At 45.4% G+C, this 72,089-nt stretch overlaps 2 protein-coding genes across 2 annotated transcripts; both read right to left on the minus strand.

Moving 5' to 3' along the window:
• Positions 1-18,951: 18,951 nt before the first annotated feature.
• Positions 18,952-32,110, minus strand: LOC119401685 (uncharacterized). Its single transcript, XM_037668607.1, has 4 exons — positions 31,930-32,110; positions 26,480-26,657; positions 22,813-22,954; positions 18,952-19,549 (listed from the first exon to the last, which is right to left on the minus strand). Exons 1-4 carry the CDS (start codon positions 32,030-32,032, stop codon positions 19,454-19,456), a joined length of 519 nt encoding a protein of 172 aa, XP_037524535.1. The 5' UTR covers positions 32,033-32,110; the 3' UTR covers positions 18,952-19,453.
• A 2,575-nt stretch (positions 32,111-34,685) lies between these two features.
• On the minus strand, positions 34,686-46,441 carry LOC119403139 (uncharacterized). Its single transcript, XM_049418188.1, has 7 exons — positions 46,162-46,441; positions 44,127-44,304; positions 42,198-42,339; positions 41,066-41,108; positions 36,406-36,583; positions 35,498-35,639; positions 34,686-34,781 (listed from the first exon to the last, which is right to left on the minus strand). Exons 1-7 carry the CDS (start codon positions 46,247-46,249, stop codon positions 34,686-34,688), a joined length of 867 nt encoding a protein of 288 aa, XP_049274145.1. The 5' UTR covers positions 46,250-46,441.
• Between the last annotated feature and the right edge of the window lie 25,648 nt (positions 46,442-72,089).

Consider the following 72,089-nt stretch of genomic DNA (forward strand, 5'->3'; position numbering starts at 1 on the left):
GCTCTTGCTGTACTGCAGCTAAGCAAGAGCGACGGCTCAATACAACGGAGCCACGCGCTCGAGCGATGTGGAAGACTACGCATAGTAGCCCTCGTGCACTCCCGAGCGTCCCCGGGCGCATGCGCTTCTGTGCGCGGCAGCACTGGCGCTCCTCTGAACGCGGCCATGCTGCGCCGTGTTCACCCTAAGAGTGGGCGCCACTGTACAATGTTCGGCGATTGCAATGCCATGCTCTGACCGTGTGGCTGGTGGTGGTGAAAGTGAGGGCAAGTGCGTTCTCGAAAGACCGCCAATGCACCATGTAAAGGGTCAGTCTGTTCGTGGTTCTCGGTGGATCCGGCGGTGTGCTGCAATCGTTAACGCACGCCTGCTAGCTCCTGGCACTTCGCGTAGCACGGCACATAAGCTGCAGTGTTTTGAAGCCATGGCATACAGCGCTCCAGCGTTTCCACCATGAAGCAGACTTGAAGACCGTCTACTGGATGCAGTGACCAGATGTCACAAGAGCTCTCACCCACACAGTCAGCCTAACTACCAGAAGCCACGCGCTCCGAGCTTCGCGTTTCAAGCGCAGAGCACTAAGTCCGCCAAAGTGTCTGGTGCGTCAACACTTTTGGAAAACAAGAGGTCACCGACAAAGATTCAAACACTAAAGAGCAGTGCTATCAATGCAGTTGCATGCCGCTTTTTCCTCAAACGTCCTTTCAAATAAAACTGATCAGCTGACCAGAAAAATCATCGAAAGTTTCGGTATCAATAAAGGGCAAGAGAATTGACCCAGCCACGCATCATTTGTACTACGCGATTGTAAAGTTTTTTGGAAGATTAACCTGAAACATTTTAACATGTGAAATTCCTGGCCACAAGTGGTGCGCTGGTTTGTTATATTAACGCTCTGCTTGGAAAATAAGCCGATTTCGAGTGCAGTGGTGGTCCTGTTGAATTATTTCTTTCTCTTGTCTACCTCTTTCACACGTTAAGATGAACTGCCACTGGCTAGACCTACTGAACACACTTTACTCAACACAGAAAACGAAAGAGCGGTCGCCTGTCGAGTTCTTTGAGACAAGGTGAAGCCACACCGACTTGCCATGTTTGACGCGAAAAAGCATCAATACACCAAAACCCTGCGCAATGTGAATGGATGCCTCAGTCATCACCAACAAGAACATGCAGATCGGTCGAGGAATTTCAGCACATCTTCTGGTGGTGCGTAATTTAAATCGAACACGAGGTCCCGGTCACCATTCCAGATTTTGATGAAATCAAAATCTAGGTTGTTTGATCTTATCTGGACAGACCCTATTTGTGGAGAAATCGTGCGCCATGAGTTTAACAGTTGTGAATTATACAATGATAGTTTTATATTCGACATAGTCGCCAAGTACACAAATAATTAGTTTGAAATGTGGCAGATTCTGGCACCTGTTGTACTACTCTTCGAATGGTTCTGTACCTGACGGTTATGAATGAACAACGCGAAGGCATCGTACATTTCATAGACAGGTGGTAGTCCAAGGTGCAAGCATGAATCGGATTATAAGTCCACGCAGGCAGCAAAAGCAGCAGTCCATCGACAGTTGTGTATCCGCTAGTGGTCCTCAGAGTGCTGACCAGAAGCACAGTGGAACAGTTCTTACATGGAGTGAAGACGGAAGGCCAAGCTGCAGTGATTGGCTTCCCTGCACGACGCACGAAAGAGATAAGGGAACAGCAAGCCGAATGCACTGGGGCAGCAGGGACATCTGGAATAGCGCCTATCCCAAAGGCATGTGCTGGACGTTAAAGGCCATCCACCATCGTACACCGAGTGCACCAGGTCCGATCGAAGGTTCAGAAGCTGTAACGATAGGAAAGATTTCATGCTTAGACGTCGCGCAGACACATAAGATACATACAGGAACATGAGCCAGCTGAATTACCAAACATCATGGGAGCATATGCCCACGTAGTTAATTTTATCCTTCGGCAGCTGTTGCGACCTATGTGCGACCTGTTGCGACCTGTGTGTAACGAATGGCATTGCACAGCGCGGAATACAGGAGTTAACACTTGAGGTTCAAATCGACAGCGCTGTCCGTGTGTGCTTCAAGTGTTTCGTCCTCTATTCCGCGCTGTGCAATTCTATAGGTCATGAATCAAGAACAACTGTTTCCGTTTTGTTGTAAACATTTGGCTCCAGATGTACTCATGCGCTCGATATTCAGATGTTGCGAAATAGTTAAAGACATTTCGTATAAGATGTTATGTTTCGTGCCCCACACGAAAGACTGAGCGCAACCATATCGGTGTACGCACACAGTCTTAGCCATCAGACCTGCAGGGAGAGTGCGTGCCTGTACGACTTGGTCATCCCACAATGCAGCCGAATTGATGGTCAACGGAATGAAAGCCGCGAAAAGCACCGAATAGAAGTGCACCCACATACACTAATGGTATCATTCCCATATAAGCAGCCGAAGCATAAATCGCAGGTATTTGTGGAAGAGCAGACTGTAAGCACTGGTACTGGGAAGCACCGGGAAGTACTGGTTTTATAAGCACTTTTTGGTGGGGCTGCGAAAGTGCAATGGCTGGCAATATTCCGTGAACACAGCCCTCCTATTTAGCCTGCTGTGGGCTCACATGCCAGCTTTACGCCGCTCCACAGCAATGGCTCTTTCGGTGGTCCTTGCCGAATCGCCGACGATAAACGTTGTCCGTGGTTCCTGGTTCGTAGTTCCCGGTTCAGGTGACTGCCACATTGCAAAGCTTCACAGACAAGTGTGTTACTGAGTGCAAATGATTAAAAGATAGAATACTATGTGCCAAAATTACGACATGATGACTTGAAATCCTAGTCTTTGGGGCTACAGAATAAACCTGACCAAGAGATGCACCTAAATGTAGAACTAGAGAGAAGTCTGCTTCGGTCCCACTTAAATGACGCCATTGTTGTGCTTATCTGTGAACGCCATAGCAGACAAACCACTAGGCTGTGGTCTGTTATATCCTTATTATCCGTGAAATATATGTGTGAAACCAATGTGACATTTCCTTAATTTTTGTGTTACTCGGGACCCTTTTCCCCCCTCTCAGCCACAGTATCGTTCCAAGTGAGAGATTCTCACAGGAGGCAACACGAAGAGGATGTTATCCAGGAAGAATGTCTGCGCCAGTAAGCAAGTGCGACGTGGGTGGACGGACGTCAACGCTAGTGGAGTGAATGCTGCAGGCACTTTCGGGTTGCACCAGATGCGTACGTCGAGAACCTGAAACGACACGCGAGGCAGACGTTAGTCAAGATGTCGGCCCACGAAAGGCCATGAAGGAGGAAATATGGGACGTACGTTGATTGAACAAGGTTTGAAGAACGGGAGAGAGGACTGGAACACCGGATCTTGGACGACTAGGGCCCATGCAGGAGCTACGTGGCAGCGACCTTATGGTCAGCACACCAGTGAGGTCATAGGTATCTGAAACATCCTATGGAGATGTCGTGAAATAAGGAACGTAAGAACAATCAATGCTGACTACGAACCAATCCGGTCTGCCCACAAGGCCACAGGTGATCCATGCACGATCTTCTTTAATGTCAGGATTACAGAAGACGAGACTTGAAGGCCAAAGGTGGAGGGCAAGTGTGATCATCGCAATAGAACACGCCCGCCATCGAAGGACACGGACTGCAAGAGTAATACTATAACAAGACTGGACATGAGTGAAACGATATGAATAGAAGTCAACATGCCCTTGTACCGTGCCATGGCCAGGACGCACCGGGCTCCTAATCGATACCCATTACAATTTTTTTAATGCAGAATAAACTAAGCATTAAGACTCCTAAATGCCGTTTCGCAACCGCGAAAGCTGGCAGGGAGTGCAACGACATTCAGAATAGAGCCTCCTCCGACGAAAACGCAAGAGAACTTCTAACAGGTAAATCCTGCCTATTGTCCGCTAAATCCTGCCTAGTGTTATCTAAGAGCCCGCATTACCACACGACTCGTGTGGTGACGGTGGCTACAGCAGGACTTAATATAGATGGACGTTTGAGAAGACAAGCACCAATTGGGTACATACCCACCGAACGTTGGCCTTTACAGAATGGCGCCTAGCTCCACAAGACGTCCTGTACGCAACCTGCCTAAGGTATAACTATTGTGTGTGTGGTGTTGCTTGTCCTTTTACTGTAGCCACAACCTGCACCAAGCTGCCGCTAAATTCGCATACGACTTCAGGTTCATGAAACCTGAAGCTATATGCGACGCTTGCTCATCCAGTCCCCTTTCGGTTTCGTCACGGAGAAGACCCGACAAGGCAGCAACCGTGCCGAAGTTAGTCTAGGAAGACTCGATTGCACAAAAAGCTCGCAAGTGGCAGTAGTCATTGAAAACGCACAATCTTTCTCAACCTGGTTGGTCGCTCACCTTAAAATTAGATACCGTTGATGAAGCAGGTGGTAACGATGGCTCTTCCGGGATTCCGTTCAGAATTGCCAAGGAAGCAGTTCGATCCTTGTCCATGGTTTTTTTTCTTGAGCGGCTCATAGCCTCGACGACACCGACAGTTCGTATAGCTGGAATGATACACAAGTCACTTATGCAGTGAAAGTAATCAAATACTTGCACCTGACGTGACGTGATCACAACGCGATTACAAGATACACCGGATATTGCGGACGACTGAGGATTACTTCAACCACCTGTAGCCAAGTCAACGCGCACTAAAGTCTAAGTACACTGGTAATGCATTTTACGTGCATCGAAGTGCGGCATCAGTGTCCGGCAATCGAAGCCGTGTGCTCTAGCTTAGAAGCGCGTCAGTTTAGCCCCGCCCCGCTTAGATACTAAGCCGCTAAGCTACAGCACAGTGGGTACGAGTCGTCAAGATAAACAGCATACGTACATTGCTCGTATTGTGCTTATACTTACCAGTGTTACCGCATGGTAGACTCCTTGCACGAGCCCGGAAGAACGCCGAATTGAATTGCGCCAGGAGCTGAAGTGGAAAGGGTGAAACGAGACGTTACTGGCTACTCCTGACAATTCAAAAGGTAAGAGCACTACTTTTAAACTTACAAGTTCCAGTGAAGGATGGTGTTGGGGAGACGTCATGCGCATTAGCGCAGTATGCCTGCGCTACTGAGCATGACTTGTGCCGCTCTTCATTCATATCATTCGCTTAAGCGGATGAGATGATGAAGAACGCCGAATGGTGCGATCTGAAACAGATGGGTCACTCGTTAAAAGGCCGAAGCGGACATTGAAAAACTACTCTTGGTGAGCGCCTATCGTTCCGAGATCTTACCAGGTCAGGTATTTTGACCAGGGCGGTAAGCACGTGTGTAAGAGAAAACAAAGGAGAGCAAGAGTTAACATCGCAATGATACACAGAAGCTCAAAAGACGCGGATTAATACCATGCGTCACATTGACACTTCGGATGGTGATCGGGCCAGATGCGAATCGATTATTTTGATTTTGATAGAGATTGCATCCTTTACGGAAGTAGCACAGGAGAGCCAAAAGACTAGAAATTTGATCGGGCATAAGAGCAATGCGCAGTGCGCCGCGTAACAGCGACAATAACGGACTGCGAGTAGACAAGAAATCGGAAAAAAAAAACAGAAAACCAACCTCTGTCATTGGCCGAAGCATGGGCACGATGCGTAGCCGTAGTGATTGAAGTCGACGCGAGACCTGAAATTGCTGAAACAACCGGCGAAACCACAATCCGCACCAGAATACAAATTGGCACGAAATTGTGGCCGGTAGCGCCATGGCATACCGGATGAGTCTTCCTCCGTGACAGAACACTAACCAGCTACCTGCCTGCCTAGTGTCAGCTAAAACTGAAGCTATTACGCGCTTGTTCCGTCACGGCAGAAGACCCAGGCGCTCACCAGGCTTGTTAGTGGGCTCACTTGACCATGTGTTTGATGCCGATGTTGAAGCTCGTAACGACGACCCTTGCGGTGGTCCCCGAGGGATGGCAGTCGATTGAGGTCTTTGTGCGTGGTTCCTTGTCTGCAACTGCTGACTGGCAGCACGGACACTGAGGAAAGCTGCAACGAAACGCGAGGCAATTTCACGTAATGGGAACGCATTCACAAGACACGAGGTTGCGGGCGCTGTTGCCTAAACGAACAGCAAATGTCCCCCCATTGACTAGCTCAATAGTGGCCGGTTCGGGAACGAGAGCGGAGGTTCAAATACGGAGGCACAAGAGAACTGGGCTGTTCAAGCACTGTTTATTGGTTAACGTGTTCGCGGGCTCACTACTTTTCACACTTAACTTTCCATTAGCCTATTAACTTGTCAGAAAAAGCGCTAACCCAAGATGGAGGAACGGAAATTACTAGAGAAAAATTACCAGAAAGAGCTCGTGAAAGGACTAACTCAAACTTTGACTTTGCAGAGCTCGATGAAAGTAAGAATGAATGTTACGTGGCAAGCCTTGTTGGTGCGGGAACAGTGAACTGCAATTTCCCCAACAATAGGTGTACAACTGTTCGGTTTGCATGAGCCGTTCGCACTGCCATATCCTCTCGCAAGAAGGCGGAAATAGAGATGTGATCAAGCACGGCATTGCCCTTCCGCACTTATTAATGGAAAGGTTTAATGCAATATTCCTTACCTTGTTAGTACGGTCACTAACAAGTGAACGACAATTACCGAATGACTGTTCGCTTGTTCGTTAACTGACCGCGATTGCAGACAAAAATAACACTTCTAGAAGAATTATACGTACTGCATATTACCGGTAGCCGTGTCGGCTTACAAACACGATGCGTTTCAGTCGTAGATATGTAATTAACTTGCCAATGTATAATCATTGCTTGATATACAAAGCTGTAGACCAGCGCTAATTATCGCCGAATCCAGTGCCAATTTCGCCCCGACGTGTTCCTGGTTTAAAGAAATGAAAAAAATTCCCGCGAAGTACGCGAAATCCAATGGTTACGTACTAGTGTGCCGCTACTCAAGCGCTTCCATGCGAATTCCGGCAGATAGAATTCGCTGATCGCTGCCCTGTGCAGGGCTTCACGCTTCAGGATGGTCGCACATTCTAAACGTGGTGCATTCTTTCGTGCTAGGTGGTAGGTGATTGTGATTTATAAGCAGGTAAAGATTTGAAGTGCAACTTCACGGCTCAATTTGCGCACTGCTATCTCTTAGGAGGTAGGAGCCTGTCCAAGTTCAAAGCTCCGCTGAGCGCAGCTTGAGACTTCGAGTAGGCAGATGCTCAGAACTAGCCCTCCTTACAGGTGACGAAGCCTATTGAGCCATTCTATATGGCGAAGCTGCGTGCGATGCGCCGATGAACCAATGCAGCTGTGTACGAGAAAATCGCTCGGAAGCACTTGAGAAGCCGCGTGCCATTTCGCGTGTGTTTAACTTACACGTGTAGGTCGCAGGCTTCGTTTTTTCCCGAAAAAATAAATCCAAATAAAACGAACGGTTGATTTCGAAGTTACCTGGGGCAGCCCACAATTAAATCACATTGGCGATTCAAGGAAGATTGAAACGGTTGACCAATTACAAATAATACGAACTTATTAAAATATGGCTGGTAAGTACAGACAACTAGCGTTATTTCTAAGATTTTTTAAAAAATACCTGATAAACTGAGAGGGTCATCATGTATGTACCCTTTACGTGATTGTAACCAAAAGAGAAGATTTAATTATAAGTGAAACGCTAAAGGCGTTGTCTTTGACTAGTTAGCTAATTCGGGGAATTACTGGAAATTCACAGCTCAATAACACGGACAGGTAAATATAATCGAGCACAATACGAGTTTGGCTTGCGGTCAATGTGACACCAGCAAGGCATGACATCACTGGTATTTATTAAAGCAATTCAACATTTGCTGGTGTCACTGATGGCTTTGGGCACTGCCAATCAAGGCCGCCATGTTTCTATTCGTTGAGTCCGAGTGTACATCCCTACCGATACGTTCCATATATACAATTTTAACAATTCCGCATATTTCACGAAGATTATCACGGAAATATATGGCAAACATACCGATTCCGTAAGGAAAGAAATAGAACTATTGGAAGGACGTGCAGAACGTTTCAGTAGGGATACAGAGCATCAACCAATCATAAACTAGTACATGCACATCCACAAATTACGAAATCTTCTACGCAACCTTTACTGTAATTAGCACCTAAGGAGCAATAGACGTACCGGTGAGCAGCCATGCATTTAGAGAAATAAACTGAAATTATTACACATTACTGCTAGTATCACCGAACTGATTTCAGTGCGATCCAGAGACTTATTGTCCAAGTGTTTAAGACTTACAATTTCAACGCGGCTTAACACGGCCAGTGGAGGCAGAACGTTTATTAACTTGACCTACGTGTATCTTTGTGTTAGTACGGAGGCTGGAACATTGCTACCTCAGGAGCGGAATAATAATAATATCTGGGGTTTAACGTCCCAAAACTACGATATGATTATGAGAGACGTCGTAGTGGAGGGCTCCGGAAATTTCGACCACCTGGGGTTCTTTAACGTGCACCTAAATCTAAGTACACGGGCCTCAAACATTTTCGCCTCCATCGAAAATGCAGCCGCCGCGGCCGGGATTCGATCCCGCGACATTCGGGTCAGCAGTCGAGCGCCATAACCACTAGACCACCGTGGCGGGGCACCTCAGGAGCGGAAAGCGGTAACAGTAGTACAAAGAAAGTAAATTAAAACGACAAATTTATGCAGCACACTAACCATTCTCGTCGCATATATTAAATTCTAGCGCTAGTCCGGCAGTTTTGAGTAAAAGAGAGCTGTAAGAAACGAAGTACGTACTTCTATCACAGTGTGCCTACCAGTTATCTACTTGTGTCGCGCCCCCTACGAAATGTTAATCACCTCCGGCCCACACACGTCTCCCAACCAAGATTACTGGGAAGTCCCACAATGAGCTGAGTGAAGGGTACGTGGTCTGTTGCGGAGGGCTTCCTGAGGAGCGACAGCATGTCATGGGGCGTTTAATCAACAAAGATAGTACGGGCAACTAAGGACTCTAGAGCGTCACTGAAGGGAGTGCAGGCATCGGTAAAAGCAAGCAGGAGATAATAAAACTTGCTCAAGGGTACACCGCAACGTTCAGCCATCATAAAAAAGTAGAATGTTATGAGACAGTGGAATTGGTAATGCAAAAGGCATGATCCTATTACAATATTGTCATTGACTAGGGTATCTACTCTAGCAATAACGTACGGGGAATGTTGCTGGATTTCAGCACCTTAATGGACACTATCCGTTCGTGACAAATAACGCTATTGATTTCATAATGCGCAAGGACTCAAGCATGCTACAGGACGCAGTATTAAGAAAGAAAAAAGAAGCAGGGATAATAGCATTACGAGGGAAAAGATCAGAAGTTAAAGAGCAAGAATAAAATCTCTAAAAACAGGAATCCAGGATTTTACTGAAGAAGCAGTGCAGTGGTTTAGAGGAACAATAAAATGAAGACATTATAAACAAAACCCCAGAGGACAACTGTCGTCGCCCTTAAAATCTGATGCAAAGCACGAGGACAGAAAGTAAACCTAGGTTTTTTTAAACGACTAAAGATTTTACGTGTGGTCTTTGCTAACACTATGAATAGAAAATACCATTCGCCGGGCCGTGAAAACTGAGCAAAAGTAAAGAGTACATTACAAACCTAACGTCGAAGAGAGAGGTAGCTAATGGAAGCGGTGGGAAGGACCTTAATTATGTACTCAAAGATAAGCAGGGCCATATTGCCAATTTTAGTGAGAAAGAAGTAGGTTTAGGACTTGTACTATGTGCAGCTCAAATATAAATTCCTCGGCTAAGAGTGGAAGGCGTGCTTAACAAGACACGGAAGTCTCATGCGGAACTACCGATGATGTTAGAAAAGGCCCTGGAATCATTCCACACTGAAAAACGGACCGAGGAGATTGTATCTTGTAGAGGCTTACACATTGCGCCTTAAAACTTCAAACGCACGAGCGAAAAAAAAAGAGGGTGACCTTATTTACAGGTGTGGCGGTCCCATGCCGCCAATTTCCCACAGGGTGGGTGCCCTCTCAAGCGACTTTGAACTTCGTTCTGCCGAGCACCAGGCCGGAAGTGCGCTTGTCCCTATTTTACCGGTAGGTACCCGGCGGCAGCAAATCTCTGCCTCCCACAGCAGCGGCGGATGCTGTGGGAGGCAAGGCTGTGGTGGTTTAAGGTGCGCCCAGGGGCCTTTACAGAACCTTATGGGGCCACCTTTCGAGATGAGTACCCATTAGCAACCGAGCGCCAGGTAGGTGTACTCCTCTACCCCTTTAGAAAAACCGGTGGGTTCCCGGTCGGCACTGGGAATCGAATCCGGTACCTCCCGCATTGGAAGTGGACGCTCAACCATGAAGCCACCGCTGCGGTGGCTTCATGGTTGTATCAGCCTTCTTTCAGCATTGTACAAAATATTCACGGATAATTGCGAATGAGATCAGAGTCACAGTACACATTAATCAACACAGGAAGCAAGCTGGCTTTAAGAAAGCGATTTATGGATCACCCGTGTGCGAGCAGTCAAATATTGGACAAATCTGCCTAGTGAAAAAAAAAAGAACTATGGCATTCACGGATTACGAAGGCATTCAACTCTAAAGACACCAGGGTTTCCGGAGGCATTGAGTCGATGAGTAGTAGTTGAAACATAAAAGCCATTATATGCAGGGCTTCCACAGCTAAGCCGCTATTCCAGCAGAGCAGGAAAATCGATCGATTAGGTAAGGGGTCCGCTATAAGGAGGTAGAATCTCGCCATTACTGCTCAGTGGATGAATAAGATTGGGAACAAGTAGGATAAATACGAAGGGAGAAAATTCGAGCAATTTACGGTTGACATGTCACATCGTATTCAGCAATAACCGCAATGAATCTCTTAAGGATTGAATGCCTAGACCGGTGAAGCCCACAGTAGGGTTGATCATGTTCAGAAGAGGAAGGATATGCCAGGTGGTGTGGCGAGAGAGTTCTTGTTAAAACAACTGGACCCTAGAAGCAGCAGAAGAGTAAGTTAAATCTTCGTAAGGAAATGCCAGCAGCACTAAAGAAAACAGAAGAAACTGAGCCAAGAAAAAAAGACAGGAACAGGTAGGATGCCAGCATCCTACCTGTTCCCGTCTCTTTTTTCTTGGCTCAGTTTCTTCTGTTTTCTTTAGTGCTGCTGGCATTTCCTTACGAAGAACTATGTACCAACTTGCCCAACAAGCCACCCTAATGAGTAAGTTAAATATACCAGCGTAGGAGCCTATAAAATGTCACGGCGCTCGAAGAAGCGCAAGACTGCTCGTTGCCGCGAGTTACTTCTCGGCATTTCCCTGTCTGCCTCTCTCTTACCTTCTTTCCGGCATGCCTCGCTCTGAAGCTTTTATAACGAAGCACAGTAATGTTGTGCAAACAAATCATCAATTTAGGCATTGCATTCACGCAAGCATAGAAGACACGACTGACAAACAGTTGAAAGTTCAAACGGGCACGTACTCGCAAATGATTTAATGTTAGTTAGCAAATGATAAACTGCATTGGAGCGAAGCATTCACTGGTGTATCGTCTTATCCATGGTGCCGTGACCAGGATACCGGCTCCCGCCAGCAAGGAGAGTGAACTTACCAAGGTGTGGAAAAATAGGTGAAGCCGAGTATCAAGCGACGAGACGGAGGTGGACAGCATAAGCATCGGAAGGGCTGATTATCAGGTAAGGAGTCATTGTTACCCGCCTAGGAATGAGCAAGCAGGTAATGAAGCGAAGGAAGGAGCACGACAGGCGGATAAACGCAGCCAAACAGCGAAATCAATGACATGTAACGGGGAACACTAACAACGCAGGTGCAGATGAAAGGATTGAATGAAATACTGAAGATCGCCAACAAACAAATGGAGAAGATTGTGATAGAAGATACTGGCGAAGGCTATTTCGAAACAGTAATAGAGTGACATGAGAGTAATGACGATATTATCAACAATAGAGTTCAGACGTCGACGGCCTGTAAAATTTGATCTCAAGAACAAGATAAAGCAGGCGGCACAACCAAGTGCAAGACAAGGCCGAAAAGTAACGAAAACGTTTGGGGGAAGAGGGGGGGGGAATAGATACTGGCAAACGCATGAGAGTAGTTAGCCGGGACCCAACACGACCGAATTGCAATTTTGTGTTAGCATCGCGAACCAGAAAAGCAGTGGCTGCAACAGAAGGCTTCTTCTGGGCAAAAAATTTACCATCTCGTCTTGACAAACGAAATTACGTCGAAGCGGAACTACTTTGTCGCGCCTAAAGTTACATTGAAATCAGTAACTAACAAACTCGTTAATCAACTTGAGGGCAGTTGATATGGAAAAGCAGGACATGACAATTTATGGGGTACCAAATGTAACTAATCGCAAGAAAAGCTATGTTAGACAGTCATCAAAATTCAAGGCTCCGATCCAGCAGATTATTTCGACTGAGCGGTATCATGTGCGGTATTCAAACCTCGACCTCCGGAAATTCCTGTTGCTCAGACAGGAATTTCAAGTAACAAACAGTAACAAGAACAATTTGCGTGGCAGCAGAATTTGCTGAGGAAAAACGGCAAGTCGTCTGAAACGACACACAAGTGGACCGTTTTTCATTGCGCCTGATGTTTCGTGCTTAATTGATTATTTCGAGGTATACACAAGAAAACCGCGTGAAAAGTAATTAACCATTAGAAAGGTAACTGATATCTATTGTTGATAAAGAAAACGCGCAGTTGAAGAGGGAGAAGGACAGCAGTATTATGACGAAGCGATCACGATATAGCAAAGCACATTAACGAACTATTGAGCATAAAGAAAGGTCTAAGCGAGTTACTGATGACGTGCGCAAGCTATTGCAAGGTCAGCATGTAAATACATTTGTTCCAATTCAGTTATTCGAGTGCTGAAGTTACGCGCCGATGTTGCCAGGGCTTAGAAGAGCGATGCTACCGTCTGAACCTAGGAGAAACTGCACCACACCGCACGCATTCACCGAGCACTAGTCGACCCTGGGATTGTCAGCAATTAACTAGGGTTCTGTGAATGCGTGCTGTGTGGTTTGGCCAGGTGCATCTCTAGCATGCTCAGTGGGAATAGCCTTTTCCGTGATTCGAATGCTCCGGCCTGTCCTTGGTTGAATGGTGTTCCTGCTTGCAGAAGAGGTAGACTACGGAGTTTACGGAGCTCTCTGCGGTTACCTCTTGGTTTCGTAGTTATCCTGTCCTGCTCACGCTGTTATACTTGCTATCGCAAATATAAGATAAGCCTCTCCGGCTATTGCTCCCATGACTTTTCTGTTGTGTTGCTTTGCAGCTCTTCCAAAGTTCAGCAGTTTCTCCTAGGTTCAGACGGCGGTCAGGGTCGACATGTTGCGTGAGGCACAAATAGAAAAACAGTGCACAACAAAGCAAGCAGAAGCTACAACGTCTCCGCTGCACGCAACTGAAGTTCTAAGCACAAGTGCGATTTTACAGGCGGCTGTCCCAAGGATAAGGGAGAAAAGTACGGAGGACATTGCCGTTTGTAATTGGCTGAACGGAAGCCATCGGTCATTTGTTGAAGCTGGACTAGCAAACTAATAATAATATCTGGGGTTTCGCGTCCCAAAACCACGATATGATTATGAGGGACGCCGTAGTGGAGGGCTCCGGAAATTTCGACCACCTGGGGTTCTTCAATGTGCACCTAAATCTACGTACACGAGCCTCAAACATTTTCGCCTGCATCGAAAATGCAGCAGCCACGGCCGGGATCCGATCCCGCGACCTTCGGGTCAGCAGTCGAGCGTCATAACCACTAGACCACCGTCGCGGGGCGATTAGCAAAAGAAGTTGGTGCAAAAGATGACAGCAGAATAGGTTGGTTCAGTCGGAGTACACGGATAATCCGATTAATGATCGTTGTGCAACTGGGTTCTGCCCACTCCCAATCAGAACGAGAAAATTAAACCATCTAAAGCGGCAAGTGGCCGATGGCAGCACCGAGACGACTAAAACTTTCGCCATTGAACCTCTATAGGAATTTCTTCACTGGCAGAGAAGAACCGAAAGCATACTCGTGGCTGCAGTGACAGCACTGTGCCGAGTACTTGCAAGGCTTATCGGAGCCAAGAAAAAAAACAAGACTGACGCTCAACAAAAATATTCGAGCTTAGAACCAATGCGCATCACAGAACTGAGTAATATAGCGCATCATGTTAAATGAAACTGCCGAGGCGGCCAAAGAAGAGGGCAAAACAACTTGCCTAGTCAGCAGCTGACCACAAACGGACACACAAAAGAAGCATATTAGATGCAGCAGGCGGTGAAATTGACGAGGAATTCGAGCAAAACTTTTGTACAATGGAACGGACGCTGTGAAGTATGCTTGTCCTCAAAAGCAAACGTTAGGTGGGATGTCCGCAAGACAAATTACATGAAAAAGACTCTTGCAACTGACGAAAATACGAACGTGCGCTTCGCGTCCCCCAAACCACACTCCGCGCCAGAAAACAAACTGGTGCAAATCATGGCTGCGGGAGCGCCACGGCATTCCGGACCGGTCTATTTCCTGGAGACAATTGTAATCAAGCTACCTACCTAGCCATCAACTAAACCTGAAGCTACGTGCGCGCCTGTGTCACGGGAGTAGGCCCGAAGTGGCAGAATTGTTCAAGGAATTCACACGCTAAGTTTCACACTACCTTGAAATTCGGTTGTGCTAGGAAGCTACAGCGAGTGATGTTCGGTGAACAACACCCACCCTCGCCAGCCTGTCATAGGGCTCACCTCCAAATATGTTTGATGCCGACGATGAAGCCCGGAGTAACGTCGGTGGGCCTCGATGAATTGTAGTTGATGCAGCCGCCTTGTCGGTAGTTCCATGGCCCAGTTCCCGCCGAGGGTTATAGTCCATACACACACAAAAGAAGACGCGACTAGTACGCACACCCCCCGTGCATGACCAGGGCAACCATGGCGTTAATTAGTTGCCGCCTGCAACATGCGCAGCGTGCCAGGGACAAATGCAAAATGCAGGTCTCGCCACTGGCGTGTAACTCTTTTTAAGAGCGATTCTCCGATATTCGCGCATGCGCTGCCGTAGCCAGCTTCTAGTGGCGCCATTACGTCACTAGATCCCTCGTCAGCGTTTTATCGACGAGATTTAATCGGGTGGCTCAGTCAACGAGTTTCATCTGCGAGGAAAAATTAATCAAAGGGGTACACAAATATTGAGGGATGGCCCATACTACGCACGCGCGTCGTGCTCCAAATGCTCCAGAAGCGCCTAAACAGCAGAGCTGAAGCGGTCAGATCGCTTCGTGGTCGCCTCCTCACCTACTTTGCACTATGAAATAACTCAGTTACAGGCATGAATTCCAATTTAGTGACGAATGTGCACAAATAATGAAGCTAATCACATTTCTAATGCCTCTTGCCACGTCGTATTTTTCTGAAGTAAGTCGTGCTCAGATGTGTAGTCAGAAATGTTTTTTTCTGAATGGGGGGGGGGAGGGGGAGACATTATGTATGTTCGTAAGTGCATTTGTAGGTTTGCGTGTATATACACACGTGGCCAGTGGTCGTGCTAGTAGGTTAAAGTAAAATAAGTTAAAGTAAGTTAAAGTAAATTTAGCGCGAAAACTTAACAAAGACACAAGAAGGAAACACCTCCTCTGCTCGTGTTTTGTAGTATATGCGTTATTTTTTCGCGCTAAATTCAGTTTAACAATTCTGGAATCTATCGCGATAACAAATCTAGTACCATTTCTTTTATCGTACCTTAATGGTCCCTGATAGACACTACACGTGGGACGGCAACAAAAATGTTAAAGAAACAAGAGTGGTTCACAGATGGCATGATATGTAATGGCTCTTGACAGCTCCTTTAAACTGTGTGCACTACATTTGGATCGCGAAGCCGCGCCCTAATGTCTGGGAACCTTCCAGAATATTTTGGGATCTTCTGACAGGCTTGAGCGTGCAAACACGAACCGTTGAGCTTATTCTGGAACTCACGCGGCCACCAGCGATAAGGCTCAAATAAGGCTAATCGTGTATTGCTTTAGTGATAATGCTCAGTGTGTATTGCTGTAGTTAGACTTTTCATTTCCCGGCCACAAGTGCGGCCAAATATACAGTTTCATCTTAGACACGCCGACTGCTGCCTTCGTCGACGCCATGAACCCGTGACATCTGCGTGCAACGAACTAGTTACTTAAACATAACAAGAGAAGCGCGCGTGAAAATATCGATGTTCGACAGCTGCTTCCACCCGTGGCTTTTTTATCAGACATGCTGAGCACTCTTCATTTACCAGACTTAACGCTACGCCACACGAACCTCGCTTCTCCGCAGAATGACGAATAATGGCTTAGTAGGTGCTTCCCAACTTCACAAAAATTGTGATTAATGGCGTAGTGGGTACCTTTCTAATGTACTTGTATTGTAGCCCCAGGAGAGCTTAACGGGCTCTAGAAACGCCGCTCTTCCAGCTTTCGCTGTGACTGTGCTGCGGTTTCAGCGCAGGCCTGGCGTTTTTTTTTTCGTTTAAGTGCCAGAACGAAGATATTGATGCAAGACATTGATCGCTCTTTAAACTACGCACGCAGGTTCCTGCGCCCTTCAAGCGGGCAACGGCACTCGGAAACAACAAGAATCGTGGCGTCCGCGATTATCCTGGAACACGTGAGCTTTACCAGCAGCGGCACTAGGAACTGCCGCTAGGCTAAGCTCTCCGGATGTCATCAAATTCTCTCTGCATAGCGGCCTAATACATTGTGAGAGCGCACCTGCGTAATCGAGCCACCTGGACAACATTGAGCAACTCCTGCGCCGACCCCAAAACAAGCAGGCATCTAGGTTACAGCACCCTGATATCTAGGCAGGCGAGAGTTGCTCTCATCGGGTACAGTACCCTGATCCGGCAGCTGTGCGAGCTGGTCTACGGTGTGCGTCACACATGCGTGCTGTGAGTCTGTGATACCGCGGGGGGAGGGTCTAGTCGTTTAGTACTACGCCTCGAAACTAGCATGCAGTGCATCAAAAGCTACGGGGCGTGCTGAGGCACCACACCACGCTCCATGTGCTCAGCATGTAGCAAGCAATAGAATGCCGTGTCGTCATATACTTGCGGGTCAGAGGAATCCAATACAGACCATTGTTATTGTTATTATTATTATAATTTTTACTACTACTACTACTACTACTACTACTACTACTACTACTGCTGCTACTACTACTACTACTACTACTACTACTACTACTACTACTACTACTATAAAGGCGTTTGTTGAACGCTGGCGAAAGGGCGACCAGCAGCGCAAGCAACGGCTGAAATCACGGACTCCGAGAGCCAGCGGCGTCCACTAACCATGCGTGGTAGAGACAGACCCACTAGATTTCACTGGAGAGGGTGACCCGTTATAGATTTCTTTCTTCTTCGCTACATCATCATCATCATACTGGTTTCTGCCGAACTCATTTGCTATAATAGCCTCCCTGCGCCTCAAGCGTAAAATATGCATCGTCCTGACACTTGGTATGGTCTCACATTTATTGCTTACGTTGTAGATTTACCGCCGTGTAAAGGTATTGGCCAGCGGTTCGTCTGCACAACCTCAAGGAATGTTGATTAGGGTATACGGATATTTCTTAGAAACCTGTTTTACGTTCATTTCATACCATTTTTTTATTACGGTAGCTATTTTCACCTTCCTTGCAGTGTTATGGCATTGCAAGGTTCACTGCGCTCTTTGACAGCGCTTGCTGCGTAACAAATTACGTTGCAGCTGTTTCAGTAAAGTCTACTGCCGATTCTGGCCCAGCGTGTGCGGCGTGTCTCGCGTAAATGAGGTCACTCGGGCATATTTCGCGAGGTCTGTCGCGCCCTACAATTATATACGTCGCTGTATGCAGAATCATCTAATCTTGCTTTCATTCTGCACTTGTTTCACACTCCGTTTAGCGTATATAAAGACGATTCACAATGTACCCTTTCTAAGTGACATTGGATTTAAACAAGTCCCGTGAATGTCTCTGGATTGAAGGTAAACATTAGACAGAAGTCTGTCTGGTTGGGTAAGTAAACTGAGATAACTGATATTTATTCTCCGGCTATTACCAGCAGCTTGGTTGGAGAATAAATATCAGTTATCTCATGTCTCTGGAATCGTGCATCCTCAAATACCTTGCCTAGAAATAAAAATTTACGCTGCTTGTTTTGTTCTTTAGTTCCTTCTTTTACACACAGTCGCCGTCAGCAACTATTCATAAATGTCGAAATACTAAACACTTCATAGCAGTGTGTAAACACTATCGGCACTGTACCCTTAAATCAACTCACCACTGGTGAGAAACTCATCAAAGGGGAGATGGTCCAGATGACGATGTATGACGATTTTCTTACCAAAGGTTAGAAACTCATTACCTCATCAAAGATTGGATATGTCCATCTGTCAAAGTGAAGTCCAGCCTGTCTGTGGCACACCAAGTTCGTTCATGCACTGGTTCCTATCTGCTCAATGTTTGGATTTGTAAGTAATCATGTTCGTTCTGCGTTTCCGCATCTTGGGGAATGTTTGTTGTTGCCTTATTTTTTTATCATTTATTGTTGTCTCGCTTCGTTTTGTCCATAAATTTGTGTAGATAGCTAGCCTTTATTAGAACTGTTTCACGCATCTGCTGCTAGTTAAGAGTTCTCTGGCTAGCTCAGAGCGTATCATGGCGAAAATCTGGCTGATTACGCGCATTTATCTAAGACTCAAGTTTTACCACTCTAAAAACCATAACTCTCGACACGTCACACTAGTATACCGATTTGTTACCAAGCTATATTTTTGCTGTTCCAAAAAAAATGATTTTCCGGCAGATTGGCGCAACTGTCACGCAGCAAGTTCCATAATAGTATTATTGAGGGGTAAATACTGTGCATAATAATTAAAAAAAACAACGATACAGCTGAGCCATTTTATACGCCTTTAATAGATTACGCTGTTTTCAACGTACATATTCGCCAAGCGAAGGCATAAAAATTTGGTGACGCTTAAGTTCTCAGCCTACTTTATGGCACCATAGTATTGTATTCTGAACGCTCGCATCTTGATTTGTGTAACTCAAGACATACGCGACGTGCGTAAATGTGTAAGTAAAGAAAGAGAAAACAACAATTTCACCTAACATTTCCGTAGTCCACCAAAGTAACATATCTAAAAGTTAAAGTTCTTTATTTTTCATGACGGTAGCACATGACTTCACTGTTTTCCACATTTTGCCCATGAGTCTGTGAACAAAGTGTGGTTGTTCCCATAACAAATCAGTTCTTTCGTCACGATCCTATGCTACAGTCTTCTTTCACCACTAATGGTTAGAAGAAGCCCCTCCCGGACCTCCGCGGTTTATATCCAATTTCCCCAGCAATTGTAGCGTATCTTGTTGGCCTCCCCTAACATCCTTATCCACCCTTCTCAAGCAGCTGCTATGTGAAACTTGAACGACTGGCATCCGACAGTTTTTTCATCGTTGGTGACTTCAAGCTTTACAGTTAATGTCGTCGGAGGATTCTGTAAAAGGAAGAGCAGAGAAATATTAAGTAGCCCATTGCCTCAATGCCTTCTCTCTGGACACATCAAGCATGTTCACACACCACTGTGTACTAGAGTACTGCAAGTCGGTTCTGCGGAATCCGCCAAGGCGGCGGAAGTGTGAAGAGAGAAAGATATATTGACAAGCACCCGCTGGTAGCACGAAGCCACAAGAAAATCGATTCGGTTTTCTCAGAAAGAAATCTCGGAGGACGCTTGAGCTTCGCCGTAAAGAGTAGAATGCGATAGCGTAAACGGGCCCCGTGCCCCATCGCCTTCTCAACTGCTAGCCTGGCTTCGGTTCTCGGTGCATGCCTCAACTGTGCCGCAAGAAAACGAACGTCTGTGCGCGTAACATCGGCCGTTTCAAACTATCCTATAATGCCTCCTCCACAGTTTCGCAGTGCCAACTAACCTATAGTTATTTCTTTGCGAATCAGCGAAGGGCCCATTACGCTTCCGTTAAACAAGACGCGATCCTAGGCTGCTGCTCACTTTGTTGATGATTTTCCTGTTAACGATGATTAAACATGTCTGACCGCTTTGTTGTGGGTGGTCCTTTAAAACACCAACTCGTTGTACAATTCACGTGTTTTGACATCTGGTGCAATTCTACGCTTCTAACACGCAATATTACATGCGTTAAGGAGACTCCTCCCAATACAAGATAACCATATAATACTTTTTTTCGAAGCTGTTTCAAGCAATGGCGTCAAATATCTGCTTACCCCGCAGAAGGCATGAGTTCGATTCTCACTCGAAGCGAACATTTTTACTATTTATTTTATTTGCATGTTTCCCGATTTGTCGTTCACGGACAACGCTGATTTTTCGCTCACAACCAATGGCGCTGACGCTTACGCCGACGCCAAAATTTCTTCAGAATAAACTCTTTAACGCTATCGCATTAGAAGCTTCTCAGTTGCCGAAAAATGGGTGGTTGTCTGTCTACCTCTCTGCACTGTATAAAAGCTTTGAGCTGCTTCGTGAATAAACGAGATAAATGTCAGAGAAGGCATAGCATTGAAGTTTACTTTACGCTTTGTGCTACGGTATTTTATTGTGTCCTCACGCCTACGATAGGTGAAGCACACTCTATACTCGCTTATAACTTAAGAAAAACTCCAATCCACCCACAAAGCCTTCACCTATGAGAGGCAAACGTGTCAGATTGTTACCCCTCAAACCGTGATTTTTCTCGGCTAATGTAAACACTACGCATATTCGAGCTAAAGCTCCGTCGTTGTTGCCTAAAGCATTACGTCAGGCTGAGCAGTGATATGGGAATCCCCAATTAAATTTACCAGGAGGTTCAAATTTCCGACCTAAAAGTAGCAACACAAACGTTTGTATGTATGGGAAAGTCAACTATGGGTCATTCCACGCCAAACGTCCAAGCCATTTTGGCGACCATCTCAAATGTGATCGAAAAAAGTTGTGGTGATTTCATGCACTGAAAACTGTAAATTGCTAGAATAATTCGGAGAGAAAAAAAATTTGGCCACGTCTGAGAGGCTTCCTAATTTCGGGGAATAGTGCCTGGGTGACGTTTGTTCGAAAATTAATTCTGAGAGTATGGTTTTGTGTTTCAATGCCAAATTTGGTACACATCTTAAGCAACGGCGTCGGCGTTAGATGCTCGAATCTCAGTTATATTACTGCAAATTTTCTGCCATATACGCCTCCACAAATGTTGCCGAAATGTTCTATGCTTTCATTTTTTTTTTGCCTGGTAATACTGCGCTATTTATGAATATCTTAGTCATCAATACCTCCTCCACGGAAGGTATACTTTACGATAAAAATATTTTCGCACCACTGAAGTTTGTAAATCTTGCAAGTACAAAATCACGAATTTGCGAAATCTTCATTTCGGGCCACATTCAGACGCTATTTACACCACGTGGTGCCCCAATTAAAAATCAACTTTATACATCAAGCGAAAGCAAATAAACAGGTATGCTTATATGGCAACTTATATGTATACGATTATCGTTTCAAAGTGTGAGTGAGTGAATAACTTTATTCAGTTCCTGCAGGTTTCCGGGCTGGGTTCCCGCCTAGGAGCCGGCCGAGAGACCGTGTCTCTCAGCAGCTTCCTTGGCCTGCTGGATCGCCCAGAGTTGATTGTCTAGTCCTGAGCTGAGCAGCGCGGCCCGCCAACGCACCCGAAGGTCCTCATTGGAGGCCGCGTCCCTAGTTTTGCCAATTAGTGCTGGACACTCCCAGAGAATATGCGCTAGTGTGGCCCTATTGGTGCAATACTTGCATGAGTTGGTTGTATACAAATCAGGGTAAATGTGCTAAAAAAGAAAATAATTTTTGAAGTTTTACATTAACGGATATCTTCCCATTTGTTCATACGGCAGCTTCGTCATTCAAGTTTCCCATTGTCGTCAATGGTAAACTTCAAAAATTACTTTCTTCCTTAAAATGAAAGTTGTAATGATAAAAGTTGCCATATAAGAACTATTTATGTGGTTTTGATCGAGGTATGAAGCTGATTTTTAATTGGAGCACCACGTGGTGTAAATGTCGCCACAATATGGCCCAAAATGAAAATTTTCAGAAATTTGGTATTTTTTCTCGTAAGCTTTGCAAACTTCAATGGCCTAGCTGAGAATGTTTTATCGCAAAACATGCCTTCCGTAGAGCAAGTATTCATTAACGAGCTATTCATGCAAGGGAAATATTACATGGAAAAAAATTAAAATATAGAACATTTTGACAGAATTTGTGGAGGCATATGTGGCAGAATAATTGCAGTAATATAACTGAGATTTGAACAACTTACGGAGACACCTTTGCTTAACATGCTAACCAAATGTGGCATTGAAACACGCAAAGATACTCTCAGAATTAACTTTCGAACAAACGTCACTCAGACTACATTATGCCAAATTCTAAAGGCTCCCAAGTGACCAAAATTTTTTTCTCTCCGAAATATTTCAGCAATTTACTGTTTTCAATGCAAGGAATCACTACAATTTTTTTCGATCACGTTTGAGGTGCCGCTAAAATAGCTGGGACGTTTGGCGTGGAATGGCTCTTATATGAAACACTCAAGTGTTCGACATCACGAATATCAATCAGTAAACGCTAATGGGCGGAGCATGTGTGCAAATTCTATGTGGGCGGAGCTGGCATTTGTTGTAGGACTGTAACCGGGTGTAGTCGTACGACCGCTGCTTCTGGCTCTCTTTGTTTCTCAATTTTACACTAGAAAGGCGCCGAGTACTTACGCCTATAATAAACTTCAGCATGGTCGGCAACACGACGTCTACGGTCTCTTGCAGTGTAGTTGCTGGAACAGGGCATGTGTTGCCCCACGACTTGCTGAGAGTCTCCTCAACAATATTATCTTTTCTACAGAGGTCGTACTTGCTGAAAGAAACAGAGGTATACAGACTATCACCATCAATTTCGTACAGCATAGCTGAGCTGAACGTAGATCATTCGTTCTTATTCTCGTTCGAAGAAGTTAACACTTGGTGAGCCGAACATATTTACGATATGTTGCGCTTATTTTGTCGACTTACACCTAATTGGAACCTATGCGGGCAGCAGGAACGTAGCCAGAATTTTTTATGGGGTTGGGGGGAGGGAGGGGGGTTCAATGCCCTTTACGCATGTCTGTGTGGTACATGATACGTGTTGCGTGTATATGTACACATGTGAAATTTAAAAACATAGTGGAGGAATTGAACCCCCCCCCTCCACATTCAGGGCAACGCCAGTGCTACAGTGTGGTGTACACCGAACAAAGAGCCGACATTCGAAAACATCCGTTTCACACAGTGTCGTTCAAGAACTGAACATGTCCGCAAGTTGTTCCACCCTCGTCACACATTGTCGGCCGTGATAATCACTATAAACACACGAGAAACCATTGGAACCTTAATCGAACCGCATCAAGTATATTCAACTTTTCCGTACAGTGTCAAGTGAGCATGAGAAGTTTTATGAGAGTGAGGAGGATTGAGAGGAAAAAGGGAGAGGGTAAATCGTAGCATAGTCATGTATCGCATTAGGCAGGAGGTCTTATATATAGCCTAGCATAGCAAGGGGACGCGAAACAGAAGTGATGATGTGGAAGTGTGATCTGCGGATGAGGAGAATGGGAAGGGGAAAGGGAGAGGGTAAAACATAGCATAGCCATGTATGACGTGAGGGAGGCAAAACCATGCAAAGCATAGTCACGCATAGCAAAGGGGCCGGAAAGAGAAGTGTGGGTGAGGAGTGATAAAAGGGGGAGGAGGACGGAAAGGGAGAAAGAAGAAGAATAAATAATAGAGAAGGAAAGGCAGGGAGGTTAACCAGTATAGGACAACCGGTTTGCTACCCTACACATGGGGCCAGGGTGGGGGAGATTAAAGATGGAGAGGAAAGAGAGAGAGAAAGATAAAGATAGCACATGACACTGCACACACAGAATCAGTCGGTCACTCTTGCATGGTACGCGACATTTCTGTCACAGCCGCTTGTCCAAGTTCGTCTCTCTTAAAAACCTCAGCAGTGCCTTCGTCACCTTCAGCTGTGATGTCTTCTGTTGACGGCATGCATGGACTGTTTCAACGGACATTTGCCTACTGTCAAGGCGCGCTAGAACGGACGCCAGTGACTGTCTCTGAACATTAAATGCCGGACAGTCGCACAGGACATGGTGTGGCGTCTCCTCGCAACGACAGGCATCGCAAAGAGCGTTGTCAGCCATTCCAATCCGAAAGGAATAGGACTTCGTAAATGCCACGCCTAGCCATAAGCGATAAAGCAGTGTGGCCTCTCTTCGGCGGAGTCCAGTTGGCATACAGAGATGCATCAAAGAGGACAGGTGGCGTTGACGATTGGTGCGGTTGGTTCGTCCGGTGCGGTGGTTGTCCCAGCAAGAGCTATTACCATCAGCTTTAGGACTGACCACTCCACGACGTCGACAGCTGCGGAACTAGCTGCTCTGCGCGCTGCACTTTGTTTGGTCAATCGGGAACCACCTCAACGATGGTCTATCTTCAGCGACTCAAAGGCAGCCCTACAATCTGTGCTATCTGCTCTGCGTCGCGGGCCATACGAACAGCTCGTATTTGAAATTCGCTGTCTTCTCCATACTTCACATGCGAAAGGGCACCATGTGACGTTTCAGTGGCTGCCAAGTCACTGCGGCGTCATAGGGAACGAACACGCCGATAATGCCGCTCGGGCCGCTCATGAAAGCACACAAGAAGGTACCATCCCAATTTCAAGGTCTGACGCTGCCAGCAGTCTTCGGGGGCTTGCACATGAGATAACGCTTGCTCTATGGTGCCTACCAAGCAGCCGAAAGGGAGAAAGGTTGGAATAAAGCATACCATAGCCATGTGTGGTGGTTTCACGCAGGCAGAGCCATTATATCCTACAGAAGGATTTGTTCTTGGGCTAGTTGGTGCTTGCTAATAATTATCATGTAGCGCGAGAAGACAAAACGGACTCACAGAACCACAAACTTCTGTGTGTCCGTTCTGTGTGTCCCTTTTTGTCTTCTCGCGCTACATGATGATTATTGTCATTATAGCCTAGCCGTGTATAGCAAGAGGGCAAGAAAGATAAGTGGTGGTGAGGAGGAGCGATTTGAGGATGAGGAGGATAGAAAGAAGGAAAGGAAAGGGTATAGCATAGAAGAATCATGTATGGCGTCACGCAGGCAGAACCTTGTGTAGCATAGCCGTGTATAGAAGGAGGGCGGGAAAGGAGGGTGAGGATAATGGAAGGAGGGGGTAAAGCATAGCATATTCATGTATGGCATTAGACAGGCAGAACCATGTACAGCACAGCATAGGGGGCAGGAAAGAGAAGTGAATGTGAGGAGGGTAGACGGAAGAAAGGGAGTATGCTGTCATCAGAGGCTATCGTCTCATGTCGTCGCTTGGCGTCACGAAGGAAAAACCATGTATAGGATAGGTAATTTATAGCAAGGAGGCGGGAAAGGTAAGTGAGGATGAGGAGGAAGGAAGAGGGTAGAGAATAGCATAGCCCATGTATGGCGTCACGCAGGCAAAACCATGTATAGCATATGTATGATATGGTGTAGTAAGGGTGTGGGAAAAAGGGATTGAGGGTGCAGAGGGTAGTGGGTGGAGCATAGTATAGCCGTGTATAGTATTTTATCGCAATAAGACGCAGAAGCGAAATTAAAGTTAGAAGGGGTGATGTGAGAGAAAAGGAGGGGAGAGGGCAGTGCTGCGCCACAAATGAAGGTTTTCTTTCCCGTCATGGAGGCCTAGCAGACTGCACGCCTGGAACGCCAGTGCGCGCTTGCCCGTGAATGCGAGCGTCGCTCAAGGAACGCAGATCCTTCAGCGATGCACTTCCTACAGCTTTCACTTTTTGGGCAACTGCATAATTTGTTTTACCTTTCTCTTTATTTTCTGGCACCAATACCCTAATGGTCTCTTACTTATTTCAATACCCGGGTAGGCTCGTACCACGGGTAGGCTCGTACCCCGGGTAGGCTCGTGCCCCAATAACCCTTGTAGGCTCGTGCCCAAACGTACACCTGGGTGGATTTCTCCGCATTCAGTCAGAACATGCTCCGTCGTTTCCATAGTTTCCCCACAGCATGTACATTTTTCTTCCTTTTTGCTGAATCCCGCTTTATAAATACGCGTTCTAAGGCAAGCCGACCTTGCTTTAAACAGTAAAGCGCTTCCCCTTGAGTTATCATAAATGATGAGTGCTACGCAGCGGCCTCTGGTAAAAGGGTACGGACACAAAACCGTCCCTTGAGTCTCGCCTCTTAAGGCGACCAAGCAATTTTCCACGCTGGACCACGTTCTTACTTCCGTATCACCAGCAGCGTCGCGATAAATACAGCTTTCAATACGTTGTTCACAGGCTCATGGCTCTTGCTGCTGACCAAACCGTTTTATGATATCGTACCATGAGCCCATGTGTGATATGCAGTTGACTTTCCTGCCGTCCTGTTTAGTGAGTGTCACTTGTAGCTTGGGCTTCGACTTGAGTGGTTCGTTGATCGTAAGTGAGAAGTTTGCGGTCATCTTCTGGCCAATCTGAGCGTTTTGTATGGTGACGTCGCTGAGCACGACTTTCTCCGAACCTGCAGGAATACAAGAAAAACAAAAAAGTCTTCAAAGTCAGGGCTTCAACCATTTTTCCAAATATAGTCACTTGCACAGGTACATGTACCTCAAAAAAGCATTTTGCTTTTATCACTGTGGCCATCCTACGTTATGCTACTCTGATAACGTTCGGCGCTGACGCGTAAGAATGATATATCAGCTTAAACAGAAGACAAATGTTTAAACAAATCAACAAGGAACTTCTTCTAAAAAGAGATAGCGATGAGGACTGCTTAATGTTATGAGTAAGGCTATTCCAAGTCGATAATGACGCGAAATAACCAGAGTGTTTTCCGTAATTAGTATGGACTAATGGCAGTAATAAATTGTTAGCTGCGAACCGTCTTCGATTGGTGTTACCTAGAGTAGCTTCGTGAAATATTTTCGCAGGAGGAGGGTTGTTCATCAGTTTAAATAACACTATACATAAATTGTATTTAACAAGGCTATGCAGTGAAAGGATTCTGTGATTATGGAGCATGTCAGAAAGAATGATAAGGTGCAACAATGTGCTTGATTGGGCTTGTTATGATAAGGTGCCTCTGACAAAGATGGGTCCACCTGTCACTATGTCTGAGGCACCTATTCCTGTTCATTCAACCTCTATAACACATTGTTTCTCCATACGTTGGCGTCCACCTCTAAGACAACTGCAGTGAGGCACCAGTAAGAATTTGTAGCCTTCTAGACCAGGTAACAAGATGTACTGTTGGAGTAGGGTTCCAGTCTGGGTCAGTTAGTACGCGAAGCTGCAAAAATGAACCAGTAGTTTTGACTGGTTCATTCTTTCGGCGTTACATACTGTGTTGGACAGGATGCTCCAATTGCCGAGAACTCAACAATCGGTGGTCCAATAAAACTATCGTATAGGTATGGCGTGGTTCCTACATTAGCGACGTATTTCCGTTATCCTTCTCTTCATTGTTGTCTGCCGTTCGAGGTTGGCGCTACGCATCTTAAAGTAAAGCAGTAGCCAGCTAATCATACTGTCATGATGAGGTAGGCGTGGCTGGGAGAGGCCACTGCCATACAGCGCATTTCAACTGGCTTTCTTACTGTCTTTACTGTTTTCACAATAGCGTGTCGACAATAGATTGAAGCGTAAGTATGAAAGAGGGGGCATTATGCAGCAACAAAGAAATGTCTAAAAAATTTTTGTGGTGCAGGAGCAAGCCGTGATTGCGACCTATATAAACATTTCCTTTCAGGGGAGTTCTCGCAATCGCTTTTTGTGAAACTGAGGTTAAGTGTATGTCCCTCATTAATCGCGTGGAATTGTCTGCTCTCCCAATTCATGTGGTTGCAAGAGTGGGGGGCCGCTTCAAAAATCATGACACAAATAAAAGTAACATAATAATCATATCTGGGATTTCACGTCCCATAACCACCACATGATTATAAGAGACACCCCAGTGGAGTACTCCGGAATTGTTGAACACCTAGGATTCGTTAATGTACATCTCAATCTAAGTACACGGGCTTCTAGCATTTCGCCTCCATCGCATTGCGGCCGCCGCGACCGGGATTGGAACCAACGAAGTGTTGGTCAGCAGTCAAACACCATGACTGCTGAGAGGTGATGGAAAGCAAGTAGAAATAAAAAGGCATTGGAATTATCACCATTAGTAAAGTAGCCCGAAATTTTTTTCGGGATGGGAGTGGGGGAGCGGGGCAGTTTGAACCATACTTTATGTATGTTCGTGCGTACGTTTGTATGTGTGCGTGTGTATATGCACATGGAAATCTGAAAAGTTTCGGGCGATGGGGGGGAGGGGGGAGGAGGGAGGTTTTCCCCCCGGATCACCATATTCTGTAAATCAGTTAAACAGAAGCAAGCCAGATGGAGTAAGGTCGATCAAAGGGAAATATACCCAATCCTTTCTTGTCCGGTGGCACAATGAAGAACTTGGAGTGACGCTCTAACTTCGTCTTCAAGAGGAGAACCCGATAGCGTAATTAGGCCCCGTTCGCACCACCTTGAAATGTTCATGCGCGTAACGTTGGCCGCTTCAAACTATCCTAAAATGCTTACTGCAAGCACAGTTGCGAAATGCCCACTATGCTATAATTCTTCGTGTTGCAAATCAACGAAGTACTCACTACTCGCCTCCAACATGCCACGCGAACCTGCGCAGCTGCAGACTGCAATAGGTGACCTGCTAAAGACCACCCACTCGTTTCGCAGGTTTTTAAACTTGGTGCAGTTCTACGATTCCGACACGAAATTATACATGCTTTGAGAAGACCCCTCCCACTAAAGGACATTCTTATAGCGTTTTTTTAGCGACGCAGTTCCAAGCAGTGGCATGGCTCCGTGGTAGAACCCCTGCTTGCCACGCAGAAGGCCTGGGGTCGATTCTCAATGGGAGCGAATATTTTTTGTCATTCATTTATTTGCATCTATCTCGATTTTTCTCTCACGGGCAACGCCGAATTTTCGCTCACAACTAAAGACGCCGCCGCCGACACAAAAATTTCTGCGAAACGAGCTCTCTAAAGCTAACGCGTTAAAATCCGTAGATTTATCTGTAAGAAAGATACCCAGTTAACGAAACCAGAAATAATCGCAGACCAGGGCTAAATTTACAACTTCGGAGCCTTGGTTCTTTTCTTTCTAGCTAGGGGCTATGAACTGTAGATGGCATTTTGGTTTTCTTTCATGAACTTGAGTTTGTAACTAAGCGTGAAAAGGTTACCGAGTACACGAAGGCAACATAAGGTGTTGTTCTACCGCCTCTTATACGTCTTCACGTGTTCTCTATGAAGATTTCTTCAGCGTAACCCTTACGTAACCTGATTTCACGAGGCCAATAAGTAACTTTTCCATCTCAATAAAGCCCGGCAAGCCGAAGATGCCACCCGGGTCCAAAGACTTCGAGCCGTCACCAGAGGCACTGCCATCACTATCGACGGATGGTGGGTCGAGACGGGGGCTAATCCCTTCTTCTCCCCGCCTCGCCCGAAGGAAACTGCCGGACTAACCTTAAATACAGTTTATTCATTCATTCATTCTCGCGAGGCAGTCACGCGAAGCTAATGAGAGTGAGTGATTCATCCACCTGACAACCGCAGCATTATTTGTAGAATTGATTTTATCGTATAAGTGCGAAGCACTTTAGGGGCCTGGTCTGTCGTATGCTGTCGTATGCTGTCGCACACTGTCATCGCTTGGAGTAACGCAGGCAAAACCACGTTTATCATAGTCACCTGTGACATATTCACCGCGTCCTCGCCCCCAGGAGAAGTATTCTTCCTCTTGTTTTTCGTGTGCCTTGATGATGATATTAAGTGCGGAGCACTTTAGGAGCCCGGGCTGTCGTATGGTGTCGTCGCTCGGCGTAACGCAGGCAAAACCACGTATAAAAAACATAAAAACATGGAAGGAAGCGCGAAATAGGAAGAGAGAGAAAGAAAGTTATAAAACAGGAAGAAAAATTGAAATAAATAGAAACAAAGAGAGAGACACAAAGAAGGCTGCTCAGCTCTGCACTTCCTTCAGGCTTGGCACCACTAGTCCGGAACTGCCTTAATTTTTTATCTCCCGCCTGTGTCACAATACAGGAAGTCGTGCAGCGTTAACGTGCAACCATGTCCTGCCAACACCTGGCACTGAGTCAGCCGGCTGTGACATATGAGCCTATGAGCACATGTATGGTTGTGCTTCTACACACATGCATGCATGTACATGCTCGGTATTGCGAAGGAGGTTACGAGGGCCGTGGTGCGGTCTACGTGGATCACCTACATTCCCACAGGCAAAAATATCAATGCTCGACAAGCCATGGCGTTGCAGTTGCTGATGTACTGCGCGTCTGAGTTAGAGGTTAGGTGTTCTATTCCCGGTCACATCGGCTGCATTTCCACAAGGACACGATGCAAAAACTCCCGTGTGCTTAGATTTAGGCACACATTATAGAACACCAGGTGTTCTAAATAAACTCGGAATCTCCCATCTCGCTGGGCCTTATAGTCAAATCGCGGCTCTGTCTCATAATACTCCAGAATTTAAAACTCTAATCTCAGCATGATTACGAAACAGAACTCATTGTTAATGGACGCGAATATTTCTCAATCGAACCAACCTTCTGCCTTAGCCCAAAATCGAACGAGTGCGGCGGCTTGGTACAAAGCTGGTTAGGTAAAGAACAGTCAAGCGTAGGAGTAACGCTTTAAATTTTGCATGCTCTAGCAAGAAAATTTTAGTATGGCTGATGCAGCGTTGCCTTCACATAGACAGCGAGTGTATTCTACTGTAATAATGAGGCTGATTTGAGGCTGCGACTGGCGGTTAGTTACAAATAAAAACATTAATCATTCACATAAACGAGGCGAAACATTGGCCGCATATTGTTTTATGGAGGACATGCGCCTCCATATACCCCATTACCCTCCGTTTGGAACTCCTCCTGTAACTTGCCTAATTGACATCTGGTTGCCCCTAGTACGCATTACACGATAAACATTGGTAGATTAGCTACTGGCGTTTCCTCCACTTAAATGGGAACTTTAGGCGTCGTATTGCTGATATTCAGGTCTTACTTTTCATTGCATCGCTATTTGCACGTATTCGAGGTTCCCTTAGATTTTTTCATTATGGTTGCGAAGCGGCATTGGTGGTGACGGTAAGCTGTGACTGACTAGATGACTAAGTGCAGGGGAAGAATCTAAGTCAAGCACTCTGCATTTTGCGTTGCTCCTAAAGTGTACCCGTACTGTTACACTTTTAATTAATAAAAGTGAACCCTTGCCAGCGAACTGTCCATCACCATGTTATTTTCTATATTTGTTTCCTTTCACTATTCCATATCCGTACTTCTTCTTTGTCTATTTGAGGGCAGTCATTTGTTGTTGTTTTTTTTTTGCTGCATAGCAGAGAAAAATTGAATAGGCGAGTTGCTGTGCACTTCAGTCTCTTCAAAGCAAGCAAGCAAGCCATAACAGAACAGAACAGAACAGAAGTTCTTTCAGTGCACGTTAAAAAAAACCATGTGGACGGAATTATCCGTATCCTTCCATTATGACGTTTCTCATAGCCTGAGTCTCATTGGGACGTTAAACCCCATAAAGCAAACAAGTAATCTTCACTTCTGTGTTTGTACAAGTCTTGCAGCTCTCGTTCAATTTTCTGTTGCCTTCATTGTTCCAGTCTGTGTAACACAGGGACCGAGAAATTAATTCCACATGTTTGAACAAAGACAGCGATGAGCTGCTGTGATTAGGTTTAAGGAATAAAATAAAATGCACACTTACTCGAGCATGACGTAAGCGTGGGTGTTTGCACTGAAGCTTGGACAAGAAGTGGGGACGCAGCCACGGCTAATAAGAGTAAGGCAGAAAGCATCTTTTCACTCATCTCCTCGTTAGCGCGTCACACCTAAAAAGAAATTAGAGACTAGAACGCGCAGAGCACTTAACGGCTCTGGCAGCCTCTATATACAGGTGCCATCCCAGCGCAGGTTGCATGCGATAAAGAAAAAAAACAGAAACATTAACTGCGCGATCAGCTGCGCCAAGTTTATGCCGAGCAGCACGGTAGGTGTACTCACTCGCTTGCTCAGGCTGACGTTCGGTTTATTGTGCATAAACGAAGCTTTTTTTAATTCAAGTACCGTGCAGGGCCAAGCAGGCAATTCCACACGGTGTTACAATAAATAGGTAATAGTTACAGTACCCGCATCAAAAAGGTAATACACGTTTGAACAAAACATAAAATTCAAAAAGAACCCAAGAGAATAACCAGTACTGCGTTACATACTATGCCTTAAAGAAACGTATGGGCACCCATAATAAATAGGTGCAGATTGCACACCCAAAACAGGTTTACATTCCAGCAGATTGGAAGCAAAACATGTATGTACGTAAGTAACATCAAGATGAGGTGAAAGACAAAAAAACAAAAATGAGGACATAGGAAATGCGACAAGAATATACTGACGTCTTCAAGGAATGAGCGAAAGGATCGTAAGTGCGTACTTTAAAATAGTGCTCCAGCTTAGCTAGGAAATCATCATGTTTTATAGCGTGCACCATTTCATTTGGTAGCATATTACAGTGATCTATGTGATCTTACAAGTAATGGCATGAGAAGCGTACGAGGAAGAAGATCACACGAAATGGAATAAAAGTATGTCCTATAAGCCACGGCACGTCTCGCATTCTCAGCGTCACTTAGGCATGGGCTTCCGCCGCCTTCGTACACACCTCATCACGTCTGCCTCTGATCCACGGCATATGCAACCGAAGTATACATGACCGACATAAACAAAAGGATGGGTCGATGGTATAAAATATAGCCTGTTCCAAATGTCCGCGCATGTTCCACCAATGTTAAACGTACACTAAGTGAATACATCGAAATGGGCCTTATTGCTTCATTATTATTTTCCCATTAGCTTTCTATCTTCGTACTCAGTTACAGTGCTTCCGCTGCACACTGCACTGTTTGCTGACTCAGCAGAATAGATGTAGCTGAAAAAATAAAACGTGGCTGAGCACGACCTGCGGGTTCGCGCATGGCGTTTATTGTTGTAGGTTACAACGACTATTTAGAGCGCATTTGGGTCACTGGTACAACCGAAGTGGTGTCATTCGCTGCAATGCGTGACTTTTGCGCTTACTAAGACGTATAGAGAGCCAAAGGTAAACAGCAAATGGCGATGTGAACTGAATAGCGAATTTTCCCTGAATTGCTTGCGGAGATTATACTATGCGGTACAATCAAGAATACTCTACATTCGCTGTCAGATTGCTGACACAAAATTTGTGCGAGCCATCTCGTACAGGACGCCCAAAATAATCAGTGCTTCGTCCTTCCCGTCGCTGCTGCTATAGAAATATATCGATGCAGTTGCTACCGTTAACCCACGCAGACACGGACTCATATAGTGTCACCGATCAAGGTCCGAATTGTTTCCCGTGTAAATCTCTAGCTTTAATTAAAACAGCTTGATGTTAAAATACAGCGTTAACTCTCGAACGCAGTATAGGGATTTTGATGGACTTTTCAGCTGGCCTGGAACACCTTTGTTTCCCTTTGTGTTGCAACTATACTCTGCGCATCAGTCTTTCATAACACAACGGCAACAGCTTTGCGTCAGCCTTCTCGCTGAACGCTTCCCCAAGCGGTAAATTATGAGCCTCTGCCAGCAAACGGAAGTAGAGAGTACGCGTAGACGTGGGAGTAGAAAAAAGAAACAATAGAAAGCCTAGCGTGATTGCACTGGCAGTGTCTAGCGTTGCGCGCGTATTGCGCATGCTTTTCATTGAATGATAAGCAATATTCATAAAATGACAATGCGAAAAAATTCAGAAAACCAGCTGAATTCTTAATGCACTTTGGAGAATGGCGATGTAATTTCGGCGAAAAGATGTTCCTGCTTTGCCAATTGGCACATCTCCGCTTTAATATGACGCATGTATATTTGCGTGCATTCTCAGCACTTTATTAGTGGTTATGAATTCAGCATATTTCATTAAGTCTCACTTCAGTCTTTAAGTGAGGATGCAAGTCTTTGACCAGCTAATTTAGGTATTTGTTCCATTTCCTGCGTGAGCTTTTACAGAAGAGCTGTTATAGTCGGGCTATGGCCGTCCACAGCCATTTCGTTCGCAGCATAGCCAAGCCGGGAGACGGGTCCAGCGCATAGCGAGAGGAAAAGCATTGGAAAAGCCAAGCATAGCCGAGAGTGAAAGCCTATCACAACAGAGTTGGGAAACGGAAGCGAGGGTGAGGGTAAGTAGGAATAAAGGTGAGGGTGAGTAGGGGTAAAGCATAGTAAAGCAACAGAGTGTGCAGGCAAGGAATGAGTGAGGCGAGGGTGAGGCGGAGGAAGTTTTATGTTTCACGCATCTCCTCCACAAGGCTTGATATGCAAAAACTTGGCTCTTCATTGACATCTCGGGCATTTTTTTTCTGAAGCTCTTTATTGCCGTGGGTGGGTGTTGCTTGCTAATTTTAGCAGTCATCACGTACCGCTTGCGGAATCCCTCGAATCCTGTATTGGAATTCAAGGAGCATCTATACGAACTTGAAACGACTGGCATCCAACCGTTGCGCCGCCGTTCTTCACCTTGTATTCGACTGTGATCGTCGTCGGTGCCCGCTGAAATAGACGGCGAAAACTGAGATATATAACACACGTGGGGCGGTAATTACGAAAGTTCTGTTTCGTAAGTGCGTTTCCCCATGAGTTAGCCGGCTTCGCTAATAATATGTCCCGCATCGTGATTGGCTGAAATATTTTCTAACGAAAATATGTCATAAGAGGTTTTTTTATGAATACGGGCCCAGAAGCCTCTTTCAGTTCACTTTACTTTGATAGTCGTTTTCTCCCATTCGCTACCCCATCTCCCCTATACATATTTGTTGAACGTAAGGGCTAAGGATCACACGTTTAAGGCTAAAAGAAATTTCTCCTCCAAAAGCCAAATACTCAGGGTTGAACAATGCTGATAATGAACCGGCGCTAATTTTGTTCTTGGTCTCTTCTGTTTTTCGAGCCGCGAACACATACCTATGCATATACCGAAAAGGCAGCACTGGAGAGCGAACATGGCGAGCAGTTGCATAAAATATGTGCGCCCCTCAGCTATACCATGCGCTGTCCAGCTATTTCATGATATTTACAAGTTCGTTGAAGTGTCCTTGCTCTAAAGCACTTGTGCTTTTCATGATAGGAGAAGCACATGGTTGTTAACCTTCATCCCTTACTTAAAAGTAAAACCAACAGTACGGTCTTGAGTAGCTCGCGCGCGATCTACGGGAGACGTCCGACGATATGCTTTCAGCAGTTAATAAAATGTCTGGTTCTGCACTTACACCAATAACGAACTGTATCATAGGGTCCAACCGTGCGCTGGTTGACTCCCTCCTTTCCGCCGCGGGAACCGGACACTCGTTGTTCCACAACTGTCCGAGGAACTTCTCCTCATTGCTGGTTCCCCCGCAAAGCCTGTAGACGCTGTATTACGGGAACACACGTGATTCTTTCTGTGGTACTTCATGTTCTTACATCTGACGTTCCAGTGAAACATTCTCGCATGGAGTTCACATTCTGCAGAATTGACGAAATCAGCTGAGCTGTTTAAGATTCTCGTTGGTTGCGCATGTGCGTGTTTGTCGTTATTTTTGAACTTGGTAATAAATCTAGGCATCAATAAATTTGCAACCAACTGAATTATGACGGAATGAAGGCAGATATAAAGACGTATTAAAAGAAAACTGAATTATGCAGCGACTGAATTGAGATACGTCACAAACTCAACTGCCATTTACAGTTACTTGGTTCAACCAGGCAATAATGAGAAAAAGACACTGCAGCCACGCTGCTGCAGCCGCAAGGCGTTAGACAGTAAACGAAAAAGGTCGAATTATTCAAAATCATATGTAAGAAGCCATCATGTTTAAAAAAAAACTGAAAATCTTAGCTACAGGAACAAGTCCATTGTCTTCTAGATTGAGACTAGGTTGTGTAAAAAGGTACCTTCTTCGTAGAGTTTGCCGTAATATTTTTGCCTTTGAGTTGCAAATTGAGGACATATATCTAACATGCATATTACTGTGAACGGCTCCTGGCATTTTACATAATCTGGCTTTTCTTCCTCTCTAAATAAAAAGGCGTCTGTGAGGTAACCATTTCCACTTGTTACCAAAGTGGGTAAATGAGGCGTAATGTTTAGCACGCCTTTACGTCGACGCGATGAAAGAAAGCGCGAACTACAACGTACCACGCCCCTCCCCTCGGTGGGCAGGAAACTTTTCTGCCGTTCTGTTTGATGACGGTCACTTCCAGTTTCGGCTCGTCCGCAAGTTCTTCGGTCACCGTGAGAGTAAAGTTGACTGTCATCGTTCTCCCGATCGTGGCATCCTCGACAGTCACGTCGCTCAGCCTAAACTTTTGCTCACCTGCAAAACATTTCAACAGGCAAGCAATGCACTTTTCGTAGGCCATTATCCAGTGACAGCAGCTTCGCGTGTCACATGTGACTGCGAGTAACAAGAATAAGCTAAGGCAGAACAGAATTCCCTGTCCCTGATCCCTGTCACTAAGTCCTCCTGACTAGCAGCGCTCTCGAGCGCTGTTATTCTTCATGACAAAAGGAATAATAACTGCGCCTTCTCGTTACGAATAATCATAGTGATTTACATATTTTTGTTTTAGTTTATCTTCAACAAACACCACTGGGGCGGACAACGGACATGGAAGGGAACAAAGACAAGCGCTGTTCCCTTTTGGTCCCATCTTTGTCCACTGTCCGCTCCTGAACTGTTTCTTGAGGATGGATTATCAACTATCCCAATCTCAAACATTGCTTTAATATTTTTCAAAAGTTAAACTCAAAGGAATCGGTAAGACTAACTTACTTACTTGAACATGCTGTAAGCGTGGGAGTTTGCAGTGAAGCACCATGTAGTGGTGAGCTCGCCGCCACAAGAAACAACAGTGCGAAGAGCATCTCCGAGCAGCTTTTTTTGGACCTTCCGTGAACGTGGGGATAAACTTACCTGCGGAACCGTTGTTTACAACCGCCCTTATATGCAGTGCGCTAGCTACCTGCAGACGACGTTACAAAAGAAAGGGGTGACTAAGCGACATGTCACCAAAGACTAAGGTAGTGGATTTATGATTGAATTTATCTTCGCTGAACTGTCGAGCGGCTGGAGTCAATGTGACAGCGAGTCTGCGGGGTGTTTTTTCTGCAGCACCAACGTTGAGGATATTTTGTCCAGCGCTGTTGGTCATTTGCGAATATGTTGCGTGGCAGGTCGAGTACTGCATCAAAGGTTCGGGCAAACGCTCATGAAGTGTAAAACGGTCGATGCTGACACGCAAGAACAATTACTGACAATGAGATTAGAATTTTTGTACACACATAATACGTGATAACATAAGCTTCTAATGCACAAGACCTATAGACTGCTCGAATGCAAATAAAGCTTACTAATGTTCCACACAAAGCGTCTAGATGTGGAGTAAGAGACTCTGTTGATCGTTGGCTGACTCAAACCGACTGCTGCGATGTGCTCTGCGTAACAGCTCTGGTCATCTTGATGTGTGGTCGAGCTCCTTTAATGAATGGTGAATAAGTGTACCAGTCGCCAATAAAGCTACACTCAAAGAGAGGAACCTGTTCAAAGTTAGGCGCATGGACTTTCTTTTCCTGCATATCTTCTTGCATTTCTGAGAACTAGATAACGCTGGCGCATTAAAGATATTCATTTGCGCATTACTGCATGTAAACGCTTCTCTATTGACTAGGAAAAGGGTAAAAGCTTATATTAGTATTATGGCTAAAGCTGCTAAGAAGGGAAGGCACAGGGGGCCGGAAGAGAGGAAGGGACAGGGGCATATCTGCTTGTGCTCGTTGTACGCGACTCTCCCCCCCCCCCCACTAGTCTGCATCTGTGATCTCTGGTGGAGATGATTACGTAATAATACTGCATATTATAATCACCATCACTTTTGTTAAGGTTAAACCACAAAAAGATGTACATAGCCGGATATATATCCTCCAAATCTTGGAAACTCTATTACGCCGACCAACCAGCTTAACGACCTCCTCTCCTACGACATGAACAAGATCACACGCCGTGAATGCTGCCCCATAACGTGTCGTTAAGATGCATCACGTGCCTTCATTAGATGCACAGCGTACGTCATGGTTTTCCAACTGCGCATGGATTTCCAAGCATCTTGAACTCTTGGGGGTGCCCAAACTACGATACGATTATGTAACACGTCATAGTGATGAACAACGGTTTTATTTTGACGCCTGGTATTCTTTAACATCCATTCAAACTACACACGCCTTTGTTTGATTTCGCCCTCATTTCAGTGCAGCCTTTGTCACCGGGAATCGAACCCGTCGATTCATGGCTATTAGCGCAACGCCACAGCCGCTGAGCTACCACGGCAGGCACCAATATATGTATATTTCATATCCAAGTGCTCTATTGTCGTAAAATCAAACAGCGGAAACTTCCATCCCTAGACTAAGCCCAAAGCTGCCGTGAACGCCTACGCCCGTTCAACTTCGCCCGCATACAGTAAACATTTCACGCCAGTCATTTATCATCATTTCCACTACCCGCAGTGCACCGTCGCCGACTTCTTCAAAAGGTAACGTAACAAAGGTAACAATTTTTCGCTGACTTGAAGATTGAATTCCAGCTTCTCTCGCTCATACCGGGAACCCGCGCTTCGAGTGCAGGACAAATATTTAGTTGTTGCAGATCTCTTATTTTTATTTGCTTATTTTAACACAGTGTCGGCCCGCAAAAGCTCATTGGTGGCATCTAATGTATTCAATTCACGTCCGGTACCCGTCGTAGTGGGCAGGGGCGTAGCCAGAAGGGGGAATGGTTGGGGGCTTTGAAACCCTCCACGAAAAATTTTCAAATTTGCTTGCGTATATATACGCGCACACATACAAACGCACGCACGAACATACATAAAGTATGGTTGAACCTCCCCCCCCCCCCCCGAAAAATATTTCTGGTTACGCCACTGGTCGTGAGTTATTGGATGTAGAATTCTGCAGTTCAGCAATATCTCAAGCATACATAGATGACCTAGTTCTTGTTGACACATATGTAGAGTGCTAACTCAAAACCGTGCCACACACTCTAAAACACGAGAGGAAGAGCGTCGTCGGGTCTTACGCTGTGTTTAGGGCTGTTTTATCTTGTCAATAAGAGCAGCAATACGAGCTAGTTCGTTGTACATCTTCCTGGGTAATTTTCTCCTTTTATGCATGCCTAGAACAATGCTTATTGCAGTCACGAAATGAACCTCAATGAACATGCGCCATTTATTTGGCACTCTGCTTTTTTTTGTTCCGCAGAACTGTCCGTTGCTCTCGTACCAAAGGTGAAGCTACCTCGTCAGCTTACTGGCTGAAGTAGCGGTTGCGACTGCTTGCTTCACAGAAAAGATAAATAAAGCATTGAATTGAAATGAATTCAGTTCGTGGATGAAAAGCTTGGAACTGAATTAATACGGTAAACTACAAAAGAACAGTGTTTTGCGCCTATCATAAAGAACCTGTGTTCCGCAAAATTATCCTGAATCCCTTGTTGAGGGCATTTTCAAAGCGCTTTGATTGATTTGTAGTGTTGCACATTATCGCAAGCGCAGCTCATGAGCAACCTTTTGCGGCTCATAAGCCACATATTTTGCCTAATGCAAAATGTAAATGTGAAGCAACATTAGCTTGGAAATGTAATAATACTATAATATTTGCTGGGGTTTCACGTGCCAAAACCACGATATGATTATGACGCCCGCCGTAGTGGCGGACTCCGGATTAATGTTGGCCACCTGGGGTTCTTCAATGTGCGCCTAAATGTAGGCACACGGATGCTTGCATTTTGCCCCCGGTTCGCACATGTCGAATATGTCGTAAGATAATACGTACGCTTGTTTAGCCCGCTCGGAATTAGACAAAAAAAAACCATTCAGTGAGGTTTATTCCGTTACAGAGTTATGAAGAAATGTTCATCGAGGTTTTCCTTACCTCAAAACACAATGCGAAATCTGCGTCATCATTAAAAGGGGTGTCTAAGTTCTACAGTGACATCACTAGACGTTAGCCTATGATTCAGGGTTAGACAAGGCAATCAGCCAGCATTGTCAGTGTGTACTTTGTTATAAGAGCAAGTTCTTTCATCTCCTGCAGACATTTCCTTCAAGGAAGTCGCTGAATTTCACCTTCTGGGGGAGCAACAACGTATGTCTGACCACATCACCTGTCGCATAAAACGGAGTTACTGGTGCAGCAGTATCTCAGATAACTTTGGATATTTGCAAGCAAATCAGTGACCTACTAGTGAACTTTTCACACTCGACGCACGCTTTCTTTTCAACGCACTCCATGTATAGTTTCCTGGAACCCAAAGTGTATGGGCTACGAATCTGGAGGGTTAACTGCAGGATTCCGACAGATGGTAAGGTTACACATGCGTTAGTTGTCTTACAGGCTCCCCACCTTTCGCACACATCAAGATTGCGAATCATAAGTTCAGATGAAGGGTTTTGAGAAAATAACTTTATTTCTTTGTTTTAAAGACTGTGCACCTACTCGTTCTTAAAAAAAGGAAACAAATTTATTTCAGTTCTGATTAGAGTTGTGCAAAATACGAATGCTGAGCTCAAATTTATGGCACCAAGATTGGTGCTTCAGGTTGTTCCATGGGCTTCTAACTGGCGACCCATGCAATGAATTTTGTGTAATAATTGGAAACCATTTGGGTACAAATTGCTAAGCTCGCCTTGAGTTTTTGCTTATTCCTCTGAACTTGTAGATTTCTCTTTCAGTCCTTTGACGCGTTTTCGTTTACCGCGTCTTATTTCGACTTCAAATGACTGACACCCCACGGTTTCGTAACCGTTAGTCACTTTAAACCGGATTGTAATCTTCGTCGGTGGAATCTGAAAGCATGACGAAAAATATAATTACTGATTTCATGTCACCGATTTGATTAGAGACGAAAGCAAGCAAACGACCAGGTTAAAAAATGGTCGCGTCCTTGCGTGCCCTATAGCATAAAAATGTAAATATCAAAAACGAAAGCCCGAGACAGGTTATGAGGCAACTTTTGGCAAAATTGCTTCTCTGCACTTTATTTGGTTTCTTGCGCTAAAAAACATTGTGTTTTACATTTTTGATATCATTTTGCAGCTCACTGACTTGCAGAGCTATGATGCACCTTGTCTGCGTTTCTTCTTGTTATTTAGTTTCACAAACCAAAGTACAGCATTGTGAGAATAACCTTTATGTAACATTGAAGCATGAAATTCTGAATTTTTACTTGCTTGTGCACTTACGTGATTGCAAGTTACTGTTCGTATTGAAATTATGTGGTTCTGTGTGTCAAGACTACGAAAGAGAAACATCGCATAGAGACACGTCGCACATATCTAATTATAACTACATGAACGTTCTTGCTGTTCGTCAGCAGCAAAACACGCTTAGGTTTCGGGGTTTCCTGAGGGAAGCATTCGTACAACACACGTAACACAGTGGACCCTACCCTGATGGATAGAAAACGTAGAACTGTACAAGATTATCTCCTCAGGAATAATGAAATACGTTTGTGCAGTTACGCCTGCAACCATTTGTATCACATTAAAACGTACAACTGCACACGATTATCTCATCACAAATAACGTAATAAAATTGAGCACTTACCCCTATAATCATTTGTATCACAGGAAAGCTAGGAGCTATGCAAGATTATCTGCTCACGAATAACGTAATAGGATTATGGACTTCTGTAATTTATGTTACAGGAACACTAGCAACTACAACAGTGTCTGGTCACGAAAAATGTAATACATTTGTGCACTTATGCCGTAATCATATGTATCACAAGAAAACGTGGAACTGTACGGGATTATCCGCTCACGAATAATTTAAAACATTTGGCACTTACGCCTATAATTACTTATATCACAGGAAAACGTAGAACTGTACAAGGTTATCTGCTCGCGAATAATGCAATGCGTTTGTGCACTTACGCCTGTAATCATATTTATCGCAGGACGCATCGGGAAGTTGATTACTGGTGTCTCCTCGAACGTTGGGACTGGGCACCGGTTCCCCCACATACTCGCTAAGGCCTGTTCCTGTTCGGTGGTTCCTTTACAGAGCTTATATGTGCTGAAAATATAATTGGAGAAAAGTGTGACCAGGTCAAATGACCGGCTACTGGGCGTCACTGATCATGGTTGCAAACGCAATCGTCAGTTTTTAGATCGATGCACTCCGCTTCATTTCTTCCAACACGATTATTAGCAAGCAAATCTACCTGTTGATCAAGACGTCTTGGGGGGCTAGTTGGTTCATACTATGCAGGAAAATTCTGTTGAAGTGTTCCTTCTTTGTGTTATCCTTTCTAGTTTAGCGCAAATTTTCCTGCAAATCTACCTGTACTGTCCTGAACATCGTTAAATCCCACCATACAAACAAATTCTGTTATTACGATAGTTTGAGCCAATCATATAGGATGTAGAAGCAATGTGGGCCAATCAGAACCGACAAGATGTTGCATTCGACAACATGACGACATTCTGCAGCGTTCAGAATAGGGCACCTTGTGGATACAGACGTGGATCCTTAGCAAGAGGGCGGGTACTCGGTGTTCTTACGTTTTCTTTGCATTAGTAATAATCCGAAAATATGGTTAATTTCTGAATACACAGCGCCAGTTATATCGCCAATTCCTTGATTATGTAGGATGCTGAAAATATGTGTAGCAGGAGCAAAACGCGAAAGCAAGATATGTTTTGGCTGGGCGTTTAGTTTTCGCAAAAAGACTTTTCGACGGCCCAGCAACACTTATTGTTTTGTCGCTACCTTGCTCTTGCCCTAACGATGTCCTGTGTTTGCCTTCCGGCGCTTTCACGGCGCTTTGTCAAATGTACTCAACTTCGCTATAGTGAGTCCTCTTGTCAAAGCATTGGTTTCAGTCTGAAGCCTTCACTTGTGTGGCCGCTGATCTAGTGAAATCGACGTGTCCCTGTAAAGTCTTTCTCTGCTTTCAGTGACTGCGGTACCTCGTAGTCGTTATGCTAAACTATTTTCTTCAATTTATACACAAGATCACAGTTGTGCACACTATGTTACAAAATAACAAAAGCCACAAAAATGAGCCATCCAGGGGAATCCGGAATACGCATTAAGACAAAAGAAAAAAACGAGTGACGAATACAGAAAAATTTACGTCAAGCAGTATAAAGAGAAATCCAACTCCAGCGATATAAGATATAGGTATCCTACTTAGGAAAACAAAGAAATAATATGACGCCGAGCTTGCGTAGTCCCAGAGTGCTCGCTAATCACAAAGGCGTTTATTGTTGCGATATAACAGTACTGTAAATGGAAATTGATTGCTACGAAATTGTGTTAAAACTATTGTATAATGTTCCATCCAAACTAATCCTAAGAAGTATGTACGAATACGGGTACATGACTGAACTGTCGCCGCAACAAACTTGAAAGTGCTATCCAATGCATTTGCTTGTCCCAATTAGTAAAAGATTGTAGTCTTGTGCCCTGACCGCAATATTGGAAGTTCAGCTGTTCTGTTGAGAGCAACCACTAGTGTACGTCAAGTTCAAAAGCTGTCTTTATCTGTTTTCTTACTACATGTGATTGTCCCGATTTATGTGATTTTTGGAACTGCAATATATATATATATTTCTCTAAATTCACTTTGAAGTGCTTGCGAGTTGCACAAATCAGCTGCAATGATATTGCTTGAGGCCTTTCCACAACATGTCACACTTTCGCGAATCAGATTCTTACATAAGTAGTGCAGTGTACGAAATCATTTACGATAGATGTGAGAGAATACTGGCTTTTGAAGTGTCATTCAAATATTAATGCAATAAATGCTACTGCTCTACAGTTGATATGTCAAGAGAGTTTCGGAGAGGGAATCATACCAACTGCCGTATCCAAATAAGCAAGGAATTTTGATCCCGCTCTTTCTCCTCAACGTCAGCTTGATTTTTGGTTTGTTTCCTAGTGTTTTTGTCAGTGCTAGCGTGAACCTTGCGGTCATAGTTTGATAAATTGTTGCGTCAGTGATGGTGACGTTGCTAACCCGAAAATATTGCTGTTCTGCAGAAAAGGAAAAAAACAAATATTTGTTACAGAAATAAACATAGAATTATATAGCACAAGCACAATTGACTCATCCGACACAAGAAAAGGGCATGTGCTATTCATTCTTTAAGACACCAGCCATGCATTTCAAATATACTTGTCTGTAGTAGATTTTGGCGTAATCGGTATTGCACGCTAATATTTCTCCTTTAAAAACCCGTACAAAAAAAATTAATGTGGCTTAACAGAAAGAGTTCACAACAAATACGCACCGTATCTTAACACAAAGAAAATACTTTGAAACGCATTGTCACACAGTTCACGTAACATATATGAGCTCTATTGTATGTGAGAATACGCAGAACTTGTAAGAAATCAATCACGTGTAGTTAGCATATTTCCAAGTAGCACGCTAGCATATACAATATACACAATGTTACATCCCACGCGGTGGGAACCTATTTTAGTTCTCCTTAGTTATTGGCTCACCTCGTCAAGACGCACCGCCACAAATTTTACCTAATGCCCTGCGTACAGAAGCACTTAAAAGATTGTCTGCTTTGATTTACGTAAGCGAGGTTCGCCCTCTTAAAGCAGGGCTCTCTAACCTCCAGTATGTTTTGTGGTGAACTTGACACCAAATAACCTGAGCTCATATTAATGCAGTAGAAATTATGTGGACAATCCAGGCGCAGTTTTGTCGTTGTTCTGAGGTTCAGTTTAATGTCCAAGGACGATAAGGTCGCCTCTCGTGTTCTATGTTCTAATGCGAGCGACAGTCTTGAAGAATGTAGCACAAAAATATCTTAAAGTGAGGGCCCATTAACATTTCTAATTATTATTTCAGAAGTTTACTTCCGCAAATTCCTACCTCATATTCTGATTATTCACAAAGGAAATAAAATTTTGGAATTTGATGAGACTGCGGCACCTCATTTGTAGTGCGATGTCATGAATTTGAATGTACTTTACTTGTAATTTGACAAAACTGGCGCAGCAATATGTCCCGAAGCTTGCCTTATGGCTCTGGCTTCTTTCGAATACAGTACAATTCATTTTTCCCATAAGCAGTCTTGTGGGCCCTAGCACACGGAGTCGAAACTTCTGACGTTGCGGTGTGTTGGTACGAGCGGCGTGGCCACCTGCATTATCTTTTCTCACATTGTCTCAGTTACGAAGCGTCTTCTCGTGGCAAAAGAGGTGCTCTCGCTGTTGTCACCAAGGTGTTTTACTGCTACTGCGACGAAACTTTGCTTCCCTAATAAGGTCGCTTCAAGAGGTCCCGCATCGTTTTGCTTGAAACTAGACGTGCCTCATGGTTTCACCGATTCCAAAACAGGCCATGACCAAGGAAGGTATGTTGAGCCACCATCGTATATGTAACCCAGAAGGGACCATCGCTTCAAACTTTATGAACTTCCTTTTGGAGGTATTGCGATGTTCTTTTTTTTGTTTAACCACAAGGGACGGGAACGCTCTTCTGTCAGATATTGCATGTTTAGAGTCAACTCATGAATTTTACAAAGCTTTGTATTTACGTTGAATAGATACATGTGTAGAGATTTATGTATACCCTCTGATGTAAAATGTCTGTAAACGCGATGCAGGTGTCACATAAATAAATTAAAACATAAATATATCATTCGTATATTGCCCGCAGTGTTAGGTTGTTTGCTGTCGAACTTCGTTGACTGCGCGATTTCCTCCCAATGCTGATGCTGTTCACCAAGTTCTGCACTCAGTGATAAATAGACGAAACTGTCGAAGCATAACAGTTGTTCTCACGGTCACTTTGCTGTGCGGCCACAGCAATAAAGTACTAAGTATAAAGTGACTGCCGCTCCATGAAGCTCAAAAGAAAAGCGCACTTACTTGAACACTCTGTAATCTCAGGCGTCTGTGTCCACGCACCGACCAGCACGCAGCACGCGAGCCAGATAAAAAACCATTTAGCATGCATATCTCAAACGCTGACTTGAGGTACTAATGCGGTGCTCTGCCAGGGTACCGGTTATTCAATAAATTTTCGGTGCGTCGTAAAACAGGCAACCCAGGCTATATAGGCATGTTTTTCATAAAGCTATGTATCTAACGGCTAATCTTGGCTCATACTTCTGCCGCATTTACAGTACTGAAAGCGTGATTATAGCTTCAATGGCTTTTGAATAAAAAGGAAGCACAGGCGGCTTTATACCTTTGTATTTATTGCTGACGCAATGTTCTCACACCTGTTCGCTACAATGCTATTTGAACACATTGTTCTCTGTGGATAACACGCTACCACACAACTGACAATGAAAGCTGTTCGCCGTTATAACTTGGAATTAAAACAAATCGGCATCATATTCCATATGTGACGATGACATGGGTAGCCATTGACATCGCCACTTCCCATTATCACCGGGGTACGGCGTGGTGGTATAGTGGTTACAGTGCTCGGCTGCTGACCCGAAGGTGGCGGGCTTGATCCCAGCCACTGCGGTCGCACTTCGACGAAGGCGAAATACCCCAGACCTGTGCACTGTGCGGTGTCAGTGCACGTTAAAGAATACCAGATTGTCGAAATTTCCCAAGCCCTCCACTTCAGATTTCCCAGTTACCATAACTGACCGTATATTTGAAGTCACGAACAGCGGTTCATGAGCGAGGTTTTTGAGAGAGAGACAAATAAACGTTTATTTTTCGAAACAGTGTTCTCAGCGATGCCCGGTATCACCCTAAGGAGTGATGGCTAGTCCAGGAACCCTCTCGAGTCGACTGCCCTCTTGACCCTGATGGCGAGCTGTGGCTGGTAGCGACTGCTGCAGTCCCGCACCTTTCCCTCACCTTACCTCTTCACCGCATTCATCCCTATAGTTACCCGTGTCCTTCTTATAGATTCTGCGCCTCTTCCACAGCAGACTTAAATCACATCATGTGCGGCTGTACTAAGCACCCTCTTCTCCCTTTCCTGAAACACTTAATTTCTAGCAAGAAGCAGTGGGAGGCTGCCTTGAGCAGCTCGAGGCCCATCATCCAGAAGGCCATCCTGAGGAAGCTGAAAAGATGGAGGAGGCCTACTGTGGTTATCTGGAGACCCACTTTCCATCCCCACCTCTTGGGGTGTAGGATGCGGCGGTTGCGCACAAACCGAACAGCCACACCTTTACGGGATCAGTCTGGGGAGGGCGTGCGGGCCCCTCCGTCTCGCCAGCTCCTCTTGTGCCTAACGAGGTGGCTGTGTGCGGGCCGGCCGGCGGCAACAAGGAGGCGTTAAAGACAGGCGTGAAATACCGTCTGGTCTTCCTTCGGATTCAGAAATGGTTGAGGAGGAGGCACCTTTGTTCTACACAGTAGCGTCCCAGGTACCTACGCAGGAAACGGCTACCGCAGATGAAGGCAACGCCAGTTCTGCAACTGTGGGGGCGAACGTTGGGTATGCAGCCTAACGAAAGCTCTTCAAGGACATTGCCGACCAACTACGTGTGCCCAGAATGTGACAGGGCCTTCGGTACAAAGATCGGGTTAAGCCAGCACCGAAGGCAGGCACACGAGGAAGAATACAACGCCGACATCGACGTCCAGAGGAGTAAACCAAGGTGGCACAATTAGGAGGAGTACCTCATGGCTGTTTACGAAGTAGAATTGAGAAAGCAGAAAATGTACAACCTGAACCAGAAACTCCACAAAAAGTTCCCCATGTGTACATTCGATGGTATTAAATCCCACCGCAGAGATGCCAACTATAGGAAGTTGGTAGACGAGCTGATGGCGAGACAAAGTCGGCATCCTGAGCATGACCATGAGGACCTGCCGGGAAATACAGATGCATAGGGGGATGATACAGAGGATGTGAGGTCGGCTGTATACGATAAGACTACTGACGTCCAATCCCCCTCCGAAATCGTACCACGCAGCGCGTCTATGGGAAATAGTCAAGCGGTGTATCAGCGGCCAGCATATCCACGTAGAGCTGAATGCATACTTACACGAGTGCTTATCAATACACAACGTTCGGCCTAGGATTCCTAGGAACCCTGGCGAAGAGAGCAGAAGGAAGAAGAAGACGAAGGAGTAAGCAAGATACCAGAATTGGTATAAAAAGTATCGCTCCCACTGTATGGGCCAGATTTTGGATGACACTGGCGAATCGAAGGTGGATGACCCAGACAGCTTCCTGGAGTATTGGATATACAAAGGAAGCGCCAATCAAGAATGTTGACTTGAAATGGAGCTGAGACCCCATAGCTTCAAGCCATTTGAGCCGAGATGACTCATAACGACCTCCGAAGTGAAGTATGCAATGCCGGCGCGGAATAGTGTGTCTGGACCTCACGGTTTTTCGGCCAAGCGGCTACATACGGTGCCAATGGCCATCCTGAGGCTGTTCTTGAACGTGGTAATGCTGCAACGCCGTATGCCTCTGGTTGTGTGCAATGCCAGAACCATTTTTATACCAAAGGTGTGGGGGCCTCTACAGCAACTTTGCATAGGCCCATCACGGTCTCGCATGTACAAACCGGGGACTGCACAATACATATGCCAAACGGCTTATCGCAGAAATCTAGCTTGACCTCCGTCAGCAGGCCTTCATACAAGCAGATGGATGTGCCGAGAATGTGCTGTTATTACAGACGATCATGGACAAAGCGAAGCACAATCTCGTCCCATTGCCGATGGCGTAAATAGGTGTAGTAAAAGCTTTCGAGAAAGTGACGCACAACGCTATCATACATGGTCTAAAAGAGAAAGAAAACTCCGACGAATTCTGCGATTATATCAGGGACCACTATTCGATGGCCACCACGGTGTTGGGCGAATGGGAGAACGCTGTTAGTCCAGCCTACTAGAGGAGTAAGGCAGGGAGATTCCTTATCGCCGCTGCTATTCAACCTGGTGCTGGACACGTTCTTTCAGAGACAGGTAGATGCGATCTCGTTTCGGAGTCGTGGTGTCTCTGCATCCGCAATGACATTTGCAGACGACATTATCTTGACAGCGGCCACGCCAGCCGGATTGCAGTCCCAACACGACTCGTTGCACAAATACCTTCAAGAACGTGGGCTGGAGGTGAATGCGGGCAAATGCCGGACGTTGACAATCACCCTCAGTGGCAAAGACAAGAAATCGAAGATTGTCATGGATCGCAATTATATCGTCGGTGGCGAATCAACTGAAGCTACTACATATACATCCACTTGGAAGTATCTTAGTATACAATTCCGTGGAGTTGTGGCCAGCAATGATAATGTGCGCAAGCACCTCGCAGTCTTGTTGGGCCGCCTGGCAAAGGCACCACTGAAGCCCCAGCAACGACTTGTAGCACTGAGATTCTACCTGATACCGCGTCTAATTCACATATCGGTACTGGGCCCCATCTCTGCGAAGCTGCTTCTTGGTCTGGACAGGATGGTACGGGCAGCAGTTCGACGTTGGTTGAATCTACCACATAACGTGCCGTTTGGCTTCTTACATACCACGTGAGTTGTAATTGGGCTCACACGGTCTGGTGCAAATCGCAGGTGGCGATTACCCAGTAGCTGGCAAGTAACGGCTGCTGGGAACGGGTCCCTCTGCCCTTTCAGAGTGTTAATCTACCACATTCTCCGGGGCTGCCTTACTGCATGAGTAGGTCCCCAATGATCATGTTAAAAAATAGTTCCTTCCCCCGCCCTTTCTCCCATTGCCCCCTTCCATTTAAACATTGATAAATAAAGTGGTTCATTCTTTCCAGACCCACCAGAGAGAATTTGGCGTCTCACATTTTGTGTGATCTTGATATGTTTGTCGTGCTGGGTTCATGTCTCTCTTCGGAGTCACGCATGTCGCGGTTTGCATGACACGGGCATTCCAGGCGCAAGTGTGCCAGGGCGTTCCGTTGCGTTGCAGAGATGGCAGACGTAGCTTTGGGAAGTCGGGTAGAAGCGGTGCACTAACGTTGCATGAGCGCATGTATTGCTTTGGAGGCGTCTCAACTATGTCTTTATTGTAACAGTATAGAGAGCTGGGTGAGTTGGTTTGAGGACATTCTTGGAAATTTCGGCGTGCACACAAAAGACGAAAACGAAAGGCGAGAAGACAAACGGGCGCGAACTCACAACTAAGTTTATTGAAGGAAGTACACCAAATATATAACCCAGGGTAGCTCAAGAGCGCATGTGCGTAAAAAGAATCAAACAAGCAAACAAGCAAAACATAAGGAAACAAAAGAAAAAACACATCATGACAGGAATTTTGCAGAAGTATCTACAACGTGCAGCAGATTGTAAAAGTCAAGTGCTACTCAAAAAGGTGAACTCCTTGTCAGTGCAATCGATGGGTTGCTTACGCATTTATCAGCACACCTTCTAATATGGAAAGCTTCAACTATTTCCCGAGTTATCTTGTCTTTATGATAAAACAAAATGTTAGTATCACACCACACAGGATGACATTGGCAGTTCCTGCAATGCTCGGCTAGATGGGAGTTATTGCTATTATCCAATGACTTCATATGTTCATTAAGGCGAGTGTTGATGCATCGGCCAGTCTGACCTATATACACACGACCGCAGGTTAAGGGCAATAAATAAACTACCCCTATCCTGCACCTCACGAACTTTCCGCTTTCTTTTGAAAGGCAAACACATTTACTCTTCTTGATTTTCTACAAAGAAAGACACTGAACGCAAACGCTTCGCTGTTTTACCTTACGTTCATCGTTTTTCCCATCAGCGAAAGCACATAGCCAATCGGTTCGGTGTAGACGTTGTTTTCAGTGCACCCAATAAGATTCAACGCATCTGTCGTGCGGTGGACCAAAAATTCGACAAAAAAATCAAGAAGAATAAATGTGTTTGCCTTTCAAAAGAAAGCGGAAAGTTCGTGAGGTGCAGGATATGGGTAGTTTATTTATTGCCCTTAACCTGCGGTCGTGTGTATATAGGTCAGACTGGCCGATGCATCAACACTCGCCCTAATGAACATATGAAGTCATTGGATAATAGCAATAACTCCCATCTAGCCGAGCATTGCAGGAACTGCCAATGTCATCCTGTGTGGTGTGATACTAACATTTTGTTTTATCATAAAGACAAGATAACTCGGGAAATAGTTGAAGCTTTCCATATTAGAAGGTGTGCTGATAAATGTGTAAGCAACCCATTGATTGCACTAACTGACAAGGAGTTCACCTTTTTGAGTAGCACTTGACTTTTACAATCTGCTGCACGTTGTAGATACTTCTGCAAAATTCCTGTCATGATGTGTTATTTCTTTTGTTTCCTTATGTTTTGCTTGTTTGCTTGTTTGATTCTTTTTACGCACATGCGCTATTGAGCTACCCTGGGTTATATATTTCGTGTACTTCCTTCAATAAACTTAGTTGTGAGTTCGCGCCCGTTTGTCTTCTCGCCTTTCGTTTTCGTCTTTTGTGTGCGCGCCGAAATGTTTCCAAGAATATGTCTTTATTTATGTGAGCACACGCTGGAGAGTTTGCTCTCGTCGTTTGGATATGTATCATAAACACCCTCAGGTTCACCATTTCCGTATATCCACACTGAAAGATTGGCACCCAACTGTATCCCCTCCATTCGTCACTCGGAACTCAACCGTGAGTGTTGTTGGCACCCACTGCGAAAAAACGGAGAAAATCGAAATAAGAAACTGTTCATTTGGTAGCACATTGAAGGGACCGCGTTAGGTAGCAATGCCCTTGTAGTAAAAATGCAATGTATTAGATATTATATTACATTTTCTCGGGGTTACATGTATGAAGGTTTAACGCAATTGATTCAATTTCGGTAATCTCGCTTTCATGCTTGCTGAAATCCCATGGGTTACGCAAATTAATTGAAAGCGCTCTCCCCAATTTAAACAATGAGTAAACTGAATAATAGTTGACGAAGGAATGTTCTAGATGTGCACTTGTTAGCAGAGGACATTTGTTGAATTTTGCTGGCAATCCTTGTAACGGCCTTAGTGATTACAGAGGGCGGTCGCTAGCTTTCAAGCTTCTCGTAAATTGCGCATATATGGCTTTCGTACCACTAAATCATAATTTGTTATTTTCAAAAGAACTTATACTCGCAGTAGTGGTATTTTAAATATTTTTGTCGTTTCCTTATATCCATGATCAAGCACTAAACAAAAAAATATTCGCAATAAATTATGGCACCGTTGAAAACAAGGTAAAGTCATATGCTTTTCCTCCAGTCGCAAAAAAGCACAGGCCACAATGCACAACCGCCTGGTAGGCATCAGAAAGATGTTACATCTTAAGTATAGAGTTTTAAAAATATTATTTAGTGTTCGTAAGTCATTCGTCCCTCCCAAATTAGGTGAATATATTTGTTGTACTTACACCGATGGCAAGCTGTATTAGGAAACTCAGTCTTGCACGCATGGACTTTTCGATCTTGGTTGTTGGAACGGGACACTGGCCATCCCAGAAACTTTTCGTATATCTATTACTGTCCGCGGCTGTCTTACAGAGTTTGTAAGTGCTGAAAAAGGGAAAGCCATTCTTGCTTATCAAAACGGCTAGTGATTTACAATCATTCCAGAGAACTACACCCCGATGAACCGGCCTAAAATTTCGTGAAGTTGTAATAAACAAAAGTAGGAAAAAAAAAGAGTATGATCACAGTTTAGCTATTTCGTTAAACGCTTACATAGGAATCTTAGAGTGATACACCATAATTGGCGTAGATGAATATTTTGTTCACTCCAACTTGAAACACCAGAACAACATCGTCTGCTTCGATGTCTTTCACTCAGAACTCGTTTCGGTACTTTTTAGCACTCCATAACATATTGTGCTGGGAACATTCATTTTTACTATTTGAGTTAACGACATTGTCACCACTCAAGCAACAGTTATTGTTTACATGTATGAGAAGGCTGTTTTAACAAAAAGCAATAACAAGAAACTGAATCACGCAGATGTAGTAATATACAAATTTGGGAATACTCTTAAAATAAAAATACTTGAGGATAAGTGTTCAAAAGGCAAAAGCCAGGAGTTCCCATAAATGACATGTGACACGCCTTGGCTATGAGCGGCGCTGGCCAACACCTTCCACCGATTACACATACACAAGTACCCAACAAAGTGCACGGGAAAACGCCTTCCGCGTAGCTCCCTTGCTAGAGCACTGAACGCGTAATTCAAAAGTTGTGGGTTCGGATCCCACTGACAGAAATGTAAATTTTTTTTCGTTCCCTTTATTTCATTTCAATTTATGAAAAACTACTACACTACAGTTAAAGGGCCACACTTAATTTTCGAAATGCTTTGCTTAGCCTAATTCTCTAGTGCACTCATTTCGTTGTGTCTAACAAAGAAACGAGCCCGTCAAAAAAATTACCCTCCCAGTAAAGCTAACAGTTACTTCCATCAAAACACTTAAAGCCTACGTTGCTTTACGCTGACCCAAGTGCGAGAACATCGGATGTTGTTTTTACAAAAGTTTCACAAAAGACGAACACCTACATCAATCGACGTTACAACTGTGTATAGTGGTCTGACGCACATACCCAAGTAAGTACATCTACGCACGAAATTTTATAGCGTTATTCGAAAATTTATTTTTCTACATACTACCACTTACGTGGATATACGAAATACATAAACTGGAAGACGCCTTTTGTGAGCATCTGAGAAAGTAAGGCCGCATAAAACGTTTATGCAGTGCATTTACAAGTAATTGCGAATTAAACAAAAAGCCACAGTTTGCTGCAAGGGCGAAGCAATGAATGCGATAGCAACAAATTGAAATGTCACGTGAAGAACGACAAGCAGCTCGACACTTGAACCGCGCTGCTCAAACACAAAGAAGGAAGCACGAAACAAACGCACAGATATACACAGGACGAGGGCGAACTAAAAACTGTCATTCCTTTGTGTTTGCGCAGCGCGCTCCTTTCGCAAACGCGGCCGCTGCAGCGAGTGAAGTGATCTTTGTACTCTCTGTAACTTCAACGCAAACTTTCCGATCAAAGCACAAGGCGTACAAACCACCCCCCTCACGACATAAGCACGCACGCACGGGCGACCACGCCCTGAAGGGCAAAGTACAAATAGTACAGGTATGAGGCGCGCGTGCGTCGAAACTTTGGCGAAAATGGAATGGAGCGGCGACCTTTAAAGCGCGCCCTTCGCGTCATCTGGCTGGTGATGAAGAGAACACGCTGAAGCGCCTTCGAGTCCTGCGTACCTCCAGCGGTAAATTTCGTATATAAATAGCTCAGCGTTAGTATACTGAAAGACGTACGCTCCATGGCCGAGCCGTCTAACTAATATCTGACTGAAGATATGAGTAAGGAAAACGTGCATACTTATAGTACCGGCTAGTCCCAATAAGGGACCGCCTGCGTCTTCTATGGACCTAAATAAAGTTTACTCTTCATCATGATCATATTTATTACAACGGGCGTTAATTCATATTTGCATTCTATAGTTCTGATAGAACGCCTGCAAAGTTTCGGAAATTGTTGCTGTTTTCTTTCTAACGTTCTAGTTTCAGTTTTTGTTATTTTAAAACTTTTTTCTGCCTCGAATTTGCACACGAGTAAGAACATGGCATCACGAAGTAAACTCCCAATGCTGTTTTGTTTTGCTAATGTTATAAAACTTTGATTCTATATTTGGCCATTCTTCTCAATTGCGCATTGTTAACGCACAGCGGCGAAGTCCTGTTCGCAAGTCTAGCTAGTTATTTTTTTTAAGGCAAAAGTGCTGCTACCGCGGCCTTGAACTATGTCATGTCATTCTTCTGATAGCATCTCCTGCTGGCATGTTATATTGGACATACGCTCGCAAGATGAAAATATGTTCTTTATTATATTCCTACTTTTTACACATTCCTAGACCTGCGTAACAATGATGTCTTGTAAGCTACAAACATTTCATCCCTAGATTGATTTGCCTTTTCTTTTCTTTTTTACATTGGTTACACAGGCATAAAACTGCGAACCGGTGCGGGGCTATGACTGGCGCAAAAAGTGTAAAAGCAGTCACACAGGGAAGCATCTGCAGCGACCAAAACTAAGCGATGTCGCGAAAGTGCCTGTGAATTAATAACAAGGACGGATCACGACGTAGCACGACGAGTATTGCAGTATATGCTTTATTTCCTTCATTGCTTTCCTGACTACATACAGTATCACTGCCGTATTTACATATCGGCTCTTATTCAAGAAACTCCAATGGTGAGAGCTACAATTATGACGCCTCGAGTATGGTCCCAGAAGCATCTCTTACATGTCTGTGACAGTACACACTGCAAGGCAGTCCGTCAACTTTGTGCTTAGCTACATTGTAGAAGAATCATCAGAACTAGACAAGAGACTGTAAATAGTTTTTGAAAACTCCCACCTCATTCGAAGGAAATTGGTGGACTACTCTTGAATAAAGTTCGTTCATTAATTCATTCACAATTAGGCAACTTAATAATTGCCTAATTATTAACTAATTAAATCAAGGTTTTGCGTCAACACCACCTTCCTACTCGTCAACACTTTCACTCTCCTATCTTTACCACCCCCTACCCTTTCCTAACGCTGAGTAGCTGGTCAGAAAATTCATTCAGGTCTACCTCCCAGTTTTTCTGTCCCAATAAACTTCCGTCTCCATTTTCACTTCTACTGGAACAGCGAGTTAAATAGAAAAGGATATCGACATATTATACCATGAACCGTGGCCTCTGATACATCCAATCCTTGAACCGTCTTTCCGACTCATGCTCACTATGACCTTCGGGTCTTCTCCGAGTTCCTTGTTGATCGCCAGTGTGAAGTTCACGGTCATTGTCTTCCCGATGGTTGCGTCCGTGATGGTAAGGTTGCTCAGCTCCGCGTCTTTGGCATCTGCGTTACATAAAGGACGCGAACAGCTAATATTAGGTCCTGGGGTTCTACGTATCATAACCGCAATTTGATTATGAGCCATAACATGGTGGGTGACTCACAATTAATTTCGACCACTTGCGGCTCTTTAACGTGCTCCTACATCTAAGCACACAGACGTTCTTGCATATAATTCCCGTCAACGGAATGCTGTCATGTTTTGTAATGTCATCAAAAGTATACACTGATATGCCTCAGTTAAAAGTTCAACTCTCGATAGGTTGAACTTGCACCAAGGGAAGAGACAGTGGTCTGTTCACAGCGACCACAATTTGGACGTTGCTGAGATTGCAAATTGGGCTTGTTCAGTGTGGTCAATGGAAGGTAATAAACCCCTGTTCTCACGCAAGCGAAAAATAAATAACCCGACGAATCATTGGCGCCCACAGTTTCTTTCTTTGATTTTGATTGAACTCCGATTTTCATTCACCACGAATCAGAAAAGTGAACACTCATCGAAGTATAATCAACAAGTTAAACGACATTCCTTATATACACATATTTCTTAGTACATTCAAGAATATCACTCATGACTGAGTGTTAGTGAAGCATGACTGGTTATGTTGGCTCTGAAGCTACCACTGTAGTCAGTGTCATTATTTTTAAGCTGAAAGTCTTAAAATAATGTTGCGATCGTCTCCTTGTGGTGTAAGCATTCACGGCGAGATCTGCAGTTACATTCCGCTAAAACCCCACAAGTGAGTAACAGACTGTGCTTTGTCAACGCGTAGTGTGCGCCTTCTCTAAGCATGATCATAAACAATAAATAAAGCTGATGTACTAAGTCTATAATAGCTGCATGACGTACCTGACACACCCAACCAAGTACGCTGGAAAGGGAAACTGAGGAAATGCGTTTTGAATTAGCAAAATATTGAGAAAATCTATTATTTAGCCGTAATAAATGAACCACTCCCGTATTTATCTTTTAGGAGCCAATTATTTTTAAACATTTGCCCCGCTGTCTTCCGCCGTATGTAATGGGAACATTTTAAACTGCATACTCAGTCTTTTATTTTATGTGGTACAAATTATGCGCTGCTCTTGCAGAAGGCAAGCGACAACAAGAATCTTAAATATTCTTATAAGTAAAGTTACTTCTACTTCCATTAACTAGCTTTTCTAAAACATTGTGCAAACATGTCACAACAAGGAAACAGTCAAGTACGCAGATGCAAAACAAAGAACACGAAAATACTTCTGAGGTGAAGGAGAACGTGTAAGCTTTCGATATATGTCCTACTTTAAGGCACGTTCACACCGAGCGCGGATCCGGAAAGCGGAGAGGCGGATCCGGAAAGCGGACGCGGATTATCCGCAAAAGCGGAAAATCCGCGGCCGCTTCTCGGGATCGCGCCCGGACCGATTTTGTCCGCGCGGAAAAGTTGGCCGCTTTGGCCGCAACCAATCAGGGCCCGAGACGACGGAGACGAGTCCGTGCAAATGGCTTCCATCATGAGCGAACCGGCTGTGTTGTTCTCCGTCGAGCTACTGCTCGATACAATCAAACAGCACCCGGTGCTGCACGAGAAACGGAACGGAGACTCACCCTATGTAGTACTCCAAACCGCGCGAACGAAGGTGAGGTAACAAAGCATTTTCATGACCCATTTTATCGCGCTCTTGTAAGGCCGGCTGAACCCACCACCGTTGTTGGCGGGGTGTCTTCCTCAGCGCCTTCTGCTTCTCTTGAATAGCTGCTAGAGAAGTGGCAAGTACAATTGCAACCGACTCGTCTTCATCTGAGCTCATCATTTTGCACCTGCGCGTAGTAGACGGCAGCGCGACAACGTTGACAATGTACCACAAGAGAAAAGCGCGCGCCCGCCGTGTTGGCAGTATCGCCTACTGCCGCAAGGTGGCGGCACGTGCACCGTGGATTCGTCCGCCCCCGCGACGGAGCGGGCAAAAAACAAAGCGGTCGATCTGAACAGCCGCGCGCCCTCACCGCCTCTCCGCTTCGAAAATCCGCTTGCCCGCTTGCGTGCTCCGCGTTCGGTGTGAACGCGCCTTTAGCGCGGCTCGCGTCGCTCGTGGTTATACATTCCAACACTCTCGTATCCTTCTGGAGAACAAAACAACAGCACATGTCCTTCTTGGCTCTTAGACGTTGAATTGACAGCTGTCAACACTACCCGGATGTATTTATCACATTGGAGAGCTCCTATAACTGCTGAGAAGATTTTATTGTAACCTCGCTGATATACCACTACTTTTTATATGAGCACCATTTATATTCAACATTTCATGACTTAAAGAACAACCGAAAACGAAGAACCTGCTTCTTATTGAAACTATACTAAAATCAACATGTAAACGACGCAAGGTTCTTGCGAATACAAAGCTAAGATAATGACTACTTAGATAAAAGCTCAGATATGGCTGTATTCAGAGTGCTGCATTTTTTAGCAAAGGCTTCAACGAAGGGAAAATTCAATGTCAGGTTTCAGGTTCTGTATTAGCCGCCCTGCGAACAGATTCTGCCACCAGTTCAATGGCTCGAGTTCTTCTCTCAATATCTTTTATGTAGTTGAGGCAACATCAGCTACGGTTATCTTAGTTCGCCAAAGCAAGGATCTTAGGCACAACACTTGAGCAAGCTATCAGGCCGTTTCGAGAAGCGTCCAAGTAGAAGGAATTTTAATCAAGTTTCGGTGACGGCTCAACTACTCCTACAGAAGTTCAAAGAAAAAGATGATAACGTATTTACCTGAGCACGATTCAAGCGTAGGTGTCTGCTGCCACGCCCCAACTAAGGCAAGGCTAGCCATGCTGAGGAGCACAATCATGCCAAACATGTTTCTCGGCTCCAAACAGTCAGTGCGGATGCACGTAGTTTCACGCATGTGCTCCATCTTTTAAATACCCTAGCTGCCAGACTCCACCTGTCAAAGGTGCCGTAACTTATTGTACAACCTCATTTACGTCACCATAAAACGATGAGACAGTGCAGTTACCTTTGCGTAACACGACCCCACTAGACACCACGGTATCATTTTTACGGTCGGACTTCACCGGAGCCTGTGTCACGCGTGTCGTGTGCATGCTGCGTGCCGACCCGCTGCAGCCTGTGGCCATAGCGATTGGTATGGTGACGTAAAAAGATGAAGCAGTATTTGCGAAGTGCATATCTGCGATGTCTGACAGCCACGATGTCCAGTATGAGTCAACCCATCGCATCGTTCTGGTGTTTTGATGCTGAGATAACATCACATCGTTCTGGTGATGCTGAGATAAGCATTTACTGGCGTTCTTTCATCGCGCCCAGCTAGACGCGGCAATGGTGGCGAAACAGTTCAAAACGAAAAAGATGCCATCGCAGCGAGCTAGTCGTAGAGTGCAATAGACCGTAGACAATAAAATAGTGCAATATAACTACGTCCTACAGGTTCCACGCTGTTCTTTCTTCTTTTGTATGTGTTTACATTCAATGCAGATGCGTTTAGAACACCTTCCCAATCGCTGACTGGCCTACGAGGCAGTGAACACATTTCTGTGCTTCTTTAGGACCAAGTGTGCTACCCAAAGGTATCGAGCCTGCTGATGCGAGGCCCTAGTTATCAGACAACGAAAGAAGCAAATTTGTTGCACAGGCACTTCTGTTTTGTTAGACGCAACTTTATGAATGCAAGAGAGAGTTAAGCCAGGAGAAGCATAAGGGAGATTATTTGTTACTTTTAACCGAAGCGTAGTAATTATGAGATAAATGACAATGAATTAAAGTGGACGAAAAACACCTAACGCCAATGTTTTTGTTCTTTCATAGCGAGGACCTATTTCAGGCAGACTTATGCCTTAATTAGCTTCCACACCTTCTAAAGCAATCACGTGCTGAGTGATGCCCCTAGCAAAAAGAATGTTCCACACAAATACCCAAGAAAGTGGACGTCGCAGCTCAACTGGACGTCGTAGCTCACCGTCGTAGCTCAACTGGCCGAGCATCGGACGCATGATTCAAAGGTTTTTGGATCGGGCCCCACCGACGACAAAGGCGTTTTTGGGCGGCATTAATTCATTTCCATTTATTTGATAATTATTACAGTACAGTTAAAAAAGTTCCTGAAGCAACCCTTAGGCAGCACTTAAGGTACTGGGAGTGGAAATCGCACCGGTTCTTGTGTAAACTTGGTTATGGAGAGATCATTGGCGTGACGCGTTCGACGATACCACGCTGCAGCACGCGTTAGGCGCCATCACGTCAGTGCTCGCGAAGCCGCTGCGCGCAGCGGCAACGGGGAAGGTGAAGCCGCTGATGCTAGCCGTGGTCACAGACGCTACACTGGTTTCGATGGTCGCGGCAGCAGTGCTAGAGGGGAGACGCGACGCGACAGAACGAAGGGCGCTTACACTGCTGAGCACCAGGTGTCACGACCATCGAGCTCGACGTAGCGTTTGTGAGCAATGCTGGCGCCCAAGGAGACATCGGCGACGTCACGCATTCGACGCAAGTGAGCCCGCTACGCATCTTCTAGTTCACTATACTACGGCGTGCCAAGATGAGCAACTGGTGACGTAAACCGGCACACTCTCTTACATGAGGAAGTGGAGGAGGAGGAGGAAGCGCGAAACGCGCGACATCTGGTGCGCCTAAGGGAGCCTTGTCATGTGATACTAGTGAGGCGAACGCTGTGCAATCTCGTGCACAGCTGGCGCAATGGGAGAGAGGACCGGGAGAGAAAGCGTACGGGGAGGAAAATGTGACGTCAGCACGCCAGGTGCTCGCTTTGCTTTAACGTATATTAAGTTATGACATACCTTTATGTACATTCTAACATATACAATGCTTAGCGTAACCCTTTCCATTTCTTGTATACATTTGTGTTTCGCGGGGTCATCGGACAACTCGCGCCGGCGCTATGCAGGGTGGTCTGGAAGATAGCGAACAGTCACTCGTGGCTCGTGTCACTAATAACAAATAATGTCTCAAATGCTTTCAGTGGCTTAATTGTGTCATGCATTCATTAGATCGTAAAGGGAAGCTTATTAAGCAAATACGCGCAAGCGCTACAGGCTCTTATGCGCCGAACTCTTGTAACCTGCGTCGGTAAAACGAGCGCCTCCTACTTTTTTCAATGCCAGTCAGCGGCGCCCGATCACGGCAGGGCAGTCCGGCCGAGGCCTGATGCAACCATTCATCGCCCTTTCCTATCGTCCTCTCCTGCTCCCTACCGTCGGCTAGCGCTTGTGTCTGCTTTGCATTCGTAGGGCAAAGTACCGACAGCCCCTGAATTATATTATTTCATTCAGGGGCTTTACTAGTAATGCCTACATTGGTTTTCACACAGGCTCTTTAAGAGACGCGGTCTTTTGAGATGGAGCGCGTCCCCGTTCGTAGAGCTATACGCGTTACCAATGGGGACGCGTCACTGCGACGCTGCTGCGTGCGCTGGCTTTAAAATGTGCCACACAAGCGCTTTGCGGCTGCGGCGGTATTGCTGCAAGCCACTAAAGAAGGAGTACGGAAGAATAAATCTGAACGACGCATTATATAGCGAGTTTTAGTATAGCGGGGAACGCTTACGTTAGCGTTAGCGTGCGTCTCAACGCTAACGCTAAAACAGAACGCGCTGCGTGTCAACTGGTGGTCTTTTAGTACAGCGGAAGGCATTCCCGCTAACGCTAACGCAAGCACATACGGCGCCATCTAGACATAAAAACACTAAATGCACTGTAGAATCCACAAAAGCGCCACCAAGTTGAGCTGATCCAAAGTCACCACTGTTGCGTCTCCATGTCGCGTTTGCAGAAGTGTTGAGTTCTGACACATTGGTTTCTGTCGACATGCCGCGTTCGAAAATTCTTCGAGACCCCTATTACTTGGCCATTTTAAGCTGGGACGCATCACGCGTCACATTCATGCACTGCCGCGAAAGGCATGAAGGGAAACGACGCCTGGCATGTATCTGCTTGACTTGTGGCCGTATCTTGGAAAGAGGTGACTAAAGACAGCGTCGCCATCTTTGCGCTGCTACAGAAAACATGAGCGAACCTTGCAAACAAATCTTGCTGAGCCTTCTGCAGCGCAAATCCGCTTTGTATCTCAAAAACGGAGCTATTTTATCGGCGGTACACGGTTGGCGAAGCCTCATTATTCAAATCTAAATCAAAAACGAACATTATTAGGGAATGAATAAGTTTAATAATGCAGGACGACGGCTACAAAGATTCGAAGTGGACGGCTCTCCCTTCAACAGGCACCGCCATCTTGCCCTACGTACGGGATCTCTTGCGTGCGTTAGCGTTGAACGATATATTCCAGAAATAGCGTTCGTACGTAAGAGCTCGGGCTACGTTTACGTTCTGCTCATGCGCAGTTAGGAGCACGCAACGCTAACGCTAACGCTAAATCCTTGCGTTTGCTGTTATCCGCTATACTAAAACTCGCTTATAAGAGGAGAAGGAGAAAAACAATTTATCCCAAGAAAGAAGGGTGCGGTGGTGGAGGGAGCAGAGGAGCTTACCCAGCGCAGGTCTTCGCTACCCTCTTGGCTCAATACAGGATCTGGTCCTGGACCTTGGGTGCCGAGCTGCCCTCCCACTGTGCTTACTACTAATATTAAGAGATTTACGTGGTGGGTTCTGAGTACACCCCCACATGACATGATCTACATTGGCTCTTTGACGGCAGAACATCCATAAGGGGGACGAATATGAGAAATTGTGCGTAAACCGCATCTCCACGGGAACTGCAGCATCGCGTGGTCAGACTCACGTGTGACGCAAGAAGTCGTACCCATTAGGTGATGTCACACCGCGACCATTCCCTGAACTAAGAGGGACCAATGGTTCCCATTAAGGAGCAAGCATTTGCACTGGTGTTATAGAAAACAGGCGTTGGTATCAATTGCAGTAACACAATACGCAACTACACATGAACTGCACTGATGCATGGCACTTAAATAAATTATTTTGGAATAGCCTACATTTCACCCAAGTAACACGCATGAACACGACGATGTACCATTATTCTTAACCCTACACCTGGGGTACATTGTTCACTCAACCAGCTGAAATAGCAAATACCCGCATTGTTGCAAAATACAAGCATTCTTTCATGCGATACCACTATATCAGATAAAGCACATGGTTATTATATAAACACTCCAATAAACACTACGCTTTATGTTGGGAGCTGAAAAGAAGGACTTTTTTTTTCGCGTATGATATCGGTTCAGGGGTGCCTGGATTTAGAATAAGGACCCGCCTAGGCCCTACCAGAGGGATTGCGACAGCCGGATAAATTAAAGATACGGATGACGACGCTGAAAACATTTCTTTATTGAAGTGCGAAGAAAACGGGGAGGGTCCCTATTCCTGGACTCCTATGATAGTATCTGCCATAGTCCAGGCCCACCAAACGAGCGCCCGACAGACTTCATGGGCGCCGTCGCGAAGGGTGCCTTCCCACTTATCTAAGGTACGGGTGGACCGAAGGATTAGTGGGAGGGGAGTGAAGTAGGCAGCGGTGCACTCTAGCTTGCGGAGGTGGCCCTAATCCTTGAGATATGTGTCTGGTAGCAGCGCTCGCATGTCGGCGTTCGTGGGCCCTGCTGTATTCCTTATGCTAACTTCATTAATGAGAACTAACAGGCAATAATGCCAAAGAAAGTGTAGGCTCAGTGGTAGAGCATCGGACGCGTTATTCGAAGGTCGCAGGTTCGGTCCCTGCCGGCGGCAGGTTATCATTTCGTCCACTTTACTTTCTTCACATTTTATCCTAATCACAACGAATAACATCCCTTATACTTTCTTTGGCATTATTGTCTGTTAGTTCTCATTAATATTGCGCCTAATTAAGAAACGAGCCCTTAAAAGTAATCGTATTTCCTTTACGCTAACTTTGTTTCCCGCATTGCCAAGAAGCTCAGCAATTTCTATCGATAAGGTATAATACGGGCCTTGTATCATGATGCAATCGATGGTTTGGAGAGCAGCTTTGGCATCACAGAATATAGTCCATCTTCGAGCGGGCTCTGCGGAAAGGAATCTTATTGCTTCCCGAATAGCAACAATAAATTGCAACAAAAATGGACATCATGTAGCATTCCAGTGGATACCTGCTCACTGTGGCGTGATGGGGAATGAAAAGGCTGACGCCGAAGCTAAAACAGCTTTACATAATGCCCCGGAAGTGTGCATTGCGTTTTCGCGAGCAGACACTAACGCCTTACTTCGGCAAGTAATGCGCAGCTACACTTCGGAGCACTGGAACAAACCAGAACGCCGGCACAAGCGGCTTCATAAATGGGACCCAGAAATGAAGTTTCGTATGCCTCACAAGCTGAAGCGAAATATGACATGCATCATTCACCGCATTCGTCTTGGTGTGGCATTCACAAGACGCTATGCCCACTTGATCGGCTGCAGTGACACAGGTCCCGATTGTGGTCATTGTCGGATACCAGAGACACTTCAACATATATTTTGCGCCTGTCCAGCGTACGCACGAGAACGACAAAAACTGATCTCATCGATTGGGCAGTATCATAGTAGGCCTTTAACCGATGAGGTTGTGTTAGGTCCTTGGCCTGACGTCAGCAGCACAAGTGTGGTCATCGATGCAGTCGTAGCCTTCTTACAAGCCACTGGACTGGATGCACGTCTTTAGATTTGCCCCAGCGTCACGAACTATATTCTCATCTCCCTACCTTACCATCGTCATTCATCACTCTTTCGCTCCCCTGTCCCCCCTCCCCAGTGTAGAGTAGCAGGCCAGAGCAAACTATAGCTCAGGCCGACCTCTCTGCCTTTCTGTAAATAAATTCTCTCTCTCTCTTGTTTCCCGCGCTGCCGAAGTGGATCTCAAAGGCTGCATAGAAGTAAGTGCGTGGTTGAGATTTGTTCCGATAGGTGCCGCAATGATGCCAACTACTCACAAGAAACGCGTCTGCTCTTTTAATGAACTCATTCAATAGATTTTAATTATATATCCAGATAGGTAAATGACCCTTCTCATAAGTAAACTTATGCGGAGATATCATATGTCTCTAATATAACTCTTAAATTGAACGAGAACGACCCATTTCGTACCTGTTTCCTTTTTTACAAGACTTTTTCATAATATTCGGAAAACGGGAAGTAGGTGCTCGACAGGAAGTGCTTGCAAGAGAAGCAAGAGTATCACTCGTTGCTAGTGGCGTAGCCCTCTCGATATTTTATTTTGCCATGGCATACAGAGCTCAAAATAACACTCGATCACACCTGCATCCCGAACCTCTCTTCAGAACAAGGAGGTGCCTCCCCCCCCCCCCCAATAAAAAAAAAAGTTTCTTGTTACGCCCCTGCTCGTTGCTCGCGGCACTGAAATTTGTAGAAAAGGGAACGCTTATTTAGACAAAATGAGACATGGACAGGGAAGACGCTGTGTTAGCTTTAGGCCGTCAGTTCGGAAAAAAATGTCATCCGCAGAGCAGATCAGAAGAGGTGCGAATGAGACAAACGGCAGCAGCGGCGACGTGGAACGTAGGTAAATAAGTAAGTAAACATGAATGAATAAGGTGTTCCAGCAATGGCATTTAAACTCGGGGGCTTACAGTTGGGCACAACCTGAAAAAAAAACATGGCCGATCTCTCCGTCATAGGAATCGGTATAACACGAAAGTGAAACGTGCCTTCACTGACGTAGTTGAGCGTTGGTTGTGCATTCTTTCGCCCCAAGGGCGAAGGAATGAATGCTACGGCAACAAATTGTAATTTCACGCGAAGAACGACAAGCAGCTCGAAACTTGCAACGCGCTGCTCAAGCAGAAAGGACGCACGGAACAAACATACACAGGATGAGAGCGAACTAACTGTCACATTTGTAACTTATTTCTGCGTGAGCACCGCGCTCCTTTCGCAAAAGCGGCCGCTGCATTGGGCCAAGTGACCTTCGTGCTCTCAACGCTAGACCTACGAACCACCGCGATCACGAGATAAGCGCACGCACGAGCGACCACGCCCTGTAGAGGCGGGCGCTCGCCGCAACGACGGCGACTTTTAAAGCGCGCTCTTCTAGAGTCACTGGAAAATCAGAGTACCGCAAAGGTAGGCTGCACGCGGGCAACATTTGGTGGCGGCGGCCATGTCACTTCCAGACCGTCCGGCGCGTTGCTAGCGTGTGTTGAGAAGTGACCGATCTTTTAGCCTCAGTGCCGTGTTACGCTCGGCAGAACGGCATTATGTGTGTGTGTTTCTTCAAGAGGATATTAGAAGTGATTTCGAGTCATCGACAGGTATGGATCGACTGCGCGGTTAGCGGTGTAACTAATGAAACGTACGGCGAATGTTGCCATGTGCTCGCGAACTCTCTTCATGGCTTCATCGGTCTCTTTTCGTGTCACGCCCGGGCGTGTTCGCTGGGTCCGGATCTGTAAACATAGTTGTATTAGCGCAGTGACATCGTGCGAGATGCCATTTACTTCGACATTTGGTGAATCTTGACTGTTTGCGCTAGCTTTGCAGTCGGTGTTCAGGTTCACTGCACTCGAGAACGTTATCGAACATCGAGAACATTCAACATTGCGTCCTTCGACTGATTGCTGACGCATAGCTTGCTTGTGCACCGTGCTTGCTGTTCAACTGGTTGACATGTGTAATAGAAGTTGTGTGTGTACGGTAATTGGAAATTGTGCGCGACGTCTTGATTCGGAACGCCAGCAGCCGAACGCACGGGCGAATCGGCGTGCGGTAGGTACATTAAACATTGCGTCCTTCGACTGATTACTGACGCATAGCTTGCTTGCGCACCGTGCTTGCTGTTCAACTGGTTGACATGTGTAATAGAAGTTGCGTGTGTACGGTGTAATTGGAAGTTGTGCATGACGTCTTGATTCGGAACGCCAGCAGCCGAACGCACGGGCGAATCGGCGTGCGGTAGGTAGGTGCGATACGTAGAAAATAGGCCATCAAAAATTATTGACATCACTACTTAATTGTTTCATTTCCTATTTCTTGTCTCCTTAATATTCCCAACGTTGCAATGAATTCGCAAATATGTTACTGTGTTCTGACAAACAGTTCTTCTTTTTTTGCGTTGCCAGCGCGTAAACAGCTGGGTTCGGTTTCTGCACTGCTGCACTTCTTTTTCATAATGCACTCTTATTATAACTTCCTCGGCACGGTGCTTTGTTCTTTTGATCAGAAATAGCACATCCCGGAATTTTTAAAGCGCATGCTACTGCAACACAGTATGTATATAGACCTAGGGCTCGCATAAAATCGACTCCTTCAAAGCGTGGGATCTGTTTTTTTTTTATGCTGTGACCATTTCTCACCTACTATACAGTATTTTAAGGGTACGCTCGGTGCAATGCAGCATTAGCAGCATTTTTTTGTAACAAATGTAAAAATACGCTTGATACATTGCCTTATACCAAGTTTATCAACAGAGTTCTACGGTTCTGTTTTGTGCAATGCCAATATCATGCCACAATTGCCTTCAAGGTATACCAGTAAACAGTTATTATTTTAATAAATCTTCGATTTCGCTCTCGTGCGTGGCACGCTTATAACTCGGATAGTATGCGTAATCTGTTCAACAGATCGAGATATAAACGGCCAAGCAAATAGGTATGTAGTTTTCAATATCGCTGACCATAGCGAACCGAAAAGGTGAAGTATCCTGTCGCATAAGATCTTTTCCAGCAAAGTTAGTTTAGTTCACTGCAGGAAGGAATGTTATTTGAGGGGGGTGAATTCGTTCAGGGCAACTATGCAGCCACGTAGAACGGCGCTCTTTGACATTAATTTTTCCCACACGGCAAACGAGATTCCCAGAGTAGCTCACCAGTAACGTTCGACTGATAGTGAGCTACTCTCTTCTGGCATCTGCATGCAGTGGCGTAGCCAGAGAGTGGCACGCCGGGCCCGTGCCCCCCCCCCCCCTCCCGAAAAAAATGTCTGCTTACGCCCCTGTCTGCATGACGCGTTTAAAAAAGCGACGAAGTACTTCTGGGGACCGTGGTACTGCTAAATGTCCGGTCACGCTCTGCATTGAACGCGCCTGCACCCAAAGCGCTTGGAAGGGATATGGCGGCGAGAGGTCACGTGATGCAAGTAAGCCAATCGCGTCGGCGGCGGCGCGCGGAAAACAGATGCGATACTCTGAAATTTTTCCAGTGACTCTACGCTCTTCGAGCCCTTCACGCCATCTCGCTACTGATAACGAAAACACGCTGTAACACGGATCTCTGAGTATCTCCACCGGAAAATGGCGTATATAAATAGCTCGCCGTTAGCATTGCGAAGAGCGTGCCGTCCGTGGCCGAATCGTTTCGCGCTGCGGAGCGAGGGGTCGTGAGTTCGATTCCCGGTGACGGAACTTTATCTTCTGGTTTTTTTCTTTGTCCATTGTTAGTCTTTATAATTTACAACGTCATATCCGTGACGGAAATACTCCAGTAGAGCTGTGGTAGACCCCGGAATAAAACACTTTCGTGTTAAAAAGACATGGTTGATCCGTCATAGGAATCGGACTACCACGAAAGTAAAGCGTGCCCTTACGGAAGTAACTGAAGGTTTACTGTACATTGATATAAGAGAGTTTGCACAATGTATATTGATGCTATAGCACCGTTTAACGTGGATGTGCCCACTTTGACGATTGGTGGTACACCTCCATCCAGACGACTAACGTCCCTGCTAAATGATTAAACAAACACTTGAGGTAGCTGTAGTAGTTAATGGTGAAAGCGTAATCAGAGAACTAGGTGTGATAGCCAGAAGAGCGTCGAATATTAGACGCAGAAGTTGATCGCCATCCCGCGGCATATTAAAATGTGATTGACCACCACGGCCAGACAGAGGGAAACGCAAAGCGCGTCGTGGAGCCCCGGTAGCCAGGCCGCGATTTTTCAGGGGCGAGCGCGTGAGCGGGGAACGCGGTGTTACAAGCAGGTGAGGCAGGCGCGCGTCGCAGAGCTATGAGCGAGGCCGACGCTTTTACGACGCTTAAAGCGACGCTTGGCTAATGTCGCCACCTCGCGATGTGTTAAGGCATTGACAAAATTGAACTTCTATTGAAAACGCGCCGAATGGGAGGGACGTGTAACGCGTTGCAGATGCTAATCGTGGAGGCCACAGTAATGACGAATTACTTTATTTACCGCTCCCAGAGGGCAACACCACCCACCGACCGGGAGAGTGGTAGATATAAAAGGCGCGTTTGTAGAGCCTCTAGAGTCTGTGATCGTGGCGCAGTGGATAGCGTGCCCGGCATCTGCATCTGTTGCTGTGGACCGAGCGAGCGGTCGTGGGTTCGGTGCCCGTTAACGGAATGTTTTTCTTTGCCATCTGATCATGTATATTTTTTCGACGTCATTTCCGTGTCGGAAGTACGTCACTGAAGTCTTGGTGGACCCCGACATAAAATGTTTTTGTGTTAAAAAAAAATAAGCAAGATGCGCCCACTGCCGTGGTTTTGTCACAAAGAATTCGCACAGATTCCCCAATGACGTTCCCGCACTTTCATGACGTCAAGCACTTTTGCGCCTTCAATTCGTTGTGTGAGCCTCGCATTGTATTTAGAAGGAGCATAGGAAACGCCAATGCGATCAAGTCATGACTTGAAACATTCTTACGCAAGAATGGGTAAAATGTGAAGTATAAGCGTTTGTTACATAGCGTAAATGGAGTTGGAAAGTCCTGCAAATGGCTGTCGGCAATACAGTTCCAGAAAATTTTGTTGTGCGTAAAAGACATTAACACGCACGAGTGCCACAATTTAATTTTCCCCAGTCTTAGATGTCTCGCGTATGGGTTTCACGGGAGTAGCCAGAAATTGATTTCGAGAGGGGGGGTTAACCAACATGTATGTACGTTCGTGCTAGTGTTTGTATGTGTTAGTGAACATACTATATATATATATATATATATATATATATATACATACATATATATATATATATATATATATATATATATATACATATATATATATATATATATATATATATATATATATATATATATATATATATATATATATATATATATATATATATATATATATATATTATATCCCATCATGTCTTGATGGTATTGGCGTTGCCTGGGCTCCTTCAAAATACAATGCGGGGCTTACACACACACACACACACACACACACACACACACACACATATATATATATAAATATATATATATATATATATATACATATATATATATATATATATATATATATATATATATTTATATATATATATATATGTATATATATATATATATATATATATATATATGTGTGTGCGAAACCGAAAATTTTCGGTGGAGAGGTTTCAGACCCCCAATCCACGCTCTCTCTCCTCCCTACGCCGATGATGGGTTCTGCAGACGTTGTATGTCTTCACCGTCACGCTGCGCAGGACGCCACTTAGGCAGTTATTACTAGCAACGCCAACGAAGTGACTATGTTCACATAGTCACGTTCAAGAGAAGCAATTGCAGAAAGCTAGTCACATTTGGTCTCATCGATACCAATTAACGCTTCTGAGAAAACTAATAAGGAGAGCTATAAAGTGACGTCGCGTTATGCGACGTCATAGCAACGCCATGATAACCCACATCTTGTCGATTTGTGACGTCATGATGATGTCATAAGGTCACGCTATCAAATGAGGATGATTTTTTGCATCACTCGTGTTGATGCCGACGGTCATTTTTCCCGTTTTATGAAGCACCAAAGGCTTGAACTGTTCTTTAAAAGAACAGTTTACGCATCTTTAAAAGAACAGTTCAAGCTGCGGAAGATGACGGCTTTTTAAAATGCGAATGCATTTCTTATTCGGGGGTTGTCGTGCGTCCCTGGTCGGCGTGCGCACAGATCTCTCCGCGCGTGCTCCTCCTCGCCCCTAGCAACAGCTGCGCCGCGCCTAGCAACCGGAGCAGGTGGTGAGCAGCGGAGGGTAAGGGAGAGGAGGAGTGCACCCGGTGAGGGCAATCGCATAGCGAAGCTCGCTCGGCGGAGAGAGGAGGCGCTCGCATTCATTCCCCCTCCGCCCCGAACTCGTTTCCTTCGCTCGCCGCGCTTTCGGCGTGGGTGCATTGGTCGTCTGCGCGCGCAACTTTCTTGCGCGAGCAATTCCGCTCGCTGGCCGGAAATCAGCAGGCACAACTCTGCTACGTTTGTATCGTGCGCGACGATCTTTTTCGTCGGGACGGACCGTAGCGTACCCGTTCGCGTAGAGCAGGAACCGAGGCGGCTTTCAACCGCCCGGTGGTATGGAATGGCCACATCTCCGTGCGCACTGACTTCGTCTGCTGTGCAAAAGAGTGACCCCCTTGCCTGGGTAAGGTACCGATCCTCTCGTCGGCGTGGGGCCGCGAGAGTTGTCGCGTCTGTTCGGCGCTTCGCGCTGAGTGGGCGCGGCACCCTTGTCCGGGGACGACCGTTCGCTCAAAACAAAAAGATCCCGCTCTGTAACCCGGGGCGGGAACCCTGCCAGGGCGGACGTATTTGGGTGATGAGGGGTTGATGAGTGTTATAAACTCTGGGACATGGTGCTTTCGAGTGCCAAGCTCCCCTTCCTTTCTGACAACGGTAGAGCTCGGGCGCTCCTCCTGTCCGCGCTCGGACCTGTATATATATCATGCAGGGAGCGCGCGCTTTGGTGTCTCGATAGCGATGGAAGTCGGTGAAGTCGGATCTCTCGCGGCAACGATACCACTAGGACGAAGTGTAACACAATGCAACTCGAGCATTACGCCTCTACGTGCACACTCTCGTCACTCTTCATTAATTAATCGCACACTCATCGGGTGCACCCAAATGCATTCGCATTTCCTCACGATCCCCCTCGGGGAGGTGCGGCTTTTTTTTTTCGATCTCTCTTCAGGCACCGACAGATTCATGGTAGTTTTTTTTACATGTATCTTTTATGATATACCGGTAAATCCGGTATATCATAAATCCGTAGAATAGCTTTAACATTGCTTGGAAGTTACATTTTGTTCAT

This window comes from Rhipicephalus sanguineus, chromosome 8 (assembly GCF_013339695.2).
Source record: "Rhipicephalus sanguineus isolate Rsan-2018 chromosome 8, BIME_Rsan_1.4, whole genome shotgun sequence".
Classification (NCBI taxonomy): domain Eukaryota; kingdom Metazoa; phylum Arthropoda; class Arachnida; order Ixodida; family Ixodidae; genus Rhipicephalus; species Rhipicephalus sanguineus.

What these genes read in the sequence shown, in the direction of transcription:
- LOC119401685 (XM_037668607.1), bottom strand. Translation starts at nt 32,032, where the DNA reads ATGAGTGAAAAGATGCTTTCTGCCTTACTCTTATTAGCCGTGGCTGCG. An exon ending in CACGCTTACGTCATGCTCGA is followed by an intron (nt 26,658 to 31,929) that starts GTAAGTGTGCAT and finishes GTATTCCTGCAG; the next exon opens with GTTCGGAGAAAGTCGTGCTC. An exon ending in TGCTGAAGTTTATTATAGGC is followed by an intron (nt 19,550 to 22,812) that starts GTAAGTACTCGG and finishes TTCCTTTTACAG; the next exon opens with AATCCTCCGACGACATTAAC.
- LOC119403139 (XM_049418188.1), bottom strand. Translation starts at nt 46,249, where the DNA reads ATGCATGCTAAATGGTTTTTTATCTGGCTCGCGTGCTGCGTGCTGGTC. An exon ending in TGAGATTACAGAGTGTTCAA is followed by an intron (nt 44,305 to 46,161) that starts GTAAGTGCGCTT and finishes CCTTTTCTGCAG; the next exon opens with AACAGCAATATTTTCGGGTT. An exon ending in CCGGTTTAAAGTGACTAACG is followed by an intron (nt 36,584 to 41,065) that starts GTTACGAAACCG and finishes AATGTTTTGCAG; the next exon opens with GTGAGCAAAAGTTTAGGCTG.